General features: G+C 43.3%; 2 protein-coding genes and 2 pseudogenes across 2 annotated transcripts; 1 reads left to right on the top strand and 3 right to left on the bottom strand.

The window, feature by feature from the left end:
- Positions 1 to 11,789: 11,789 nt before the first annotated feature.
- LOC136457531 (1-aminocyclopropane-1-carboxylate synthase 5-like) lies at positions 11,790 to 13,475 on the bottom strand. The gene is made up of 3 exons (XM_066457562.1): positions 13,125 to 13,475; positions 12,852 to 13,012; positions 11,790 to 12,708 (listed from the first exon to the last, which is right to left on the bottom strand). Exons 1-3 carry the CDS (start codon positions 13,473 to 13,475, stop codon positions 11,808 to 11,810), a joined length of 1,413 nt encoding a protein of 470 aa, XP_066313659.1. The 3' UTR covers positions 11,790 to 11,807.
- Positions 13,476 to 26,469: 12,994 nt separating this feature from the next.
- On the bottom strand, positions 26,470 to 46,223 carry LOC136460155 (uncharacterized; annotated as a pseudogene).
- A 5,283-nt stretch (positions 46,224 to 51,506) lies between these two features.
- Positions 51,507 to 52,416, top strand: LOC136457530 (dof zinc finger protein DOF1.7-like; annotated as a pseudogene).
- A 10,029-nt stretch (positions 52,417 to 62,445) lies between these two features.
- On the bottom strand, positions 62,446 to 70,212 carry LOC136457529 (F-box/LRR-repeat protein At4g29420-like). The gene is made up of 2 exons (XM_066457561.1): positions 69,667 to 70,212; positions 62,446 to 62,740 (listed from the first exon to the last, which is right to left on the bottom strand). The coding sequence occupies exons 1-2, from the start codon at positions 70,151 to 70,153 to the stop codon at positions 62,583 to 62,585; spliced, it is 645 nt and encodes a 214-aa protein (XP_066313658.1). The 5' UTR covers positions 70,154 to 70,212; the 3' UTR covers positions 62,446 to 62,582.
- Between the last annotated feature and the right edge of the window lie 1,877 nt (positions 70,213 to 72,089).

The raw sequence follows: 72,089 nt of genomic DNA, 5'->3' as shown, positions 1-72,089 counted from the left end.
TGGCGGCAACGCCGCTCAGCAATCAGCATGCTGCTAGCACTAAACGTACTCGTACGCATGGTTGGTTGGTTGCTGGGGTAGTGGAAGTAGTCCAAGTACGTGTCGCTTGAAGCGGGCATGGCCCATGGCCCATGGGCCGTGCGGGCGGGCCCCCAGCATCAGCGGCGATTCATGATGCATGCAATGCAGAGAGACATGCAGTGCACTGCACACAGACACAGCACACTGCACAGTGCAGGCGCTGCGGATGAATGAATGAAAGCGGCCACCAGCATCAGCAGTAGATTGCCTGCCCATTCTTCGCCACCACCAGTGGTAAATGCCTACGAGTCCTAGCACGTACCATGCCAATAATGCATGCGTGGCTTCCCGGCCGAGCGATCCAGCACCGCGCTTGCGAATTTGCGATGATGACAACAATGCAAGCCAAGCCACGAGACGAGCCGGACACCACTGTACTGTGCGCTCGTGTGTCGTGGCGCTAGCTAGCTCCGGCCAAGCACACGTGTAGTATTTAGTAGTAGCAAAGTAAGATGCATGCGATCGATGACGTATATATAAGAAAATGATCGAATCCATAGAGTTTTAGTACGCACATATCGTACCCAACTGGCTCGTTTGGATTTATGGATAGACCAGCAAACTAACCACACTAGGCCTATCTATTTTAAATTATAAGACATTTTAGCTTTTCTAGATACATTAATTTTACTATGTATCTAAATATAAGTGTATATCTAGATGCATAGCAATATTTATATATCTAGAAAAACCACGTATTATATTTTGGAACAGATGGAGTAGATGACAACCATCTATATACTTAGCGAAAAATCTCCATTGCAGTGATCTCTAACATTTCATATGTCCATTTCACCGTACATCCTTTTTCGCATGGCTTTGACAATAATAATACAGTGACCTGCCGGGGGTTGCAGCCCACAAGTGTGTCCTCTTACCTTCTTGTAGCTACCTACTATATGATTGCATGGCACATGGAAGAGACGATCCTGAGATTTCACGAGGATCCTCGACATGATCACTTTCGACTTAAAATAAAACTAAGGTAGGCCCGTAGTTAGTCTTCAATCTACTGAAAATTTTCTCTATGCACATGGTACGTACACGTTTGTCCAACTTTGTTCCCTCGATCGAGAGTAAAATCTCAAAAAAAAAAAAAATCAAGTACTAGCTATCCTATATACTACCATTATAATCCAAAACTAACTAGGATACAAATAAATTATCTCACTAGTCATTACAAAGGTTAACGTACAGTACTTGAGCAATGCATGGGCCAGCATCCTGGAAAGCAGCCAGCCGGTCGGCACGCCATACCTTCGGTCAGTACTGCTGGTCCTTGCATGCGGCATGATTGTTTTTGATGGAGTCTTCGCCAAAAACAAAAAAGCAAAGCCTGTTCGTTCGTTGGTTTTAGCCAGTTAATAATATTTTTTTTTTATAATAAATTAACAGCAACGAACTTATCAGTCAAAAAAAACCGTACGGCCGGCCGGCCCCTGGATGCATAACCTGCGGTGGAGCTCCGCTCCGGATTCTTTGCTCTGAATCTTTAACGGCCGGCAGCCTCAACTAAAAATTAGTATGTTCTATATTTATTAATTAGAGCGTTAACTAAATAAAATGGTGAGACATGGTATTGGGATTAAAAAAGAGAGAAGAGGAAATGATTTTCTTAGACAAGAAAGGAAAGATACGAGAGAGTGATCTTTTTGCATTTTGGTCTTTTTTTAAAACAATTTTTACAAGTAGAACCCTGGCGAGACATTTTGGCCCCGTTTGGCCAGGCTCCCGTGGGCTTCGGCTCCTGCACTGTAGCCGAGTGTCGGCCGCCCAGCAGCCGACAGGTGCCTACAGCAACTCAACAGCTGCAGGGTAGACTGCAGGAATGGACAGGGACATGGCACCATGCAGGCTATTCAATTCGTCTGGTTGATTCACACTGCTGAAAATTTTCCAGCACTTCAAAATTTGACCTTTTTTTGTAAAAAAGAAAATATATTGCTCCCTAAGGGCTTGTTCCGTTATCTCGGATTCATGTCCTGGAATTATTGGAATGATTAAATAATTTGTATAACAATCATCAGCCGGATTTGTTCCCGCCTTCATTCCAGAATAACCAAACGGTCCCTAAGGGCACGTTCATTTTGCAGGGAATGGAGTGCCGGAACCGATCCGGGCCGGAACGTAGCTGTATTTTATAGCGTCTGTCTACTATACAACCATGCGTTTTGTGTAGTTTTAACACATGATTTTTTTTGCACCATAGAATTAAGATCTAACAATCTTCACCTCTCTTCTACCTCTAGCATCCACAGATCACATATCATAGATCACAATTTTTTTATGAAAGGACAAATCACAGCCGAACGTTCGGTGCTGACAACTGATGGAGATCGTTCGATCGATCAGGACAAATGTTCAGACCAACCATGCCGTATTTCACCGACGAGCTGCTGCTCTAATACTAGTAGACTACTACTGCACGACGCCGGAGCCGCAGCGCAAGCGGATTTGCCCTGCTGGCGTCAACGCCACGCCTACGCGTACGTGCCGCCAACTTTTGCTCAGCTATCCTCAGGCAGCAATCACGTCCCTGGGAGGGAGGGAGAGAGATAAAAAAAAATTTATATATTTTTTATGCTAAAACACATGTGTGTTGTATAGCATTTCTGATTTTATAAGGCCAACCATCGCCGGGAAGCTTTGAACGGGCCCTAAAGAAAAATCACATTTCTGGCTTCATCATGCTGACGGGCAGGATCGGCCGGGTCACCCGTGCATGGTACGGCCCACGGGCATCACTTGGTGGCCCACGGCCCACCAAGCATAGGGCTTCGACGGGTTTATGCGCCGTGCACGCGTAGTCTAGTCTAGGTCTGGAAGAGCGGCCTAGCAGAATAAAAGGAAACGTGTCGGGAATTTTTTTTTTCTTCGTATAACGTGTTGGCCTTGCCGAGCTTGTAAGGAAACGGGCTGTAGGCGCGAGCGCGGTCTGTTCGCTGGTTGGTTTCTAGACTGGTTTGAGCTGATTGGTGCTGGTTTATTATGATAAAAAAATATTATTGACTAGTTAGTTTGGGCTGGCTGAAACTAACAAGCGAACAGACTTCTCTCATGATTCGTTCCGGGCCGTCGTTCATCTCCTTTAGACGCCTGACATGCATGAGGCTTTATCAACTAGCTAATGGGCCCTAACAAGGCTCCCATTTTTAAGAGAAATGGTTGGGCTTTAGCGACACACAAGAGACAAGAGAGACTGGATGGAGTCCACGGAGCCACTAATCAGCGAACCACCGCTGGATAAAAAAAAACACTGAACAATCAAACAATCCGTAACTTTTCTTTTTGAAAAAAAATATTTCTGCAAATTTCATTTTTGAAGTTGTAAAGTAACACACACAACATCTATGCATAATAACTTTTTTACTGGCAAAATTATCACCACGGTTTCTTTGAAAGTTACAAAATTATACTCATAACTTTCTTTTGTGTATAATGTTTTGCAGGACAAAATTTATCATCATAATTTCTTATAAAGTTACAAATTTATACACATAACATTTGTTCATAACATTTTGTAGACAAACTTATCACCATAATTTCTTATTTGAAAATATATAGTTTTAACATAATTTTATGAGACAACTTATCGTGACAACTTTTGTACACTATAACCTAATTTTTCTTAATAACGGTTAGTGGACAATCTTATCGTAATAATTTCTTAATATAATTTTTCTGGCATAATTTTTGTGTAATAGTTTTATGAATAACATAACTCATACGCATATTTTTTTGTTGTCTATAAATTTTTTTATATAACTTGTTTCGCACAAACATCTAAATCTTTAGATGTTTGTAAATAGCATATAGAAGGAAAATTGATAGGTTACTATAAAATAAAAAAGGAAAAAGAAAAAATGAAAATGAAAATTGTAATATGCCAATACGTGGATGACTGGCTTCATCTTGACACAACGTTGAAAGGTTTAAAAAAATGATAAGTGGACCTTGCAGGAACCGCTGCAGCGCAGGCGCGTTCGCCCAGCGCGAACCATCGTGGTTGTAACCGGTGTGCTCATGAGATTGCACATCAATATCTATATGGGGACCCGGGTGAGCATGTTTGGCTTGATCTCCTTCCAGACTTTGTAATAGCCCTTGCACTGCATGATGCTGTTGTACCAGTGGTGATTGATCAATAATAAAAAGGAGGTGACTTTAAAAAAAAGATTTGGGGTTCAGATTACCTGACCTGCAAACCCCAAACACTTGTCTTTGGAGAACAACGCCAAGAAAAGAATATCCTATCCTATCACAATGCGCAAGTGTCTTCAATTATACACACAGCTATAGAAAATAGAGAACGGTCAAGTATAAGCACACTGGGCGATTTAATTTATTTATTATTATACTCCTAGTTTTCTCGACGGCCATAGCATGACCCGAGACCTTTACACGATTATGATTGGCCGGCTACTTGTTTATCACCCATCAATCCATCATGAAGTATGGGGCCACACACTCATCTTCGGTGCCATCTTGAACCGCCCATGCACACAACTAAGCTTCACCGTCCCCGAGGAGGCATGCAAAGGCAACGCAAAAACTGCACAAAGCACTCTTTCGTCTCATTCCCATGGCATCTTGTCTACTAGCTCTGTCCCGAAAAGAACATCGTTTTCATGTTTCCAAAACTCAAAAACTTATATATAAAAATATATTAATATTTATGTAGTATAAGTGTAATCACTAGATAGATCATTGAATATATTTTAATTATAAAATTAGTTGGAAATGCAAATATTGCTAATATTCTCAATAATTTTAACCAAACTTAATCTCATAGCAACACTTATTTTAAGACGGGACGAGTAACCAACAACCCTAGCTAGTAGTATTATTAAAACTGCCATGCATGTTTCATATATCTTGTCTGCATGCAGATAATCAGGAGCCGCCGTCGCGCGCCAACTTTCATCACCCGCCGGCGAAAACAAACCACAAACCAGAAATGGATGGAATGTCAGCGCCGAACCCGAAATACAAGAGATGAGATCAGCGGAGGCAGCAGGTTTTGTTTTCTTCTGCTGGCCTGGGGATGGGCTCGCTCTCCATCATCATATCCTTCGTCAGAGCAAGATTGATGAATGTGACCCGGATGACATAAACTCTCTTACTATTACTATTTCCTTGTGGAGTCAGCGACGCCAAATGTCAACCCTTAAACCTCCGGCCGGAGGATGACAAACACAGTTGCTATTGCTACAGGTGGAATTAAACTCAACGCCCTCTACCTGCGATGTTTATCTTGGGGGTTGACTTGCAAAGATGGCCACATCTGCCCATGTTAACCTCATCTCTCATGTCAAACCACTTGCTAAAAATAAAACATTTTGTAAGCATGCACCCTTTGCTTGGTATGGCTTGCCTGCAGAGAAGTCAAGAGATCCTTCTGGGTGATACTGCATCATGCACCTGTTCGTTGATCTGGTCTAGGCTGACTTGACTAGTTCCACCGCATCCTATATGGCGCTGTTAGCGTTTTCGTATTGTGATTGATGAGTTTAGCAAGTTTTATTTAATTTAACGGCTTTCTGTTCCTGAACTTTCGTGATAATTAAGGTCATTTCTTTGGTTGAATTTTTCAATGCACGGTGCCAAACAAAGGGAATCGGCCGGACTTGAAAGCCAATCAAGAACACACCAAGGCTATGTCCTGAAACTTTCATGACAATACTCTGTAGCCATTTGTGTTCCGTCCGTCGACAAATGTAGTGCTAGCAAGGACTTCTATTCGGATATAAAATATTGAGTCAGTAGGCGCAACTGTTAGATTAGAACAAGTGATGTGATGATGTACATCTGCCTTTGTAAAAAGAGTTACCTCCAAGGTTAAGAAACTGCACGCGCATATATATATATATATATATATATATATATATATATATATATATATATATATATATATATATATATATATATATATAGCTGCTACTCGTAGCTGGCTACCAAATAACTTATTCTGTAGCTAATTTGAGTTACGATAATTACTATGTTAATTACGAGATTATAGTAATTCCATACTAAGTGGTTTACTATAATGTTATGTTAAATATCTCCATGTGTTATAGTAACCCAACTATCATAAATATATATTCACACACACACACACACACACACATATATATATATATATATATATGAGTTACTATAATCTCATAAATTAACATAGTAATTATCGTAACTTAAAATGGCTATAGAATAAGTTATTCTATAGCCAGCTGCAGAGTAGTATATATATATATATATATATATATATATATATATATATATATATATATATGTGTGTGTGTGTGTGTGTGTGTGTGTGTGTGTGTATGAGTTACTATAATCTCATAAATTAACATAGTAATTATCGTAACTTAAAATGGCTATAGAATAAGTTATTCTATAGCCAGCTGCAGAGTAGTATATATATATATATATATAGCCACTTTGAGTTACGATAATTACTATGTTAATTTACGAGATTATAGTAACTCCTTACTAAGTGGTTTACTATAACGTTACAGTAAATATCGCCATGTGTTACAGTAACCTAACTGTCGTAAATATATATTGACATTATCAAGATCTCGCCAGCAAAATGTGATTTCTTTAATGGTGACAAATTCTGTGATATGGCAAGTTGGCTCTGAGAACTGAGATGCGTCGTCTGTTGTCTGTCTGCAAAGTGCCCACGACAACAACGACCAGTGATTACGTCGTCCTCGCATTTGCGCCAATCTCTACGCTAAAACTAGCAGCAACTTGCTTCACACCAACCAAAGAAGATCGGTCACACAGGATCCGCGGCCTCTGCAAATTATGAGCAACTTGCTCTACCAAATGTGCAAAAACCATGAACCGTTATTCCCTTCGTCCTGTAATCTGCCTATCTATGTCTATCTTATAATCCTATAACATTATTAAAAGTAGTGTCCAAGTTCACCGAGATAACATTGAAATTATGAGACAACACCACTCAATGTCAACATCTGTGGCCATATGAACATTTTAAATATTAAATCTCAAAACTGAGTTTTTTTTTTAAAAGTTTGGCTCAATAAATAATTTAAAATAAAAAACTTGTCAACTATAAAGTTGTAGATTTCATTGAGCTCTGTATTTTTGATATAAAGTTTATCTTTACCTGACTTCATACGCAAAAATTATGATTTTTAGACAACTAAGGAGGGCTGAGGTATAAGTTAGAGGCATAATGATCACTTTTAACTTCTCTCTTCTATCTACTCCTAAAAATATTATTTTAATAGCTATATAGTGTCCAGGAACCAATTAGCATAATTGAATAGTTTCTTCTAGCAAAGATAAGATTGAGTAGTTCCCATCAACAAATACCAACATTGAAGGGTGCCCTTCAGCAAATTTACCCATATCTATTATGCTGATTGCGCTGGAAAATAATATGCAAATTAATATACGTAGGGGTGCAAGTGACTTTGTTAGCAAACCTGCAAATAACCTTAAGTTTTGCATGTTATATAGGCCAACCAACAAAATTTAAACCTACTTATGGGTTCACCGAAAAATCCGCTTGCATTCATAAATACAAGTATTTTGTTATATTAGCTATAGGTATTAGATAGTAACACCATGTTTATATCTTCTGATAAGGTTCTAGGTCATACATGAGCATAGTTGAGTAGTTAATAAAATAAAATAGCACGTACTAACAGCGTACTGTCAGAAACAAATGATTTGCGGATTGCGATTGACGCATGGATTAGAAGCCGCGCAATTACATCCTTCGCTTTGCAAGTCGGCCGTCGAGAAAGGGGTCTGCTAAAGCTGAAGCAACTTCACGCCTAGTCCTCGTACAGAACCAGAACCCGAACCAGAACCAGGAATAGGAATTCTTGCGATGCAGCACGCATGCCTGATGCCTGACTGGCAGGCACGTATATATGAATATGAACTCAGAATTCGTTCATGAATCATGATGGATGGTGCGCTGCCGCGGGCATACAAGTGGCAAGACAAGAACAAGGCACTGCGCACCAGCCAACCATGCAGCGCAGGATGAATGGATTCCGATCCTGCACAAAGTGGAGGGCCCACTCCGATGATCCTGCCGGCTGCCGCTCCAGAACGGCCAAGTGTTCGTCCGTCCCCGCGGCGCAGCAGCAGAGCACCGCCCGGGGACCAGGCCTGAGGTCTCCATCCATCCATCATCCATGTTCTGCAGCGCGCGCCCTCCGTGCTCGTGGGTCGTGGCCAAGCCATTGAAAAGACGATTCCATTAGCGCGAGCGTGGCTATGCCTGGGCAAAAATTAACCGACATCGAAAACCTGAACCGAAAGAACCAGAATCAAAAAATTTGATTCCTCATTTGGTTCATAATATTGAGAAACCAAAATAATTGAAATAAATTCGGTTCCTACTCTCGGTTAACCGAAAGAACCGAATTATATCAATTATACTTCACTTACTTGCATTTTGTAAGATTATATTTGGTTTATGTGTGATATTTCATATTTGAACTATTATATATTTGTGTTACTATATTGGTATTGTTCACTTATGAATTATTATTATCTAAAACGTATATAGCGTTGCATAAATTTACTTTAGAACATGCATATTTATCATTGTCTTAGCCTTTCCTGAAAAAAGTTCTGTTAGAACCGGAACCGAACCGAAATAACCGAAAACCAAAATGGTCGGTTCCGAGAATTTTGAACCGATCAGTTCCCATTTTATAAGAACTGAATTTCTTAAAAAACCGAGAAATTGAACCGAAACTGAACCGAGAACCGAATGCCTAGGCCTAGCCGCGGCAATCCGGCAGCAACCTCCGCGTTGCCCTTGCGCTCGCCAACAGAATCTCCTAAGAGCAAGGCTAATAATTTAGCCCGCTGCTGGCTAAATGCAGGTGTCACGTTACATTTAGTAAGCAATATAGTACTTTCATATAATAGCTTGACTAGGATGTCAGCGGTATCATAAACAATTAATATTTTATAGTTGAGACCCAATACATAAGAACAAAACAGCGACTCCCAGCTCGCCGCCGGCGTCCAGCTGCAAGACAGCTTTTTCCTCTTGTATTCTGCATTTCAGCCGGCGAGATGCTAAGCGGCCGCTCAACCATCTCTCTCCTGACGTGGCAACTTTTCTGATGACCTGGTGTTCATCTCGCCGGCTCAAACACGTTATTATACCTCGGGGCGGCCTCGTCGTTCGGGACGCGTTCAGCTCACGCGGCGCCGTTCCCTCGGCCACCTGGCCACCCACACACCCTGCCGCCTTTGCCAATGCGCGAGCGCGCGTCCCCGACTCGCCGACTCGGAGTCCGAGGGCGACGGGAATATCTGATGCCACCAGGCCACCACCGTGTGTCTGGACAGCCCACAGGACAGGACAGCACCAGGGGACATCTCTCGGTTCCCGTGCTGCTCTCGCCTTCTTCCCGTGTCCAGCTCAAAAGGGACGGGGATTGTCCGCCGTCGAGGCGATTCGCCGCATTTTCATGTCTGGCTCCTCGGCTAGCTGACAAAATCGAAGCCCGCCAACGCAGCCACAAGCGATCCAACACACTCGGTGTTTGCCCAACTCATGCGCTGCTCTGTTTTTTCCCAGAGTAATAAACAGATTAGGATGTTTTTTTTTAAAAAAAAAACAGATTAGGAAAAAACAAAGACATGCACTGCTAGCTGCACATAAAACATTCCAATATTTTAAGAAAAAAGATGGGCACAACATTAAAATATACCCGTCTACTGTTACAGACCGGAGAATCTTAACAGAGTATACACGTTAATCCTTACGGTATACGCTAAACTAAAATAAAAAAAGAATAATTTCTATGCATAATTACCCAAAAAAACAGAAAGACATAGCTATTAACAGAAAGACCTAGCTAATACTCCATCCATTCTAAATTATAAGTTGTTTTGACTTTTTAGATACATCCATTTTTGCTGTGCATTTAGATATAACAATATGTCTAGATACATAGCAAAATGGATGAACAAAAAAGTCAAAGCGACTTATAATTTGGAACGGAGGGAGTAACAAATATATTTTTTCTTAAAAAATAATAAACATAAACTAATTATAAAACTAATTACATAAATGAAGACTAATTCAGGAGACGAATCTACTCAGCCTAACTAGTCCATGATTAGCGAACGTGATGCTACAGTAAACATATGCTAATCATGGATTAATTAGGTTGAGTAGATTCGTCTCGTGAATTAGTCACGACTTATACAATTAGTTTTATAATTACCTCATGTTTAGTCCGTCCTCTTAATTGACACCCAAACATTTGATGTGACATAGACTAAACTTTAGCCTCTAGATTCAAACGCTAATATTAATTGGATCTAATACTTACTCAAAGATCATTGATTCTAATATTTTCTTCTTTCCCTTCTACATCTCAGGTGTTTGAATTTCTGTCATTGTGCAGGGAACATGCAATTTTGTCATTGTTTGGATACAGAAAAAATATAAATTATCTCATGTGAGTTGTCCATTTAATTGTACTGGCTGATTGTGTAAGATGGTTGCCTGAAAGATTATAAAAATTTAAGCACCTGAAAATATAACAACTCCCTTTTCTTTCTAGAAAGAAAGTATCGAGTTGGTAGTTTTATTTTAGGAGAACAATCAGATTTCCGCATACCAAGGAAGCGAAGTTCATCGTAGCTATTCTCAAGAGAATTGACTTTGCTTAGGGCCCGTTTGGCATCGTTCTGGCTCTTTACTACATTATACAGAGGAGCCAAAACCGGTGAAACTAAAATATTGGCTTCACCGGCTCATAGTTTATTTTGAGACGAGAGAGACAGAGAGAGAAACAGTCCCTCACTACATATAGTGCACGGGGGAGTTGAAATCGAAGCCGCGCAGAGTTCTAGCAAACAAGACCTTAGGGTAGTGACGTAAGGTTGATGGCTACAATGTCTTTAGTTTGTTTTCCTGGTACAAAAGTTTGATTTTTTTTCGCCCAAACACTTAGTTGCTCTTATTAGATCAACGCATGCCAGATTATATTTCTGCCTTCTTGTCACCTTGTTTGTATAGCGTCCGCCTGAAATTTTTCTTCTAATAACAATGACGGGTAGCTCTCATGCTGCTTCGTTTAAAAAAAATGACATGCCAGAATTACATGTTATGCTGCAACTAATCACCAGCTGGTACAAATATCACCATTGCCGGGTGTTCTAGCCAGGTAGAAGAACTGAAGAATTCAGTGTTGTACTGTTGTGCATCTCCACAAGTTACATCAAAGAGATGAGCTCAGCTACATAAAATTTGTTATCCTGGATTTGTGTTCCCTTATTTAGCTGGTTGACAAAGCTTACCGGCTAGGAAGGGTTGACATTTGGAACCCGATTTCTTTTTCTTTATTAATCAATACGTCCGCTATCAAGACTTTCAATTCTTTTTTTAATATAAAACTACTCCTATATAGCAGTAAAACCTCCGTCCAGTACAACACTGGGAGAACAATCACAAGAAGTCAACCAATAATACCCTCAATAAAACTACTTTTCAAAAATATAGAAAAAAATATAACAATAGAAATTGAAGAAACTGGGAGTACATCATCAGTTGTTACCACAATCGAGGAGGAAAAAACGAAGCAAAACAATACTGAATGAGCATCGAAGATGCATTCGTCTAATAAGATCCCCTTGATTAACTACTCTGATTTAATTTGTCCAGTAATGTAATTTACCCTCAAAATTTTACTTTGTGATTTTGTCTAATGCTGTTGCTGCAGCGTCGACATTGCCGTTTCCTTGCTCCACCTGTCCATGAAGCGGCTCATCCTTGCCAGTGCAACATCCAGCGTGTCCAAGCTCATGTTGGCGAAGCACACCCTGAACCAGCCGGGCTCCGAGCAATGGCACGACGAGCCCGGCGAGATGTTGAGCTTCACCTCCCGCAGCATCTGGTCCCACAGCCTGAGCTCGCCGGCGACGGTCGCGTCGCCGAGCAGCCGCCTCATGTCCATCCACACGAACAGCCCGGCATTGCAGCGCAGGCACGGCACGCCGGCGCGGGCCAGCCCGGCGACGATGTGGTCGTGCCGCGCCCGGAGGCGCTCGCGGTTGGTGCGGATGTAGGCGTCGGCGAAGTCGTCGTCCGAGAGCATGGCGGCGAGCGTCTTCTGCGTCTGCGACGACACGAGCGTGAAGCTGGACATGCGGCGCGCCGTGGTGACGACGGCGTCGTTGTACGAGTACACCACGGCGACGCGGAAACCCGGGAGGCCCACGTCCTTGGACAGGCTGTACACGATGTGGACGCGCTCCGCGACGCCGGCGTCGTCGCCGCGGCGCACGCGGGACTCGACGAGCTCCGCCACGCTGACCAGGTCCGGCGCCGCGAAGACGGAGCCGGAGTAGATCTCGTCGGAGATGAGGTGGATGTTGTGGCGGACCACGAAGTCGAGCACGTCCTCGAGGACCGACCGCTTCACGGTGGTGCCGAGCGGGTTGGACGGGTTGGTGAGCAGGACGGCGCGGACGCGCATCCCCGCGGCCTCGGCCTCCTCGTACGCCGCCTGGAGCGCGGCCACCGTGACCTGGAACCCGTTGGCGCTGTCGCAGTGCACCGGCACGATGTTCACCCCGGTCCTCCACCTCAGGTCTCTGTCGAAACTGCAAACCAAAGCAGAGCCAGCCGCCATGTCAGAACGAGAGCATGCACTGTCTGTCTGTGAAGAGCACTGTGGCAGTGTATGTAACAGTAGTATAGCACTGGTCGGTGCATGCATGCAGCTTGCTTGATGTGTTTAGCTTACCCAGGGTAGTAAGGAGTAGGGATCAGCAGCGCGTCTCCGGGGTTGGCCAGGATGAACGTGAGCAGCTCGTTAGCCGCCGTCGCGCCGGCGGTGAGCACGATGCGGTCGGGGTCAAACCTGGCCTTGCCGCCCCTAATCTTCTCCATGAAGCTCGCCATCGCCTGCAAGCAAATGACGCCGTCAGGCGGGTCAGTACGTTGCACTTGTCCGCGGTCCATACCATCCAGGACACCGATCGAAGACGAGCAGAGCAGCGCTCGGTCACACACGCACCTTCCTGAAGGCCTTGAGGCCGTGGTAGTCCTGGAACAGCGCGTTGTCCCTGAAGCTGGCGACGCCGGAGCCGGCGGCGGCGGCGGCGGCGGCACCGCCCCAGCCCGCCGCCTCGGGATGGTCCCTGAGGTACCCTTCCAGGAGGTCGAAGGACACCTGGTTCTCGGCGAGGCCCATCTGTATGACGCCGCCCGGGTTGGAAGCGGCGTCGTAGGGGTTCTCATCGTAGGCTTTCCACCCCGCGAAGTAGGGGGAGTCCTCGCCGTGGAGGCCGGACGTGGCCACCTTGGACAGCGGAGGCGACGCCGCCGCGTGGCTCTGGCTCGCGCCCAGCAACAGCTTGCCACCCATGGCCTCTGCACCTGGTGGCTGGCTCACGCTCACGCACAAGTGGTGCAAGCGCAAACAAGATGGATTTGCAGTGCAGTGGCAGCTCGAGGAATGAGCAGGCAAGGCAGACAAGGAAGGAAGGCTGCGATGATGATGGATCCGGCCAAGTGTGAGGGGGTGGCATATATAGGCAAGCTGAGTATGAAACCACCAAAAATGTCAAAAGGTGTTAGAAAAAGAGGGCTCAGAGGCCAGAGCAGAGGCGACCAGATTGTCAGCTGCAAATCAAACGATATAATAAAGCAGGGAGCTTTAGCCTAAGCGCGAGTGCTCAACCTACTCAACGCTTTGCTAATTCATTCGTTCCTGGTCAATGATTGAGCCGTGTCCGTGTGAGCTAGAGCGACGGGCAGCAGCAGGAGGGAGGGAGCGAGGCGCTGATCCTGCTACGAACTACGGAATATGCACGGCGGAGTCCAACTGTTTCCCGCGGCAAACAAGAGCAGAGCAGCTCCTGTATGCTGTCGCCTTTCGCTGGCTGATGCAGGCATGGTGCTTCCTGCAATCGTGCGGACAGATGGGCGCCTTATCTTGTAGCCAGACGCGATGTTTGTTTGTTTATTAATCCCGCGACGGGATCGGAGGTCATGGCCCTGCGCGCGCACGCCGACGCCGTCGCCGATGGCGTTGCTGGTGGGTTTGGCGCCAGCGAAATCCCCAGGGGAATATTTGCCGGTTTCGTTTCACAGCATGTAGTGTCAGCCTGCCAAGGGACGAGACGAGCTGAAAAGGCTAGCCGAGAGCTTCACAGCTCGACATGTCCGGGAATTCTCTTACAGGATCAGAATCACCTTTTCCTGCGTCGCTAGTGTATATATATCCATGCGTCTGTCTGAACGAAGACTAAAGATCTCGCGCTGTCTCCATTGCCATGTCGAGTTTTACAACTCCGTTTTGCCTGAATTGTGGGGATACCTGGCGACAAAGCGGATCATGGACTTGCCGGCGCCTGATTACGACAGTTAAGCAGCTAGTCGACGTGTTTGACCTCGAGAGGAGGAGGCCAGCGACTAAACAAGGACGATGAGCCCTCTAACCATGGACGACTTGTCTAGCTCTATCTGCCCCCAAATCTCAACACCCATCCATAAAGAATGGCGCTTCTTTTTCGAGACGCCATCGCGGGGCATTAAGAATGGCCCCCTGTGATGGTCGCTGCTCACCGATCGCGAGACCGGTTGGCCGGCCATTTGATTATCCACCTCATGATCCACGAAGGGACTATGATATCAGGGTCGTCGGATCACTGGAAGCTGCAGCGTAATTCGACGCCACTTTAGGCTTACTTTGGCAGCAGAGGGTAATTAACCCAGGGCACAGACCCCCAGCGGGATTTTCTTGGACAGTTCGATCCCCTTCCACCTCCAGGGAAGAAATCCACATTGGGGGAGTTTCCCTGCTGCTGCTATCATGAACGTTTCATTCCCTGATGCTGTGGATGTGGAACGACCAATATTCAGAAGCTGTATGCACAAGCCTTATCCCATGGAATCCTCCAAGGAGCAGAACAACAACAGCTTCACTGAATTCCCAGGGTACCAATACTCAGAAAAAAAACAATATTCAAGAAGTTTTTGGTGCGTTCTTGTCATTATTTAGTAACACATGATGAAAAAAAATCAGAAACAATGTCTAGAAAAAATAAAAGAAAAACAAAGAAAAAAATATAAAAAATAAAATGATATAGAAAGTCACCACTGATCAATGTTAGAACCACAAAATCATGACAAATCTCTGGAAGTCTCTCTCCATACAAATACAATTTCAAACCTAAAAGCAAATCTACTTAATGCAAATGTATAATCTAAAATCCAGAGCCAAGTAGTAGCATTCATATAGGTGCTTCTGCATCCTTACATCCAATAGATAACATCATCATGACTGATCCATGAACATCTACAATTCTCTCTTGTGTGAGATCTTTGCACATGTATATAAAAGATGAAAACGTGCAAAAACCGCTACGAAAAGTGCATATTTCACTTATCTGAAATCATGCATTACTTCCTCCAAGCCATCTGCAAGTATAACACAAAAAAAAAAGAGCAAAGAAGGTTAATTATGAACACAATGTCCAACTAGGATGATAGAATAATTAAAAATTAATTATTAAACTAACCTAAAAATAGATATTAGATAGGTTTTGCTGTGCAAGATGTAGCATTGCTGCTCTTGTGCGAACAAACCATTGCAAAGTCTGGGGACATATACTGAAAAATGTATTTTTCTTCAGAAGGAAGAACTCTGGAAAAAAACAAAATTCAGGTTAGGTCAAGGACCTAATTATGCAATTTTGATCAGATAAAAAATATCCCTTTTTTTATTTTCCATGCACTGTGAGTGTGAGAAACAAAAATATTATGTATGGGCAACCATTCTGTTCCTATTCAATTTGTTCTCCTGAATTTTAGGTTCCTCTTTTCGGATTTAATTCATGAATTTCGCATAAAAAGGGCTTGGTCAGTTACATGCAAACCTAGAAAATATGTTGGTCATATTAAACATCAACACTAACTCCACAAGGCAATGATCAAAACAGCGTAATACACAAATGCCCCTAAAATAGAAGTGCCAAGGAAACTAAAGAGTCAGCAACAACAACTAAATGGCTAAATTCGACCATGAATGCACAACCTCCAAGTACTGGTCTCTATCCTCTGCTTGAAGCAGCGACCTCAGATTCGAGTCCTATGCTGAACCTTATCAGCTCGTACCATCTCAAAGGATCCACCAAACCACTGAATATTTAAAACCCCAAACACAAACACAGTAGCAGCTGAGCACCAGGCTACTGTCAAGAATTCAGATCAGAACAAAATTAAAAAAGGAAGTTTAGTTGTGCAGACAAGCTACTACTGAAGGGACAATAGTAGGCTGCTTGTTGTGAACTCAAACAAAACTAATGAGGTATTCCCCAGATCGATGAAAGCGTCCTCACAAGAAAAGGAAAAAAGGAACATATATCTTGCAGTTGCAGGTCGGCTCATGATAAAGTGCAAAATTAAGCTGGCTTTGGCAAGCAAAAAGAAAAAGGAACATAAAGATGCTAAAAAAATAAGGAATACATGACTCTTGACACCACTATTATCTTGTCAGAAACTTACCCAAGCAAAAATGTGTCCTCTTTATTATCAATGTACTCTCTTGACACATGCATCTCCTCTATTCTGCTATCTGATCCTACATGGATTCACAAGTGAGGATTACTACAAGAAACTAAGGACTGCAAACTGCTATTAGAAAGCAAAACTTACAACTAAATTTAAGTTTGGCCGGCATCCTTCTGTAGTTCTATTATTGATTGACATGATCCTCATTGTCATATTGAGGATATAATATGTAGAGAAACCTTGAGAACTTCTGAGTTGTAGAGAAACCTTGCAAACTTTCAGCTTTATTATTTTCTGCAAGTTACTTATCTGCTTGCACACTCAGTTCAATCTTATTCAAAATAATGGATTGTTCAGTTGCATCACTAACATCAGCATTACGAAGCTTCCTGTCGGTCTTTTCGGACCACCGATGAGTAAATTTGTATTTGCGCGTCTGGCTCGGATGGTGTGCTCGGAGGACACAAGGGTTTATACTGGTTCAGGCGAAACGTCCCTACGTCCAGTTCACTGCTGCTCGTTTTACCGACACTTGGTTTGCAGTAGGGGTTACAAACAAGCGAGAGAGGGAGAAGATTCTAAGTCTCTGGTGGAAGGAGTGAACGGGTGCTGAGAGCTCGATTGCCCGACACTGTTCTTTATGTGAATCCTCAGGTATGGCCCGTCATGGCCACGGGTTATATCGAGACATGCCAGTCTCTTCCCTGGTGACAGAGTTTTGACCTAGGCCCATACGCTTGGACCTAGAGTGGTTGGCGGCGGTATGGGTCCCCGTCGGACGAGACGGAACCCGCGTCCTTGGGGTCGGGCGAGACGGAGCCCAAACCCGAGAGGTCGGGCGAGACGGAGCACGAACCCAAGGGGTCGGGCGAAACGGAGCACGCACCCGAGGGGTCGGGCGAGACGGAGCCCGCACCCGAGGGGTCGGGCGAGACGGAGCACGAGCCCAAAGGTCGGGCGAGACGGAGCCCGCGTCCTTGGGGTCGGACGAGACGGAGCCTGTAGCCTTGGGTCGGGTGAGACCTTTTAATACGTCTTGCTCCATCCGGGAAAGTCAGCGTAGGCGCTAACTTCCTTACTTTGGGTATCCCTAATATCGATACCCGACACTTCCTAATATCAATCTTTCCACTAGATACATCATGTATTTTTCTTGAAAATAATAAGGCGTCAAGCTAACACAAAGATACATTACATCAGTGGTACCAAGACTGAAATCTGCCCATTGCCTATACAAGTAAGTCCTGGTAGCATTCTCCTCTCCATGCATGCATGTTTGCAGCCTACAGCCTAATGAGTGCATCAAAATTTCTGGCCACTGGCCACACCACCAGTAGACCTAATCCTCTTTGCAATTAATTTTCAGGGTAAATTATATTCATTAATTTTTCATGCTAACATTCAGAATCAGATGCAACTTGCAGTATGAGTTTGCTTAATCTCCAGAGACCCTTTTGCAGGTTTGCTTGTAATATAGTCCATCATATGTCTACGCGTGTATATGCATAAGACCTTACTCCACGAGGGGATGATGCCACAGACAAATCTTGCGTCGCATGAGACCTTACTCACCATGCGACCTTACTCACCTCGCGCCTTTGCGTCGTGGCCGGGGAAGGCACGCACGCCTGGACTCGAGAGGTAGGGATGAGCTCCTGCTGGTCTGCTACTCGTCGGAGGCTCGAAAGATGGCGCCGCCGCTCCTGCTCCTGTCCCCAAGATCTACAGAAACAGTGCGAGGAAATTACTAAACCTAGTAGGGCATGAAGATGCTGGCGGTCGGCGGAGGTAGAGGGATTGGCGCGGCGAGCCGAGGCTACGACGGCAGAGGAGAAATCGCATGGAGGGGAGAGGCGACGGCAGACGAGAAATCGCACGAAGGTGGCGGCGGTCTCGCTCGGGTGACCCGAGGCAAACCCCAAGAGCGAGACAGGGAAAGCTGCCCGACCTCCGTAGGCCGGGCTGGTTTTCCCGTGCTTTCCACGTCAACTCGGGCCAATGTACCCCGCATATCAGGCTTCCAAACGCGCGCACTGGGTGCCCCGTGGAAACTTTCCGCGTGGGTTTCCCGCACGGGGAAAATGCTGGGATCCCGGCGGGGAAGCGGTCTACCAAAGTAGCCCTTAGCCGTTTCTGTGTGCCGTCTGGAACGTCCAGCTCGATCCTCCTCTTTTAATTAAACTGGAATCATATTGGCAAGTACTGGTTTAGATTAATCAGATCTGTAAAACTATATATAATGCGTGTGGTTTTCTCTGTTGCGGCTTGTTAATTGTTATTAGGTTCAATTTTTTAAATAGTAGGTGTTGCTCAATGACGGCTTCAGTCCTTATTTGTGACGAACTGACTGAGTTTTGCAAAGAAGAGGCATGGCATGGCATGGGGTGCCCCCAAAAGTCTGCTTCTTCTACGCTACCCAACATGCTGCGTGCGTAAGCGTCGGAAGCGCAGCAAACTGGTCATATACAGATATAGCAGCTGCCGCTGGAAATCCATGGACGCGCGCGAGAGTGGGAACGAACTCTGCTGTGGTTTTGCCAAGCAGCTTTGCGGAAAGCGAGGAGAAACCACGGAGGCCCTTGGACGGTTTTCGGCATCGGCGCGGGAGCATTTTTAATCGCATCGTTTGCTTGCTTTGCATTCAGCACGCAGCGAGTGATGATAAGGCTTAGCGGCTTAGCGCCAATCCCTACATCAGCAACGCCAACATCACGGCTATGGAAAGCACCAAAAGGGCAGATTTTGACCCGCTCCAAATCCCTACAGTGCTGCTATATCAAGGAATGGCTACCCTTGCACTATACTACTCGTATTTGAAATTACAAGGTTGATTTCGTTTGGTCATGATTGTAGATTTGTAGCACATAAATAATATGCTAATAGAGTAATTGCGATGACAGCTTTTGGCCTTTTCTAACAAAAGGAAATACGTCTTGTAACGAAAAAAAAAGGGAGGGAGTATTATTTGAAACCAACATAATTAAAAAGGAAGCTATGCTATTTACCGACATGTAGAAATTGAACCATCTATGTATTATGTATATTAAAAGTAGGGCGCAGCTAAATTATGGTCGTGCATGTGTTATGCCGCCGCAAGCACGACCGTCTTCAACCTCGCGTGCGCTACCGCCCCCGCCCCACCGTGGCGCGCTAGGCAGTGGCGGAGCCAGGAATTGTATATAGCAGGGGCCGGACAATCAAATACATATATAACATATATTGAAAACACTAAAATCTCTATTAAATAATTAATTATGCATGTTGTGATAATTTTGCGATGAAAAATATAACGATAAGCACAAATGGTTAAAGAAACTAACATGTTTTATTTAAATTTTGTTGAACGCATCTGAATCACATCGAAGTCATCAATAAGTTCATCTTGCCGATCTATTGAAACATCAGCAGTGTCTCCCTCTCCCTTGTAAAAAGGTTCATTGTCGTCCTTTTAAGTTTCATGATGATTATCCTTTCATATAAAAAATAATAGTTTAAGGCATTAGCTCTAAACAGATGGACATAAAAAAATAAACAAAAAATAGAATAGAACAACATACCTGGCTACCTGCTGCCGTGCTGCGTGCTGCCTGCTGCCTGCTGCCTGCAAGCCTGGACGGCTGGACCTGGACTGGACGTCGGACGGAGGTGCGGACTGCAGTCTGCAGAGGTGCGTGCCTTTACGGCCGAGCGGCGGGGCGGGTGTGGCGGCGCCGGCGGCACTGCGGTAAATCGCAATCGGCGTGGTCGCGTGGATTGCCCTTGCGGCTGGCTCGGCCCTCGCCACTAGGATCGGACAACGGTTGGGCTCTCTAGTAGTCTGTATACGTACACATGTACATGGGCTTGTCCGCTTGGGCCATACTGCACAGAAGTATTTTGTTTTTTCACCAAACATTGGGTGGGGCCATGGTCACTGCAGCGGAGCTTCGGCCAAGCCCTAGCACATCCGCGGCGGCTGCCTTCCCCCACCCCTCGCCAGAGCTCCCCCGCCCCAACCTAGCCCAACCGCCTCCACAGCCACTAGGCCCTCTAACCGCTCTTCAGCCATCCTCTGCGCCAGGTCGTCCTTTCTCCCTCCAAACCTTTCCTTCTAAGCCCGTTGGAGTTGGAAAAGATGAGAGAGAGAGCTCACCAGAATCCTAACACAGAGATCTAGGAGGAGGAGGCCTACCTCGCCGTATCCACCATGACCAGCATGGTGGGGGGGAGGAGCTCGGCATGGGTGGGGGCGCGGGCATGGGAAGGAGCTGGCCGGTCGCCGGAGAGAGAGACTAGAGAGAGAGGAAGACGGGCGACCTATTAACACTGTAAGTTTCGTGGGCAGGGGCATAGGAAGTGGCTGTGCGGGGCGATAAAATGACAGCCGGCCGAAATAAAGTCTTTACCTCAGAAGTACGTAGAAGTGATTTTTCAGTACGTAGTCCCTTCTATCCAATGATAGGTAGCCTCAGCGGTTCAGCCTGCGTCTCTTCTATTGTCCTTTTTATTTTTTTTTACGAATGTCTCTCCTATTGTCAGCCAGGACTCCACACCAACATCCGTTAGATTTATATGATCATCTATATATTGATCTGGATTAATTTAAAAAATTTGTTTCAAATACAATATAATCCAACTATATATGGTGTTCGTATCTCGCTGAATTAATTTAAAAAATTTGTGACAAATAAAAAATTAAGTTAAGTCATTGTGTTGCATATGAATGGACTAAGCAAAGAGTTTAGGGGGAGAAACTATATCTAAGTTATAAGCTTAATTGTATATAAGTTTTAGGACACTGTTTTAATATATGCAAATGAATATTACTTCCTCCATTCTAAATCGTAAGACATTCTAGTTTTGGTTTAAATCAAACCTGTCAGACTCTGACCAAGTTTATAAAAAATATATTAACATATATAATATAAAATAAATGCAATATCAAAATATATTTTTATAGTGTATCTAATAAATCTTGTTTGGTGTTATAGATACTTGTGTATTTTCTATAAACTTATAGTCAAAACTGTAGAAATTTAAATTAGGACAAAAGTAAAGTGATTTGCAACTTGAAATAGTATGACTATTTCCTAATAAAGTAACAATGATGTGTAATTTCATAAAAAATTAAGTTTTAAGTTGGGTTTATTGGCTTAGGTACACTAGGTGTTTTTCTCCTGTTGCAATATTCGGACATATTTGCTAGTTATTATTAAAAAAGAGAGGGAACCGACATGCATACTACCACACCGTTATATATAGGTTCAGAAAATAAAATACCGGTTGGATAATCCACTTGTTATTATTTTTGTTTATAATTCATGTTGTGTAGGTTCAGAAAATAAAATAGTGGTTGGACAGTCCACTTGTTATTGTTTTTTTGTTTAATTCAATGTTGTTGTTATTGTTTAAAACTGCGTGCTCTAGTCTTTGATTAGAGCAGACTGAAAATGTCAATTGCATAATTACCAGCTGAATGAGTAGACCAAAAAAAACAAGGTACGTATGTATTAGGTCAATTGCATAATCATCTAAATGCTTTAATTGCGTACGTTGAGGTAATCTTAAACGTGGTCATAGGAGATCCGATCGTTTTTTATTCGAGGGAGGAGATCGAGGGCAGCTTTTCGGCGGATATTTGTGCGTGCGTTTTAGGATCATGAGGACGTGGATTTGCCAGGGATCAGACATCAATTCTTTGGCTAAGTTATCCCTGAAGATATAGATATCTACTAACACACATCTCCCAGCCTCAGAATGGGAATCAAATCAAACATGGCGTCTGGTAGGTGAGGCTAGTTCCAAATGATGGAGCCAAGCCTGCATCCCAACTGTGCACGGCATCAAATCCCGATTGATCGAGCTCCTTTTGCATTGGGGTCATATGCAGTCTCGTCGCCTTTGTATTTTATGAGATACGAAAGATCGGTTAGGTGTGCTCGATCGCTCCATGGTAGAGGCACTGGACTATACGTGCTGATAAATTTAAGCAGGCACCTAGCTAACTGTAGACCAATGCAATGTGTCACACTCCGATGTCAGCAGGAGATTGGCACGGCTATACATGCTAACAGCGGCGTTGACATGTTACATGCTAGTGATATATAAATTAAATATTAATTTAATTAACATGCAATTAGTTTTACGATTAAAAGCAATATAGGTTTACATTCCGGTGATTATACATAACATGTTAATTTGATTAATTGTTAACTTAAATATGTTTTTAATTGTGTACTTAATGTAAACACACGCTGCACGTCATTAGATGCTCTCACATGTTACTTTGTTTTTGCAAGTGAAAGTATAATCGACATATAAAGATATTGAAATATTTGTAAGTAAGATATGACTAGATTTAACTTGCCTTTAAAATTAACTTATGATTTGTCTAATCCGAATTAATAACTTCTCCGTGATTTTGTTTAATAACTAAAATAAATCAAGCTTGTAGTTATTTCTTTTATAATATAAATCTTCCGAGAGTCGTTTCTTTTCAACCATAGCTTCGTTCTCGGTGTTTCTTGTGATCTTGTGGCCGTAGCAAATAGTTCTCTTTTATTGTTTTGTTTTAACTGCTTTTGCTTTGAGTGGTGTATTGTTCTTAGTTTTTCTGTTTGTTGCTTTGTATGTTTGCTGGTGTGCCGGTTGCTACGATCTACGAGTAGCAAGAGAGTTGCTGTGAGCGCCGGAGATCAACAGCTACAGCAGATGACTGAAAGCCAAAGTCTGAGAAAGTTTGAGCAACCATTTAAAGGCAAGTATAATATGAGGCTCCCTTGACACCTAACAATCATAATGTCACTATATTCATGTTGCATGTGTCAAATATGAATAGCCCTTAAGGATATTCCTAGTATTTGTTATCTTGGTCCTTGATACCTATGGTTCATGCATATGGGTAGTTTTGCTAGTTGCTCTACTTAATGATGAAAACTCCTTAATAATGTTCAATTTAATGGCATATGAAATGTTGTTTAAAATTTGCTTTTTAGCAACATGGAATCCCTAAGGACTTATCTGTGAGCAAAATCCGAGACTTATAGTACAACCATGAGTGTTATATGGCTCTGGCTTTAGTCAAGTATGAGGACCTTTTTTAGCTTGTTAGTGGTTACCTGAAAGGGCGCAAAAGGGGCTTGCCGAGACGGGTATAGGACAGCCTCTGTTCTTATGTGTATAGCCGCGAAGGAATTGTGTCATCTGAAACGGGGTTCCCACATCTGCTTGCCGATTGGAAACCTAGCAGCCCTAACTTGTTAGACGAACTTATGAAAGACTTCATAGTGAACTCTACCGATCTTCCTTGGTAGTGGGTCAAGAGATTAGCTACCTCGGGTGAAAGGGTAAATCATGGCTCATGGTAAAAGTGTACAACCTCTGCAGAGTGTAAAACTGTTATAACAATCATGCTCACGGTCACGAGCGGCTTGGAAAACTGACGGAATTATTGGTCCTTACTGTTATTCTATGGTGTTCGTGCTCATGTTTAATCATTATTGTATTATTGCCATTACTTATGATCATATGGGAATTGGAGCTTAAGCACAACTTAGCAACTCAGGCTTTAATGTTAAAACTTGGTCTACTAAAAATGTATATTGTAGTTCAACAGTATCTAGCCTTTTGAGCCTTCATTCACCCATGTTATATTTGCTAAGTACTACATGTGCTCACCCTTGCTATTCCTCCCACACCCTAGCCTCTAACAAAAGTTGCTTAGAAGATTGATGAAGACATGGAGGTTCCCAGAAGATTGACATGAGTTCTAGGCATATATTACCCCCAGTCAGCTGTCCCTGTGAAGAATGGAGTTCGAAGATTAGTTACCGTTCCGTGATACTCTGATGTAAGTGTTAATATAGCTATGTATACGTTATTTAATAATATTGTTTATGATACTATTCCCTCTGTTGTTATATGTGCGGACTTTCTGGGTACATATATGGCGAGCCCGATTTTGTTCTTAAAACCGGGTGTTACACATGGTGGCATGATTTATGGTGCGGAAAAAGTCTACTTAACCTTACATAGCCTACTTGAATGATAAGCTAACATGGTGATGGTTCTGACCAAAATGCTCTATGTTTTGCCTATTACAGCTATATATGGAGTTATTTATATAATTGTAGCTTATAAGTTTGTTAATTTAAAAGTCAGTTATTGCTTTAGGGAACAAAACAAAAGGTTTTGTAGCAACACCCTTTTATTATTGAGTCTGTTCGCTGGTTGGTTTCTGGACTGATAAGCCCGGCTGGTGCTGGTTTGTTGTGAGAGGAAAACACTGTTGGCTGACTGATAAGCCCTGGCTGAAACCAACAAGCGAACATGCTATTATGTAGAAGTAGAACATAACTAGTTCTATTTTTATGGTTCTATGGTCTTTAACTTCAAAAGCATTCTTTTTTAATTCCATTGCCCTTTTGTGACCAATTTCAGATATGAAAAGCCTAGAAGAAACGAACTGGCCAGCCAGCCAGCCAGACGTTGCTCTAGCGGAGCAACCAGATAAAATGATCCACTCTAGTTATCTTGGAGGTTTTCACAGCGGGAGGCAACTAGAAAATAAAAGCGGTGTTTGTTCAGTTCCTGACAACCTTAGTACTCGCGAGATTCTGAAGCCGAGACTAGGAAGAGAGTAGCATTTGTCGCAGCTGGAAATTCGTAAGTCACAGGTGCAGCCTTAAAAACAAAATCATCAGAGGTGAACAAGAAGCAAAGGCTAGACACGATTTCTCCTTCCAACATACAATCTGGACTGTACAACAAATTGTTGGATTGTGGGACTGCATAGAACTCCAAACTTTAATAGTTTTGAAAGTTAATACTTCAATTTTTTTTATCAAGGGGAAAAGCAATAGGTAGGAAAGTGTGATTGTGCGAATGCATAGGTCACTGTTCTGAAGCTGAGGCCCTTTATCATTTCTGTACCAAATTTCAAGGATGAATTGCAAGATTATTTTGTAGCATTTGTATTTGGGAGATGTCCATCTTCACATCAACGTTCAGAAGTTGTGTGCACTATTAGAGATTTAAATTATGAGCTGCAAGATTGTTTTATAGGGTTTGTATTTGGTCATTGTCATGCCAATGGTCAGCAGCACACCTTTATACAACTGACTTTTGTTTGCATCAGCAGATTTCTGCCTTACAGATTTAATTATTCGTCCATTCATTGTGTGATTTTGTGCTTGCTTATGTAGTTTCATTTTAAAAATGTCAATTTGGAACTTGGGTTACAAAAAATATGGCTCTGCAATTGTGCAAGTGCTAATCAGTAATCGAGTATAAAAGCAAACTCTTGTGTAACTGATCTCTGCAAAGAATTCTGGCGGTTCTTGTGACAATCTCAACAAAAGAGATTTTGCGCATGCATACATATACTCCGGAACGATAATCATATTTGCCTCTGTTCCAGAATGATAATTTATTTCGAACAGTATAAAGTTAACTTATATAAACTTTAACCTACAATTATTCAAACTATAAAATTTAGGACATGAAACTTGAATCAGTGGATCTGTATTCAAATTGCTTCTGAAGTTATATTGGTTCTTTAGCAAATGACAATATATAGTAAGAGAAAGTAGCAGTCAAAATCTTCTCTTTTTTGGTTTGACCTTTTCACCATGATCAAAATATGCTTATTGTTCCGGGACGGATGGAGTACCATATAGAATATATAAATTAGTGGATCAAGATTCAAGAAGAACCATTCAGCTCAAGATCTAACATTTCATGTATTATGAGGCTTCAGACTAATTGACCATGCTTCGTACAAGAAGATTAATTGTTGCAACTGAGCTCATAAAATGATGAATGAAGATCTGGTTGTTGCAATCGTTACATATTCTATTGCTACCCCATCAGGGCAAGCTTGGAAGTGTAACTTCATCAAAGCAGAGAAAGCTGACCCGTCCATTATCAACATGACAATATTTCAGAGGACTGCCCCTAAAATTGTTTTCCACTCCTTCTAATTCAACCCCTGAGGGTGGTTTACCCCTGCACTAGATTGGAAAAATAATGCATCAATGTCTTTCTCATGGGATCATATGTCGAAGTTATTATAGAAACATGTATCAACAGAGCATATGAGATCATCCCTAATTCCTATGATGCTGGTTTTATCCGTAAGTTGTGGCCCTCGACTTACATGACAAGATTTTTTGCAGTTTATCTCTTAGCACTAAATCTTAGACCTCGGCTCTGTTTCATCTATTTCTTTCTTTGGGAAAAAAGTTGGTGAAAAATAGAAAGAAAATGTGATAAGTTGCAATTGACAAACACAGAGAATATGTAGGCAAGAAATGATGATTGATTATATAATTTGTCAGCAACTTGGCAAGACAGAGAAGGGCGGGCCTGGTGCAAGCGGTAGAGTCTTACCGCCTGTGACCGGAAGATCCTGGGTTCGAGTCGCGGTCTCCTCACATTGCACAGGCGAGGGTAAGGCTTGCCATGATCACCCTTCCCCAGACCCTGCATAGAGCGGGAGCTCTCTGCACTGGGTACTCCCTTTTAACTTGGCAAGACAGAGTCCAATTAACTGAGTTATCAATTAGTTCATATAGCTGACAAATGGGTGATCATTGCAAATAGATACATAAGCACAAGAAACCCATTTATAGAGCTGCATGCTAGAGCCACCCTTGGCCTCCATGAAACTTGGGCCATGTGTACCAATGTGTACTAGGGAGAGCCACCCTTGGCCTCCATGAAACTTGGGCCATGTGTACCAGGAGGCACTCACAAGTTTGGATGTTCCACCACCACAACAACAACAACAACATAGTCTTTCAGTCCCAAGCAAGGTGGGGTAGGCTAGAGTTGAAACCCACCAAGAGCCCCAAGTCACGGTTCAAGCACTTTAATAGCTGCTTTCTAAGTACTCCTATTCAAACATAGATCTTTAGGTATATCTCAAGCTTTCAAATATCTTTTTATTGCCCCCCCATATCAATTTCGGTCTTCCTCTACCTCTCCTCATATTATTAGCTTGGCTTAGGACTCCACAATGCACTGGTATCTCTGGAGGTCTCCTTTAGACATGGCCAAACCACCTCAACCGATGTTGGGCAAGCTTTTCTTCAATTGGTGCTACCTCTAGGCAATCACGTATATCATCGTTCCGAACTCGGTCCATTCTTATGTGACCGTAAATCCATCGCAACATACACATTTATGCAACACTCAATTGTTGAACATGTCGAATCTTTGTAGGCTAATATTCTGCTCCATACGACATAGCCAGTCTAATCATCATTCTATAGAACGTGCCTTTTAGCTTTTGTGGTACCCTCTTGTCACAGAGAATGCCAGAAGCTTGTCGCCACTTGATCCACCATGCTTTGATTCTATGGCTAACGTCCACATCAATATCTCTATCCATCTATAGCATCAATCCTAGATACCGAAAGGTATCCTTCTTAGGCACTACTTAACCTTCCAAACTCACATCTCCCTCCTCCTGTACAACTCCGCCAAAGTCGCATCTCATATATTCAGTTTTAGTTCTGCTCAATCTAAAACCTTTAGACTCAAGGGTCTGCCGACATAACTCTACTTTCCTATTTACTCCCGCCTGGCTTTCGTCCACTAACACTACATCATCAGTGAACAACATATACAAAGGGATATCCCCTTGTATATGTTCCTGGTAACCTCATTCATTACCAAGGCAAAGAGATACGGGCTTAAGGCTGGTCCTTGATGAAGTCCTATTTTAATCGGAAAGTAATCTGTGTTACCATAGTTTATTGGAACACTAGTCACAATATTGTTGTACATGTCCTTGATGAGGATCACGTACTTTGATGGGACTTTATGTTTGTCCAAAGACCACTACATAACATTTCTTGGTATCTTGTCATAAGCCTTCTCTAAATCAATGAAAACCAAGTGGATGTCCTTCTTCTGCTCTCTAAACCGCTCCATAATCTATCTTATTAAGAAGATTGCTTCTATGATTGACCTTCCGGGCATAAAACCAAATTAGTTTGTTGATATCTGCGTCATTCCTCCCAGGCGCTGCTCAATGACTCTCTCTCATAACTTCATAGTGTGGCTCATCAACTTAATTCCCCAATAATTAGTACAACTTTGGATATCTCCCTTGTTCTTGTAGATTGGTACCAATATGCTTCTTCACCACTCCTCAGGCATCTTGTTCGATCAAAAGATATTGTTGAACATCTTGGTTAGCCATACTATAGCTATATCCCTGAGACATCTCCACACCTTGATTGGGATACTATTAGGGCCCATCGTTTTGCCCCTTTCGTCCTTTTCAAGGCTTCTCTAACCTTTGACTCTTGAATCCTCCACACAAAGCGTCTGTTAGTGTCATCAAACGAGTCATCTAGCTGAATGGTGGTGTTCTCATTCTCTCCATTGAACAATTTATCAAAATACTCTTGCCATCTATGTATGATCTCATCCTCCTTCACCAAGAGCTGCTCCCTCTCATCGTTTATGCACTTGACTTGGTTGAAGTCCCTTGTCTTCCTATCATGAGCCCTAGCCATCCTATAAATGTCCTTCTCTCCTTCCTTCATACTCAAACATCGATAAAGGTCCTCCTAGTCCCGCCCCTTTGCCTCACTCACCGTTCATTTTGCGGTCTTCTTTGCCACCTTGTACTTCTCAATGTAGTTTGCTCACCTATCATGATACAAGCGCTTATAGCACTCCTTCTTTTCCTTAATAGCCTTTTGCATATCTTCGTTCCACCACCAAGTGCCTTTCGAGTCGCATCCGCTCCCTTTGGTCACTCCAAGCACCTCTGAAGCAATCTTCTGAATGCATGTTGCCATCTTCCCCCACATGTTGTTTGCATCGCCTTCATCATTCGGATGTTCCAATGAAGAAGATATTATCCACCGCCCCCCGACCCATGATGAAGTCTAATTTTAATTGGGAAGTAATCTGTGTTACCATCGTTTGTTCGAATACTAGTCACAACATTGTTGTACATGTCCTTGATAAGGGTCACATACTTTGATGGGACTTTATGTTTGTCCAAAAACCACCACGCCTTCATCATTCCAAGGGCCATCTTCTCCCACATGTTGTTTGCATCGCCTTCATCATTTGGATGTTCCAATGAAGAAGATATTATCCACCACCCCCCGACCCTTGATGAAGTCCAATTTTAATCGGGAAGTAATCTGTGTTACCATCGTTTGTTCGAATACTAGTCACAACATTGTTGTACATGTCCTTAATAAGGGTCACATACTTTGATGGGACTTTATGTTTGTCCAAAAACCACCACATAATATTTCTTGGTATCTTGTCATAAGCCTTCTCCAAGTCAATGAAAACCAAGTGGATGTCCTTTTTCTGCTCTCTAAACCGCTCCATAACCTGTCTTATTAAGAAGATTGCTTCTATGGTTGACCTTCCGGGCATAAAACCAAATTAGTTTGTTGATATCTGCATTGTTCCTCGCAGGCGCTACTCGATGACTCTCTCCCATAACTTCATAGTGTGGCTCATCAACTTAATTTTTTGATAATTAGTATAACTTTGGATATCTCTCTTGTTCTTGTAGATTGGTACCAATATGCTTCTTCTCCACTCCTCAGACATCTTGTTCGATCGAAAGATATTGTTGACCATCTTGGTTAGCCATACTATAGCTATATCCCCGAGACATCTCCACACCTTAATTGGGATACCATCAGGGCTCATTGCTTTGCCCTCTTTCATCCTTTTCAAGGCTTCTCTGACCTTCAATTCTTGAATCCTCCGCACAAAGTGCCTGTTAGTGTCATCAAACGAGTCGTCCAACTGAACGGTGATGTTCTCGTTCTCACCATTGAACAATTTATCAAAATACTCTTGCCATCTATGTCTAAACTCATCCTCCTTCACCAAGAGCTGCTCCCTCTCACCCTTTATGCACTTGACTTGGTTGAAGTCCCTTATCTTCCTATCACAAGCCCTAGCCATCCTATAAATGTCCTTCTCTCCTTCCTTCGTACTCAAACGTTGGTAAAGGTCCTCATAGGCCCACCCCTTTGCCTCACTCACCGCTCGTTTTGCAGTCTTCTTTGCCACCTTGTACTTCTCAATGTTGTTTGCACACCTATCATGATACAAGCACTTATATGTGGTAGAACCTCCTAAATTATAGGGCCCACATGCACTTGTCACTGTCCAATGACCTCTGACAACTATGCATATGTTCCTGGTAACTTAAGAAGACTGTCAGGTGTCCTCGGAGAACCCTGAATCATCCATGATTTCCGAGCAGGATCCCATTACAGAGTCATTGTAGTATTACAACATTTATTTAAATATATACATCAGAGTAAAATAGCGAAAGTCTTATAATAACTTAGTTTACAAACCAGTTGTTTCAAACCTTACAAACTAAGTTTGATAAATATTACAAACCATAGTAGTGACATAATACAAAACACACAATATAAGTACCCTGCCCAAGGGTCACACATTCACTTATCAGCATCGATTTGAACAACAGTCATGCAGCACGGTCCAAAATAGACTTGCTCATGAGGCTCACCTGCAACAAGGGTTAACAAACCCTGAGTACAAAAGTACTCAACAAGACTTAACCGAATTAAAAACTGATAAGACTTAGGAATGCAGGCTTAGGGATTCAAGGTAAGGCTTTAGCAATAAACAAGGTTCTTTTGCATAAAAGCTCTCTAACAAGATTCTTTCTTTCAACATTTAAACCTTTCTCAAAATCGTATATGAATCTGCCACGATCCGTAATGAGATCATGAACTTCATATCAAACTCTTTCTCGATTCTAGCTCAAGTTTCATTTGTTAACTACGATGATGAACAATGAGTTGAGTCTCCATAACTGAGGAGCAACGATGATTCAAACCGATTATAACCTAGCTAGGGATTCCCAACCACACGACATATGCAGGTCTCGAACCTACATATACCAACCTACCCTCAGATCCTCTAAAATAAGAACGGGCCCACGCCACCTGAGAATACAGTACTCCACTAATCCAGCCTATTGCCACATGGGTATATGCTATTCTCGCCATCTCTCCACTCCCAGTGCGCGAGTAGCCATTCTCGTACTAGAATAGCTAAGTTAAGGCTTACCGGAGTATGTGATCAGTACTACAAAGTCTCACCACATGCAATTCAACAACAGACGTGTCTTAATCAACATAGGTGGAAAGAACCCGCTCACAAGACCTCCATGTCTTGTGGCTCTCATACACCGAGTCCACCCGGTCTAGGTTTATTACTCCACATACTCATATCTCATGATAACATAAGTAACAAATCATATCAAAATCCCATGTAATTCTCACAGGTGACAGGTAATCACCCGATGTTTATTTGTCTAAGCATGACTAAGCATAACTAAGCAATTCTCGAATTAAAACAGGTAACCAGGTTGATACGGAAAAACAAGGTTGGTAATGCACCAATTAGGTTTTCACTCAACTCCTAATCACTTAATGCAGTATATAAAAGCAAAAGCGATATAAATTTATAAAACACAAGGTAGGTTTAAATGCATCTGGGGCTTGCCTTGATTGACGGAAAAGTCAGGTTCCGGAGACGTTCCACAATTATCAAACCCGACCTCAACAGACGGATTAACTTCCTCCTCAACTTGATTGACTACCATGTTCTCGCTTTCGTTCACTACACGTAGTAACAATGCCATGTTTAATATGATGCGAGATATAAAACATGATGCTTGACGATGGATGCAAAATTAACAACTTGAATACAACTTTCCTTCGCGATACAGTTATAAGCCAACAACTACTTAAACCTTTTTTGTAAATTCAAACACTTACTTTAAGTACCAAGGATCACTTTATACTAATGACCCAAGATCATCACTCAATCAAAAATTCAAACAAAAACCTAAATCATTAAGGTTTACTATTTGCTTTTATGAATTAATTATTTAATTCAAAATTATGAAACAAATTAACTTTCTCCAAATGAGCTCAAAATTTTTGTGAAGGCTTATCACATGATAACTAAGTGGCAAAACAATTTTCATAATTTTTGGATAATTATATAATCCTAGAAAAATCATGGAAACTCATTTATTAATTAAATAGAGCAATTTTTATCACATTCAAAATGTACCGAAAATCAACATTTAATATTTTTCCTAAATAGCTTACATAACAGAGAGATCACACAAAACTTTTCATAATTTTTGGAGCTCTATTTAATTCTACACAAAATAACAAAAACTTACACTATTCATCCATTTCTGTAAAATAGAAAATCCATTTTCAAATCAAACCGACACTGACAGCGGGGTCCCACCAGTCAGTACCGTCTCCCGCGCTCAACAGCAACGACCACGGTTTGACCGCTGGTAACTCGACTCCGGTGAGGTCTCCGGCCACGGCGAAGGTACCAGCACATTCCCCACATCACAACGCATCGATTTAATGTACTAGCTAAACTAATTACAGCGGGGTTCGAGCTTGACGCCGGCCATGGCGACCACGACGGCGTGGCTATGCTACGCCGGTGAAACAAGGCCAGTAGCAGTTAAACAAAGTGCTTGGGAAGATTCAGGAGCTCACCCCAAACACGCCCGAGCAGAATCAGGACCGGAGGAGCAGCGGGGAAGCGAGTCGACGATCACCGCAGACACAGCGGCGCAAGCAACGTCGACGGCGGTGTTTCGGTGACTGCAGTGGACAAAATGGTCACCCAACAAAGCACAAAGCATCATGGCAACATGGCGAAGCTAAAGGTATGCTAAGCAAGGGCAGGGACAGACCGTAGAGTGCTAGCCACTGTGATGCGCACTCGACGGCGGTGCTGCCGGCCGCGAGGAAGAAAGGCGCGCACAGCGGTTTCCCGATGGAGTCAAGCTTCAATGGTAGGTCGGCTGGGTGCACAAGGAGCAAACGAAGCTATGATGGGCTTTGTAGTGACTGGTAGGCACTACGGCGACGGTGCGAGCTCAACGGAGTTGAGCGGCGACGTCAAGAAAAGCAGAGGAAGGCAAACAGAGAAAAACGGCGACGATGAAGACCTTATAACGCGGCCAGGAAGCAAGAAGAAGCCACGCTGTGGCCTTCTCCATGCCAGCACAAAGCCGAACATGGCCACGAGTGCACCTGGAAGCCAGAGGAAGCTCGCCGTCAGTGAGGTGTGGCCCGAAGACACTGTTCACAGAAATTACCGAATTGCCACTCGTCTATTTTCCCAAATTACTCCCAAATTTGTATGGTAACTCAAAAATCTCCAAAAATAAAAGTTGTTCCAAATTCAAAGTTCTACAACTTTGCTTTAATAACCATACTCTAATTCAGTCTACATTTTGAAATGCTAGTTTAAAATCAAAAGGGGACACTTTAAGTACATTTTGCCTTTTCAAATTACTTCAATTTTTATATAACAACTTTGAAAACTCCAAAAATCAACTTTGTACACCTTGACAAGCTCTTCATTTTTGCTTTTAAGCTCAACCCCAAAATGTGCTTAGATTTTGAATTAGGTTTTTAGGGTAGAATTTAAATACTAAAAATTAGGGTTTTCGGAAATTCAATTCAATACAAAGATTTTGAACTTGATTCAAACCATACAAGTCAACACATATATCATAAAGGTAAACTTGTTTTAGTGTATGCATAATAGAATTTTCACTAACCCAAAATGCTGTGCAATGCATATGATGACATGGCAAGTTTTAGTATTTAAACACCTGAGGTGTTACAATCTTTCCCCCTAAAAGAAATCTCATCTCGAGATTTAAGTCCAAGGGTAAGTAATGGAAAAGGAAATGTGTCAAGCAACAACATTCCAAACTCAACCATAAAACAGCTCAGGTCCATTTACAAAACATGGTTCGTAATAACAGAGCACAACTAACATTATTCTATATCGATGCAAGAAACTCTAGAAATTGTTCTAGCAAGTAATCTTTGGATTCCCAAGTAGCTTCTTCTTTGGAATATTGATTCCATTGTATCTTGTAGAACTTGATTGTCCTCCTTCGAGTGACACGGTCTTTCTGATCCAGAACTTCGGATAGGATATTCGGAATAGGTCAAATCAGGTTCAAGTTCCACTCCTTCAACCTCAACGTTCTGCTCAGGCACTCGAAGACACTTCTTTAATTGAGAAACATGGAACACATCATGTACAGCTGAGAGATGTTATGGTAACTTTAAGCGATATGCTACCTTTCCATACCTCTCTAAAATTTGAAATGGTCCAATATAACGAGGTGCCAACTTGCCTTTAACACCAAAATGGGTAACTCCCTTCATTGGTGATACCTTCAGATATACAAAATCTTCCTTGTTAAATACCAATGGTCTATGTCGTTTATCTGCATAACTCTTTTGTCAGGATTGAGCTATCTTCAAATTACTTTGTATCTACCTAACCTTCTCTTCTAGTTTCTTTCACAAAGGTCAACTCCAAAGAACCACCTTTCCCTAGGTTCAGACCAATTTAGTGAGGTTCTACGTCTACGACCATAGAGTGCTTCAAATGGAGCCATTCTAATGCTCTCTTGATAATTATTGTTGTATGAGAACTCAGCCAAAGGCAAACATTCATCCCACTTATTGGAATAGTTAAGGACACAACACCTTAACATATCTTCAAGTACTTGATTCACTCTGTCAGTCTGTCCATCAGTCTGTGGATGATAAGCGGTACTATACATAAGTTTGGTACCCAACGAAGCATGTAATTGTTTCCAAAAGTTTGAGACAAACTATGTACCCCTATCTGACACTATGGTCTTTGGTACTCCATGTAAGCTCACGATTCATGCTAAATACATCTTGGCATATTAGATAGTAGGATATATACTCTTGACTGGAAGAAAATGTGCTGACTTAGTTAGTCAATCTACAATAACCCATATTGAGTCAAAACCTTTTGATGTCTTGGGTAGACCTATGATAAAGTCCATACTGATATCCTCCCACTTCCAAGCTGGAATAGGCAACGACTATAATTCTCCAGCGGACCTCAAATGTATAGCTTTTATCTTTTGACAAGTATCACACTTGGCTATATATCGAGCAATCTCTATCTTCATTTTGGTCCACCAAAATCTCTATTTCAAGTCATGGTACATTTTATTACTTCTCGGATAATAGATAACTTGGTTGTATGTGCCTCTTCAAGAATTGACTGTTGCAACTCAGAAACCTTTGGTACCATAAGGCGATCCTTGAACCATAACACATCTACATCATCTATCCTAAATCATGTCCGCTTTTCCATTCCTGACTCTTTCTTTGATATAGGCTATACCCTTGTTTTCTTTTTGAGCGGCGATAATTTGGTCTCGAATAGTTGATTCAACAATTATATTGGTCAAACTACGTTGTTGAATTACCTCTATATTCAATTTTTCCATCTCTTGACATAAAGTTAGATCCATTGTTTTTATTGCTAGACAATTGCAATGACTCTTACGACTGAGTGCATCTGCAACCACATTTGCCTTAACAGGATGGTAATGCACCTCCAAGTCATAATCTTTAATCAATTCTAACCATCTTCTTTGCTGCATATTCAATTCTGATTGAGTAAAGATATATTTTAAACTTTTGTGATCTGTATAAATATGGCATGTATTACCAAGCAGGTAATGTCGCTAAATCTTCAAAGCATGGACAACTGCTGCTAACTCCATATCATGAGTTAGATAATGTTCTTCATGTCGCTTAAGTTGTCTAGAAGCATAGGCAATGACTCAGCCTTCTTGCATCAATACACATTCAATACCAATACAAGAAGCATCACAATAAACGTCAAACGACTTCTCGATATCTGGTTGTGCTAATACTGGTGCAGTGGTTAATAATCTTTTCAAAGTCTAGAAAGCTTCTTCACAACCAGATGACCAGACAAACTTGGCTTGGTTCTTCAACAACCCCATGATGGACTTGGATATTCTAGAGAAATCTAGAATAAAACAACGGTAATAACCTGCCATTCCCAGAAAACTCCGAACCTGATGAACAGTGGTTGGTGGTTTTCAATCTAGTACATCCTTAACTTTGCTTGGATCCATAGCAACTCCTTTAGCTGATAAGACATGTCCTAAAAATTGTACTTCCTTTAGCCAAAAGTCACACTTACTGAACTTGGCATATAACTGATGTTCTCGTAAGCGTGTTAGAACAATTCTGAGATGTTCCACATGTTCTTTCTTGTTCTTGGAATATACTAAGATGTCATCAATAAAAACCACTACAAACTTGTCTAGCTCAGGCATGAATACAAAATTCATCAGATACATGAAATGAGCTAGGGCATTCGTCAAACCAAAAGACATTACCAGGTATTCATATAATCCATATCTTGTGGTAAATGCTGTTTTGGGAATATCTTCAAGCTTAATTTTGATTTGGTGGTAACCTGACCTCAAATCAATCTTGGAAAAAACTTTAGCTCCAGCCAGTTGATCAAAAAGTAAATCTATCCGAGGTAAGGGATGCTTATTCTTAATGGTCACTTCATTCAATGGACGATAGTTGACACACAATCTCAGGGTCTCATCTTTTTTCTTCACAAAAATTACAGGACATCCCTAAGGTGATGAACTAGGTTGGATAAACCCTTTATCAATCAACTCTTGCAACTGAGTCTTCAATTCAGCTAATTCCTTAGGGAGGCATCCTATAAGCTCTTCGAGAGATTGGAGCTATTCTAGGTTTTAGATCTATGTTAAACTGAACATCCCTATTAGGTGGCAGACCGGGTAAATCTTCAGGAAAAACATTAGGGAATTCACAAACTACTGAGATATCTCTAATCTCCTTGATGAAAATTGCACAAACTTTTTCCACTAATCTCCTTAAGGTTGGAAGTTGGATAAGAAGCTGAGAATTACTATCTGGCAAACTCAACCTTATTGTCCTATTCAAAGCATCTATAACAGCCTTATGCTGATACATCCAATTCATTCTCAAGATCACATCTATATCCTCATCCTTGAGAATAATCATGGTAGTGGGAAAAATATGCCCACCCAAGTTTATGGGTACCTGGTACACCATTTTCTTAGTACACAGACGTCCCCTGGGTGACTGTATAAAGAAATTTTCCTTAGTTGCCCCAATTGGAATTTCATGCTTTATGACAAAGGTTCTATTGATGAATGTATGAGATGCACCAGAATAAAAAAGCATAACTGTAGGATGATCAACGATAGGAAACATACCTAGCATCGCGGGCTCCCCTTCTGGAATCTCCCTGGCTTGAATATAGAAAACACGCCCCGTCTTCTTTTCATCTTTGCCCTTCTGAGCATTTTGGTTGTTGTTCTTGTTTTGAGCTTGACCCTGTTGTTGATTTCTAGGGGCCTTCTGAAAATTTGGATTATATTGCTTAGGATACGGACATTCCCTAGAGAAATGACCTGACTTCCCACAATTGAAATAGGGATAATTGTGGCCTTGGGGTGTTGGAGCACGAACACCAGGAACATTTGACTGTTGAGAGTTCTGGTTAGTTGTAGCAGGACTGACATTTTGTCGTTGACCGGCTTGAAACTACGGCGGACGATAAGGAGGACGATAGTGATTCACTGATGATAGATTATCTTCTACCTCTTTTGATTCCCACCAAAAGATCTAGATGGCACACTCTTTTTCTTTTTAATCTCCTTATGCTGCTGATATTTCTCTTCTGATGCAATAGCAATATTAACCGCCTCATGATATGTGACATTGGTGTAGGTAGTCATCATTGTCTGAAGTTTAGTATTTAGACCCTGCATGAACCACTTCTTCTTCTTGACATCTGTGTTAACATGTTTAGGTGCGTATTGTGAAAGGTGATTGAACTTGTCCATATACTACATGACTATTTGATCACCTTGCTTCAAAGCAAGAAACTCATCAAGCTTCATGGCCATAACTCCCTCCAGAATATAATGGGCACGAAAAGCAGTACGGAACTCGGCCCGAGTTAACTGAATACCTGCAGGTTGCATAGCCACAAGGTTCACCCACCAAGCACCTGCTGCACCTCTAAGCTATTGAGCAGCAAAAACAGGCTTCTAAAACTCAGTGCATGGAATGAGGTCAAACTTCTGCTCCATGGTACGAAGCCAATCATCAGCTTCAAGTGATTCATCAGTCTTGGTAAATACTGGTGGTCGTGTATCAGGTGAAATCAACATACGTAGCTTCTTGCCTGTGATGATTATGACCACGGTTCCCTTGCATCATATTCTGATTACTTTGAGCTAACTCCTGAAGCAATTGAGCATTATCGACGGTCACATTGATTAGCGCTGCAATAGCGTTAGCCAAATTTGGCGGAACTAGGTGGCAGATCAAAAATACCATCCTCATCTTGTGAAGTACCAAGAATAGTCAAACCCCAAGTATGACGCATCTATTCATGACAAACCAAACTTTATTCACAAGCCTTTATTGAACTATTAAAAGAGCTGACTACAAACACATTACACTAGTTTCACTTATTTAAACACAAGTTCGAACTTAAGCTAGACTACCCAACTAAACTAGAACTCAATATATTACAACTCTACTCTTCTCCTTGATCACCTCAAACCTCATGATCGGTATCCATTCTGGAAACATCTCCGCCTTCATTATCACTTTCTTCGATCATCACTAATTCTTCTGGATCTTCTTCCTCTTCAAGTTCATCATCATCTGCAATGATGACACCTAGGTCCATTGCATTTGCTTGAGGTTCATGATTTGGATCCAAAAGATTGTTCAGCCTATGGACTTCTTCATGCAGATTGGTAGAATATTCTTCTAAGTCTTCTACATAGAACTCTAACTCATGAGCTTGGGGTTTAGCTACATCTTCTCTATGCCAAGCCTCATTTCTTCCTTCCACCATATGAACTAACATATGCTCACAGTTCTTATGAGCGGTGGTAAGACACCTCAATTGATCCTGTAATTTGCCCACCTGGATGGCATCCAAGGCTCTATCTCTAGTAGCCTGTGCTAACTCTGCTGAAAGTCTCTGTATCTCAACCTAGGGATCAGGCCTAAAGCTGCTACTGCTAGCACCATCACTCCTAGGGGCAAGCTAGTGACGAGGAACTCCTTTGGGTCCAATGGGATTACGGGGTGTTACCTTGGTACGAGCCATACTGTAGGAAACAAGATTTCAAAATAGTAAGACAACCTGATAACAGTCTCAAGAGCAGCCAGGATGGATTACACAACTCAACCCAGACTCACTACCCAACCTAGACTCAGAGGGAAAGTAAGTAACAATTGGATTAATCATGATGCATGAATCGTTCTTATGAACAAAAACATCGAAGCTCATAAACAATAGTTGTTATTATATAGGGCATAATAAGATTTCTACTCCACCACACAAAGCATTTTTAATCAAATAAGAATTGGCGAGAATGAAATAAGATAAGTCAGAAGCAATTTGGACCAAATTAACAGGTTAACCTTATTTGTCCCAAATCATTTTGAAGTTTTTGTAAAACAATACAACAAAGACTTTGTAATGATCGCTCTAATACCATTCTGTGGTAGAACCTCCTAAATTATAGGGCCCACATACACCTGTCACTGTCCAATGACCTCTGATGACTATGCATATATTCTCGGTAACTTAAGAAGACTGTCAGGTGTCCTCGGAGAATCCCGAATCATCCACAATTTCTGAGCAGGATCCCATTATAGAGTCATTGCAGTATTACAACATTTATTCAAATATATACATCAGAGTAAAATAGCGAAAGTCTTACAATAACTTAGTTTACAAACCAGTTGTTTCAAACCTTACAAACTAAGTTTGATAAATATTACAAACCATAGTAGTGGAGTGGCATTAGTAACATAATACAAAACACACAATATAAGTACCCTGCCCAAGGGTCACACATTCACTTATCAGCATCGATTTGAACAACAGTCATGCAGCACAGTCTAAAATAGACCTGCTCATGAGGCTCACCTATAACAAGGGTTAACGAACCTTGAGTACAAAAGTACTCAACAAGACTTAACCGAATTAAAAACTGATAAGACTCAGGAATGCAGGCTCAGGGATTCAAGGTAAGGCTTTAGCAATAAACAAGGTTCTTTTACATAAAAGCTCTCTAACAAGATTCTTTCTTTCAACATTTAAACCTTTCTCAAAATCGTATATGAATCTACCATGATCCGTAATGAGATCATAAACTTCATATCAAACTCTTTCTCGATTCCAGCTCAAGTTTTATTTGTTAACTACGATGATGAACAGTGAGTTGAGTCTCCATAACCGAGGAGCAACGACGATTCAAACCAATTATAACCCTAGCTGGGGATTCCCAACCACACGACATATGCAGGTCCCTGACCTACATATACCAACCTGCTCTTAGATCCTCTAAAACAAGAACGGGCCCGTGCCACTCGAGAATATAGTACTCCACCAATCCAGCCCATTGCCATGTGGGTACACGCTATTCTCGCCATCTCTCCACTCCCAGTGCGCGAGTAGCCATTTTTATACTAGAATAGCCAAGTTAAGGCTTACCGGAGTATGTGATTAGTACTACAAAGTCTCACCTCATATAATTCAGCAATGGACGTGTCTTAATCAACACAGGTGGAAAGAACCCGCTCACAAGACCTCTATGTCTTGTGGCTCCCATACATCGAGTCCGCCCGGTCTAGGTTTATTACTCCACATACTCATATCTCATGATAACATAAGTAACCAATCATATCAAAATCCCATGTAATTCTCACAGGTGACAGGTAATCACCCAGTGTTTATTTGTCTAAGCATGACTAAGCATAACTAAGCAATTCTCGAATTAAAACGGGTAACAAGGTTGATACAGAAAAATAAGGTTGGTAATGCACCAATTAGGTTTTCACTCAACTCCTAATCACTTAATACAATATATAAAAGCAAAAGCGATATAAATTTGTAAAAACACAAGGTAGGTTTAAATGCATCCGGGGCTTGCCTTGATTGACGGAAAAGTCAGGTTCCGGAGACGTTCCACAATTATCAAACCCGACCTCAACAGACGGATTAACTTCCTCCTCAACTTGATTGACTACCATGTTCTCGCTTTCGTTCACTACACATAGTAACAATGCCATGTTTAATACGATGTGAGATATAAAACATGATGCTTGACGATGGATACAAAATTAACAACTTGAATACAACTTTCCTTCGCGGTACAGTTATAAGCCAACAACTACTTAAACCTTTTTGTAAATTCAAACACTTACTTTAAGTACCAAGGATCACTTTATACTAATGACCCAAGATCATCACTCAATCAAAAATTCAAACAAAAACCTAAATCATTAAGGTTTACTATTTGCTTTTATGAATTAATTATTTAATTCAAAATTATGAAACAAATCAACTTTCTCCAAATAAGCTCAAAATTTTTGTGAAGGCTTATCACATGATAACTAAGTGGCAAAACAATTTTCATAATTTTTGGATAATTATATAAGCCTAGAAAAATCATGGAAACTCATTTATTAATTAAATAGAGCAATTTTTATCACATTCAAAATGTACCGAAAATCAACATTTAATATTTTTACTAAATAGTTTACATCACAGAGAGGTCACACAAAAATTTTCATAATTTTTGGAGCTCTATTTAATTCTACACAAAAATAACAAAAACTTACACTATTCATCCATTTCTGTAAAATAGAAAATCCATTTTCAAATCAAACCGACACTGACAGCGGGGTCCCACCTGTCAGCACCGTCTCCCGCGCTCAACAGCGATGACCACGGTTTGATCGCCGATAACTCGACGCCAGTGATGTCTCCGGCCACGACGAAGGTACCAACACATTCCCCACATCACAACGCATCGATTTAATGTACTAGCTAAACTAATTACAGCGGGGTTCGAGCTTGACGCCGGCCATGATGACCATGACAGCGTGGCTATGCTACGCCAGTGAAACAAGGCCAGTAGTAGTTAAACAAAGTGCTTGGGAAGATTTAGGAGCTCACCCCAAACACGCCCGAGCAGAAATCAGGACCGAAGGAGCAGCGAGGAAGCGAGTCGACGATCACCATAGACACGGCGGCGCAAGCAACGTCGACGACGGTGTTCCAGTGACTGCAGTGGACAAAATGGTCACCCAACAAAGCACAAAGCATCACGGCAACATGGCAAAGCTGAAGGTATGCTAGGCAAGGGCAGGGACAGACCGTAGAGCACTGGCCACGGTGATGCGCACTCGACGGCGGTGCTGCCGGCCGCGAGGAAGAAAGGCGCGCACAGCGGTTTCCCTGACGGAGTCAAGCTTCAATGGTAGGTCGGCTAGGTGCACAAGGAGCAAGCGGAGCTATGATGGGCTTTGCAGCGACTAGTAGGCACTACGGCGACGGTGCGAGCTCGACGGAGTTGAGCGGCGACGTCGGGAAAAGCAGAGGAAGGCAAACGGAGAAAAACGGCGACGGTGAAGACCTTATAACACGGCCAGGAAGCAAGAAGAAGCCATGCCGCGGCCTTCTCCATGCTAGTGTGAAGCCGAACGTGGCCACGAGCGTGCCTGGAAGCCAGAGGAAGCTCGCCGTCGGTGAGGTGTCGCCCAAAGACACTGTTCACAGAAATTACCGAATTGCCACTCGTCTATTTTCCCAAATTACTCCCAAATTTGTATGGTAACTCAAAAATCTCCAAAAATAAAAGTTGTTCCAAATTCAAAGTTCTACAACTTTACTTTAATAACCATACTCTAATTCGGTCTACATTTTGAAATGCAAGTTTAAAATCAAAAGGGGACACTTTAAGTACATTTCGCCTTTTCAAATTACTTCAATTTTTATATAACAACTTTGAAAACTCCAAAAATCTACTTTGTACACCTTGACAAGCTCTTCATTTTTGCTTTTAAGCTCAACCCCAAAATGTGCTTAGATTTTGAATTAGGTTTTTAGGGTAGAATTTAAATACTGAAAATTAGGGTTTTCGGAAATTCAATTCAATACAAAGATTTTGAACTTGATTCAAACCATACAAGTCAACACATATAACATAAAAGTAAACTTGTTTTAGTGTATGCATAATAGAATTTTCACTAACCCAAAATGCTGTGCAATGTATATGATGACATGGCAAGTTTTAGTATTTAAATACCCGAGGTGTTACATTATAGCACTCCTTTTTTTCCTTAATAGCCGGTTGCACATCTTCATTCCACCACCAAATGTCTTTCGAGTCACATCCGCTCCTTTTGGTCACTCCAAGCACCTCTGAAGCAACCTTTCGAACACATGTTGCCATCTTCTCCCACATGCTGTTTGCATCGCCTTCATCATTCCAAGGGCCATCTTCTCCCACATGCTGTTTGCATTGCCTTCATCATTCGGATCTTCCAATGAAGAAGATATTATCCATACACACCCCTGACCAAAAACTTATGTATTCATATTTACAAATAGATAATTCCATCAATTAAAGAAAAAATTGAAATGTGAATGTGCCCTGTTACCTAAATACTGAAAGATCCACATAAGATGAATTATAGAAAAATTAAACTACATTGAATCTATGACCATAAAATTAATTGAGTCAATAAAGGAGTACTATTACCTTAATAGACATAAGAGGAAAGTAGGGGACCCTAGGGGATGACTTTTTGAACTTGCTATTGGGCAGATAAACTTCAAAAGATGGATATATCCCATCAATCTGCATTTCCTTCAGCAATTTGGTTATGTCATTGAAGGCTCCGTCAACTCTATTTAAGGTCTGGTCAGTGTCACAAGTACCACTATGCTTCGTTGTCCAAGGAACGCCAAATCTTCCAACAATATATCCAAGCGATTTCAAATGCTTATAAGCCTAGAAGGCATCCTAGGAGTACCCATAATTTCCTCCAACAAGCTTTTCATAGATGCCTTCAATCCCTATGGTTTCATCCTTGTCACTGAGAAGAATCAATGCACCTCTTTCAGCCAAGAACCCGCAATGGTTTCATCAGACAATAAGCCTTCACTAGCAAACTTGAGTACTCCGAAAACTAAAGTCAATGGCAAGCAATTCATGCATAATATGTTAGTAGTAAATGGCTTTAGAGATTCATGTAGTGCAACATTTATGCTGGTCTGCTGGATGCACAGCACACCGTGGCTACAAGTCTAGTACAATCAAACGCTGCACAGATACGGCATTTCATCGAACAGTTGGCGTACCCGATCTCCTCAACGTTGTAGTATAGCTTGCCAGCCCGAGTGACACCGGTGGTCAGCCACAGCTTGCCCCTGCTCTCCACCACCTCTGCAGCATCGATTTCCTCCACCCACCTCTCGCGCGATGCCACATTCCTGTGCCCAGATCCGTAGAACCCAGTGAAGTCACAATCCTAGGACGAGGATGAGCCAACAGAGACAGAAAAGGCAGAGCATCTGCAAGTAAAACGAAGCACGTACCTGAACTAGAGCCTTGAGAAGGCGGACGGCGCAGCGTCGAGGAAGGGGTTGAGGTGCTGCTCCTCGCCATCGTCGTTTCCAACGGCGGGGGCTGAAGCTCGGCTCCTCGCAATCATTTTGAAAGTTTTCCCTACTTTGTTGAACTCTAGAGTAACGACGCGGCTCGGGTCGGCCCGGGCTGGTAATAATAAACGAGCACTTTGGGCCCGCGGCCCGTCACTGGGTAAACGAGCAGTAAAGTTGGCTCTTCAGAGAATTAGAGACTCGAGCCAAATCATTTAGGCCCAGAACGCCGGTTTAATTGCAGCAAAAGATGCTCAGCAAAACCTATTACTATTCTAAAAAAAGAGCAAAACCTATTACTCTTTAACAGAACTAAAGGTGCTCTGAAAACTGTACACTAGTGCAAGAACTAAGACGATGGCAAGGTGAGAGTTTTGGCACCTCTGCTATTTTAGATCCTATTATTTGGATGCCTTTTACGGATTCGATTACAAGAGGACATTTCTTTTTCAAGAGTGGTGGTTTAGCGAGCACACGGTATATATTGGTACAAGGAGCTCTCAGTCGTCATGAGGGTGATGCTTATTGCATCGTTTGAGCCCATTCGTTCTAAAACTCGTTCCAAAGAGAAGTAAAGTTGGTGGTCTAAGGAAGGTATCAGAAGTCCGTTCATCCGTGTTGCATTAGATACCCATGTTTTTGTTGTTACTACTACATTTTTTTGTACTCCGTATCTGTTATCATTTGTGGCCAATCTTGATAATGGCCTCGGTTGGGGAAATGTTGCTCATTTTGAAGAATTGTGCTGATGCAAAGATGGATGTTGAACCACATTTGAGACTGGAATGAACACCCGTACGAATCAAATTGCAAATTGAACAAAGGAGACAAGATAAATCATAGACTGCCACAAACAATACCCTTCTAATGCAACAACCTGGAAGGGGCGGCTGCTTCAAAGATGGACCCAGCTGGCCTGGGCTGGGAGGTGGAGGTGGCAGCTTGTTCGTCGGACCTAGGCCATGTTCATTTGGACTTGTTTGACTTATAAGCTGTATTTTTTCAGTTAATGAACAATATTTTTCTCTCACACTAAATCAGCCAACTATACTTTCAACCATAGTTTCTCAGCCAAACAGCCCAAACGAACATTGCGCTAGCCGCGCGCGGCACGCTCGCTCGGTCGCCTGCCGCTGCCGCCTGTAAGCCTGGCCGCATTGCCCATGCCGTTTCGTCGACCCCTGCTGCACAGCCTTTGCCGCTGTGCACGCTGCACCCCAGTTGCTCCAGCACGAAGAGAAGGCTACTGTTGTTCTGTTAGCACTCAGAAACGGTCGGCCACCGGCTCTTTCTCTGCCACATGTCGCCAATCGCGTGTGCTTGCCCCTGGAATGTGCCGTAGTATACCCCCTCAGTCAATAAAAAACAAGTTAAACTTTTCTGTTTTTAACCGAGTTTATAGAAGAAAAAAACTCAACCTATTCTGCTTAAGACACAAGGAAATCTTCTCGTTTTAGTCGAGAAATTTTTCCAAACCTATGTTCAATGGCACCATTGCCCATATAAGAACATGGCCAATTTTTAGATCTATACTTTGGAGTGGGACAGACGGACAGATTGTTTTTAACCATAGGACTTGAGGATTGCTACTAGCGCCATGTAACCAGCCCGTCTGGAGACCTGCTCCGCCGTTTACAAATATCAACATTTATATCTCTAATTAGGTTTACTATACCATATTTGGTATAAAAATATTGGTATTTTTATATAAATTTAGATAAATTTAAAATTGTTTGACTCTTCAGAACATGATAATTGTATTCTTTTTAGAACGGGAGGGGTAGAATAGTATAAATAAGAAAAGAAGAACAGTAAAATGGGAACATGCAATCCTGATCAATGAATTGATGAGTATATATATAAATATTACCTTGAATATCCTTGAAGGAATTTTAGTGATTCAACCTTGATTTTAGGAGTCGATGGTCTTAAAATCAACTTCCTAGTAGCACATATAGCGCATAAGAAATTCAAAGATTATGAGAACTTTGCGCTATGCAAGTCATGACCAAAAGATTTGCTTTCTCTCATCATCCACATGATAGGGTGTCCAAGTCGATCATGCCAAGTTTGGAATGTATCATTATTATGGAGAATTGTATCAGATTAATGTATGTATAGTACAATTTAAAATTTTAAATTCAAGGGATGAAATTTTCTCACAAACATGTTTGCCATATCCAGTAAGTTTAATAAAGAGAGGAAAATCCTCTTTATTATCTACATGTGTCTCCATATGAAGGCCATTCTTACGGATATCTCTATAACTTAATAGAATACAGATCAAATCAGGGTACAATAATGAATCCTCTATCATTATTTGTGTATCCATAGTGAGAACGACAGTGGCTCTGCCAGAATCAACTATCAAAGCATTGTGCCAAGTGGTGGTCAGAATATTTTCTTCTCTTCTCTTAAGAGTCTGGAAATATTCCATCTCCATAAGTATGAGAATTTATGGTGTAATATCGACTAGGTACAATTTCTCCTCCATTGGATTGACATGAAACAATAGCTTGTCAATCCTGATCTCCTACCTCCCTCCTTTGCGATTTTGTTCGTTGTCTTCTCCACAAACCGCTCCTTGGGCTCTTCCCCACGGTAGAACGTTGATGACGTGTAGTACTCCCTCCATCCTTATTTAAGTGTCACTATAGGATTCGTGCCGATCAAAACTTTTTAAAGTTTGACTAAGTTTATAGAAAATATTAGCAATATTTATATCTTCAATTAAATTTATTATAAAAAACAAAATTCAATGATCTATCTAATAATACTAATTATGTACTATAAATATTAATAGTTTTTTATATATATTTAGTTAAAATTAAATATGTTTGACTTCTCGGAGAAGTGAGAACAACATATAATATGGGACAGAGGGAGTAGTATATACTCCCTCCGTCCCAAATTATTTGTCGTTTTGGATTTTCGTGCCATAAGTTTAACTAGATTTATAAAAAAATACGTGCAATATTTGTATCTCTAAATAAATTTATTTTAAAAATAGATTCAATGATCTATCTAATGATATTAATTATCTATAAAAAATATTAATATTTTTAATATAAAATTAATTAAAGTTTTTTTTAAAAAAACGAGAACAACAATTATTTTGGGACGGAGGGAGCAAGCACTAGAGGGAGTAGGCAGTAGAAATGTCCGTCCCAGTTGATTTTTTCTACCCACGTTCTTACCGGGAAATTCCTGGGACAGGTAGAAGAAAACACTACCCTCTACGCTGGCGCATGAACAGCATAGTCGCCCTACCCCTACTCGCCCACAGGTCAGGATGAGGATGGGTTGCCAAGGCAAAGACAAACCGGCAAACCCCAAAACGACTTCTGGTCTCGCAGCACAAACAACCTGATAGAAGACCCTTGACGAGTGATGGATCGGTGACCCGATCTGACGGACGTGATGCGGACGGGGCGGCAACCCTTTCCTACAGGCTCTGAGGTGATTGGCCATCCGCTCGCGTATCTGCTACGACCACTCGACCAGCAACGACAACAAACAAGCAAACTGTTCAGTTTGATCATATCAGCCATATTTATCGGTTATGAGATTCGGTGTTTTTCTCTCGTAATAAAGGCAGCGTGTGTCGTTCGTCCATGCCGCTGCAAACTGACGACGCAGATGGCCTGACCCTGACCCTTACCCGGTGCAGCGCAACGGCAACGGCACTTGGCGGCGACTACTTGCTGCGTTTCATTGGACAACGGCGGCTAGCTCGGCAGACTAGTCGACGACTGGACGGACCTGCGTGGTAGGAGCAGGAGAGGATAGGGAGGGAGCTATCGTAGGGCGTTAGGCAGGGTAGACTACACAGACACAGGGGCCTTGTTTAGATGCCACTAAAATTCCAAGTTTTTTCACTCTCTCTTCATCATATCAATTTTTAGCCGTTTGCATGGAGTATTAAATGTAGGTAAAAAAAATAACTAATTACACAGTTTAGTTGGAAATCACGAGATGAATCTTTTGAGCCTAGTTGGTCCACGATTGGACAATATTTGTCAAATAAGACGAAAATGGTACTATTCATCGGATTGAAATTTTTTCAGCATCTAAACGAGGCCAGGGTGTGGTGGTGGTGTGCTCAATTTCTCAATGCATGCACTTGCGAGATGGACTACTCCTACCACTGAACTGATGATCAGGTAAGGTTCGCCGCCGTCACTCCGTTCAAGAAAACAGGCAGTTGGCGTTGCATCGCACGCAACTCCCGGCCCATGACCATCCGTTCTAGGATGTCCAGTGGATTAGCAGAACAACAACTCCGTTCAGACCAAAACAGAAGATGTGTACTACTCCTACTATACGCCGTGCAGAACACATCGGTTGCGAACTTGCAGCGAAAGAACCCTACTGTAATCTTTTTTTTCCCCCATTTATATGTGAGCTAGGAGTACGCAAGCAATTGATAAATATAGAAAGCATTGCTTGTGGATAGGGTCTGACATTAACTCTAAAAAAAACCTCCCAAAGCAGCCTGGAAGCTTGTTTGTAACACAAAAGAAAATGGTGGTTTAGGAGTTCATGATCTTTATACTCAGAATGAGAGTTTGCTTGTTTAAACATCTGCATAAATTTTTCAATAAGTGTGATATCCCATGGGTTCATCTAGTTTGGATTTCTTATTATACTGGTGCAAACTTTACAATTCAAAATAGAAGAAGGGGATCCTTCTGGTGGAAAGATGTCCTTAAACTGCTCAACTCCTTCAAAGACATGGCTTCTGTAACAGTTGGTGATTGATCCACTTGTCTTTTTCTGGTCAGATACCTGGCATGGTGATTCTTTTAGTGCTCAATGGCCTCACCTTTTCTCTTATACTAAAGAAGAACACATCCTAGTAAAGGATTTCATGGCTACAGAAGATAAGTCTGACTTCTTTCACATCCCCCCTCTCAGTGGAAAGCTCATGCTGAATTTCAGCTTTTACTTTCTGAACCAGAAGACTTCCATTTGAACTAGCTCAGAGATAAATGGTCTTATATATGTGGTTCCCCTAATTTTGCATCAAGTAAAGCTTATAAACAGTTGCTGGGCTCTATTCCAGTCCCACCCATATATAATTGGCTGTGGAACTCAAGCTATCTACCAAAGAGAAAGGTGTTTTTTGGCTAGCCATCAAAGATCATTTGAGTACCTGTGGACTTCTGAAAAAGGAGAAATATGGAACTTGAAAGTTACAATTGTGTGCTTTGCCATCTAGATACAGAGGAATCCTTAAATCATCTATTTCTGGAGTGTCCTTTTGCTCTGTCTCGCTGGAATATGCTGGGTTTGGCCCATTTGATTCAAGATAATGTAATTGATTCAGTCTTCTTATTTAGAACCCAAATTCACAAACCATTCTTCATGGAAATTATTATTAGCAATGTTTTGTGCTATCTGGACTGCTCGGAATGATGCAATCTTCAGAAACCAGCAACATTCTTTGCAATCATGCAAGCAAGTCTTCAGACAGGAATTAGCTCAAGTTAAACTTCGAGCTAAAGAAGATTTAAGTTTACAGATTTAATTACTGGAGAGACAATTTTATGTAATCCTACTTATTTTCTTTGTTACTTTCTTTGTTTCTTGAGCTTTTGTACCAGACATTCTCTGTACTTAAATTTTAATAAGATCCCAGTAGGGCGACCCCTCCTGTTACACTCAAAAAAAAAAGATGCCTGTTGGCTGTTTCTGAGAGACAGAGAGAGCGAGCCGTGGGGAGGGAGGGGGATATCAAACACAAACAGCAGTCCGGTCGTCCTCTCTGAAGTCTGAAGCTTGAACAGCTAGCGGCCAGGCCGTGCGTCGCCGTCCTGCTCCTGCAGGCTGCAGCTGCAGGCCGGAGGAGCCCCCACCCGCAGCAACCGAATCGTTCTGCACAAGTGCAGATGCCACCGCACTGCTCCTCTCTCTCTCTTTGACCGGAGAGTATTCTCAAGTCACAAAACAACAAGCCCAGACGGCCAGCGGAAATGCGGAACACCGCACTGCTCCACAGGGCACAGACGCACAGTGGCAGTGGTGTGGTGGCCACCGGCAGCAACGGCGAGGAGCAACCCCCATGAGGAGACAAAGCTGCGGCCTTTGCCACTGCCGCCGGCTTGTCCGTTTCCCCGGAATAGAAGTCTCAATCAAACCCCTGTTCAAACCCTCCCTCCTCCGGTCCTCTGCCACCTGCCATGCCAACACGGTCAGGGTGGCCCCCCCCCCCCCCCCCCCTCTGCCTCTCTTCCTGCAAGCGAGACGGAGAGCTTCGCGGCCCCGCGAGACCGCCACCTACTGGGGGTACTCTCTCCAACACAGTACTGTACAGTACTCCTCAATCATATCACACACACCCGTCTCCGCTTTGTCTTCTTCCCCACCCTTCCTCCCGCCTCCGTCCTCCCCTACAAATTGCCTCGCCTATCATCCATCCTTGTCGCCAGCCCACTCCCTGCACAGTTGCACTTGCCACAGTATCGACCAACAACTGGTTGTACGACCTTGGCTCGCAACAGCGAGAGGAGACAGGAGAGGAGAGGGATGGTACGTTCCGCTGCTGCCATGGAGGCGGGTCAGGTGCCGGACGGGAGGGCGCTTATGGCTGTCGTCACCACCGGCGGCAGCGGCGCGGGAGGTCGGGCGGGAGCCGGAGGGCCTGCCGTGCCCGCGCTGCGAGTCCGTCAACACCAAGTTCTGCTACTACAACAACTACAACCTGTCCCAGCCGCGCTACTTCTGCAAGACGTGCCGCCGCTACTGGACGCGCGGGGGCGCGCTCCGCAACGTCCCCGTCGGCGGCGGCACGCGCAAGGCCACGGCCGCCGGCCGCCGCAAGCGCGCCGCCCCAGCTCCCACGTCCGTGCCGGTGCCCGCGACCGCGTCGCCGCCTCCGCCTCCGCCGCTCCACGGCGGCTCGCTGCTGCGCCCGTACGGCGGCGGCGGCCTGTCGTTCGCCGCGCCGGCCCTGGCGTCGCCGCTCGCCGCCGTGGACCCGGACCGCCGGCTGCTCGACCTCGGCGGCAGCTTCACCTCGCTGATCGCGCCCGGGGTGGCGGACGTCGGCGTCCACTTCTCCGCCGGGTTCCTGCTGGGCGGGCTCGCGCCGGCGGCCCTGCCTCGCGCGCCATGCCTCTGTCGCTGCTCTGCCGCCGACCCAGCAGCAGCAGCAGCCAACGGTGTCCCAGGCGTTGCCGGAGGGCGTGTTCTGGAGCATGGGGTGGCCGGACCTGTCCATCTAAAGAGCTCCATCGCCCTCCGCCGGCGCGCGCGCAGTGGATCGTCCGCCATCGGTGGCCGGCGAATGACTGCTGCTGCATCATCGCTAATCTAGCCTTTTTATCTTCTAGCTGCTCCATTAACAGTAGAGTGTAGTGTTGCAATCCAGGTGATCTTTTTGGGAGTCAAGTCGTTTAGGGATCAGGAAAGAAAGTTGTAGTTCAGTCAGGAAGGAACTGTGAGAGAGTGATCTGCTCGCTCAGGATGTTATGAATCTCTGCATGCATGATGCTCGGTTGCCTGCATGAGCATGACCAATCGGTGGAACTGGCATCTTACCATGAGCATGCAGATTGTTTTTTTGGATCGAAAATGATGAGCGAGCTTATTGGTGCAGTGCTGTGTTTCCTGTGATTTTCCTTTCGTGTGCTCTTCTCCGGTATCGTTTGTCAGTTTATTTTTGCAGTTCTTCAGGTGAAAACAAATGTCCTATGTATGGCTCATGTCTTTTCTTGGTATATCGATGCTGGATTCGTTTAGTTTTCACCGAACACGATCAAAATGTAGCTAATGAGCCAATGGTAATGCTAGGAGCTAGCCATTCGTTCCATCGACAGTCACCCGGTGGGTCTGCCTCCTACACAAAAATATGGATTCACCTGGTCTGCCTTTGCCTTTGTAATCTCATCCTTATTCCAAACGGTATGCACATGCTTTAATTCTGTCTTCCCCACTCAGTCCGACATGTATCCCTCTCTCTTGCTTCCCCTGTCTCGCTTGAGCTCCCATGCCACGGTAGCTCTTCAATCAAGTCCACATGACTGGCTTGAGCTCGGGGTGGTGCAGCACAACTCCACCTTGCAGCATGGCTCCTCCAATAAGATCCTCCCTCTTCTCCTGGTCGTGAGTCGTGACAACCTTGAGCTCGACGGTGATGGGCCTCGCCCTTGAACCCATTCTCCGGCTATTGTACGTCCAAGCCTCTCCGGCTATTTTGAGATGCGGTTTATTTATTTTTATGTTCCATGGTTGATTTTGTTCACTACATGATTTGGGATTTTGAACGATGTTGCCGCATAATCGACAACATAGTGGCAATATTTTAGTGAGGGCTATCATTTTCTTCCTTTTTCCCTGTATTATTTGGGACTGAACGACATTACATGCAAGATAGATAGCTCTCTATCCATTCTAAATTATGGGCGTGTTGACTTTTCTAAATACATAGGTTTTATTATACACTTAGATATACACTATGTCTAGACACATAGTATAGAGTAATGTATCTAAAAAAAATAAATCGTCTTATGATACAGAACGGAGGAAGTAAATGACAATAATGTTTTCGGTCGGAATTGAATTATCCGGACAAGAGTTAACTGTCTAGACGTCCGAGCGCTGGTTCTTCTCCGAAGATAAAAGGGTTCTATGAAAAACACAGGCATTAAACCAAGAGAGTTATGGGCTTCGATAGAGCTCAAAGCTAACCTAGACTACTATGTATAAAGTGAAAAGTCCAATGTATGTCCCTCAGCTATTGTGTTTGTTCGATTTTCTTCTCTAAACTATAAAAAAATTGTTTTTTGACCTCTCAACTTTTTAAGCTGTTTGGTTTTGTAGATGTGACGTGTCAGAGAGGGGTAAATCTTACAAAGTTGAAAGTTTGGGGAGTTAAATCATATTAGAAATATTTTTTAAAAAAATATCAAAAAATTCATAAACCATAAATTACAAAAATTATAAAATGACCTAACGATGTAGTCCTAAGGTTGTCTCCAACAGAAGACCCATTGCGGAACTCAAACTCAAAATGGGTCTCCAACATAATACATATATCATCCAACAGAGTACCTATATGGAAGACCCATTTTGGATGTCAGGAGAGGCATAACCTGAATCCGAATATCCTCTCTCCTGGAGACCCATTTGCAAAAAAGGTTGTCTTTTGGGTCTTTTTGTTGGGGAAGACCAAAAATAGATATTGAATCTTCTGCCGGTAGCGCTACCCAAAGAATGAATGAGTCTTGTATTTTAGATCGTGGCTATTGGAGACGGTCTATAGACGCTCCACTAGTGCTTTACTAGTCCGGTTTATTCCTTTGACGGGACGCCAGTAAAATCATCATCAAACGAAGGGTTCTGAGCTTCGAGAGTGGTCAAAGCCAACATGGACCACTATATGTAACTCTGCAAAGCCCAAAAAGCCCAGATGGTCGGATGGAGTCACGTGGATGGCACCGTTGTCCGTTGGCGCGCGCGCGCCAAGCACCCAAGGCGGCGCCGGCGCAGGCAGTCGGCTGCTCGCAGTTCGCAGCCGCACCCGTGCCATCAACCTGACGCAGGCGGCGGAAGCGGTCCTCTGCGTCTCCGGCAGCTTCGTGCGTGCACCAAGGAAGCAGGGCAGAGCAGACGGCCTGGATTTGGTCCGGGCCAGGATGAGGATGGTTTCCGTTTCGTGGCTTCGCCGGCCTCGTCGCGCCGTAATGATTCGCAGCGACACGACACGAGTCAACCAAAAATAGCTAGCGTGGCCTCGCACGCACGGGTCGCTCCAACCGCCAAAACGGCGGTGCCGTCCTTAGCTGCAGCGGCTGCGCGCAGCCCCGGTCCCTCGTCCCTCGTCGCAGGCAGCCCCGTCCCCGTCCCCCGCGCTCCCCTCGTGTTGGGGCTCTTCCTGTTCTTCAGGCGAGCAAACGATTCGATCACCGCTCGATCGCGCGCTCATGATCCATTGATTTGTTTTCTTTTCTTTAACCCGATCCGATGATGACTACAATGGCTGTTAAAGAACAGGAGATTGATTAATGCATACGGGTGATACATTATCTGAAACGTGCATGCCATGGCCGCTGCAGGACGTGGTCATGGAGCCCCAGCCCGGGTCGCCGACGTCGCCGCCCTTCTCTCCGGGCACGACGTTATGGGACAATGCCAGGGCGGTAACACCGTCGGAAGAAACGGCAGCGCCGGACGAGCCAAAGGAGGAGGCGCCGGACGAGACAAAGGAGGAGGCCACGGAACTGGAGCCAGCCAGGAAGTCGACCGCGTCGTCCTCCTCCTCTTCCTCCTCGTCCGCGTCGTCGGCTGATATCTCGTGCGACATCGACATTGTCGAGCTCGTCAACCCGTTGGCGGCGGCACTGCCGGTGCCAGACGACGAACACGGCGCGGAGGCCAAAGCGGTCGAGTCGGCGACGCCGGAGGACGAACGAGCCGCTCCCACCGAACACGGCGCCGAGGCCAAGCCGGCGGACTGCGCGATGCCGGAGGGCGGACAGGCCGCTCCCGCGGTACACAGCGCGGAGGCCAAGCCGGATGACTGGGTGACGTGGCCGGAGCCGCCGCCTCCGGCCGTCGACGACTCGTTCGCGTCGTCGGACGGCGGCGGCGGATCCGGTGCGGCGCCGACGGAGGCGCTGTCGCAGGTCCAGACGGTCTCGCCGGCCAACCTCGGAGCGGCGGGAGCGGGGGCGGGGGCGGCCGGGGCCAGCGGGTTCGACCCGGGGAGGATCCCGGCGTCCGTGTTCCAGCACAGGACGTCGGTGTCGCAGGCCGAGTGGAGCATGGCGTCCAACGAGTCGCTCTTCAGCATCCAGGGCGCCAGCGACCTGTACCCCGGCAGCAGGTCGCACTTCGACTTCTACTACGACGAGGCCATGGCGGAGGCGGCTGACTCCAAGCTGCCGTCCCTCGCGGAGGGCGCGGAGCCTGGGGACGCACCCGAGTCCAGGAAGTTCGCGGCGCTGGGCAGCGCCGAGTCGGCGGCCAGCGCCGGGCGCGGCAACGCCAAGAGAGCCGCCGTGTTCCGGCAGCACGAGAGCGGCTCCGGAAGCAGCTCCAGCAACTTCTCCTTCGCCTTCCCAATGTACTGCACTGCACCGTGATGCCCGTTCTTGATCTTGTCTTGTCGGCAACGACCGTGCAAATTAAGCAATCACCTGCATGCAGACTGGCGGAGACGTCGCCGAGGAAGAAGGACGTCGTCAACAGCGCGCTGTACCAGCCGCTGGAGAAGGAGCGCGAGCAGCAGCCGCCGCCGCAGCTCGAGCCCCCCGTGTCGGCCTTCATGGAGATGACGACGGAGGAGGAGCGGCGGAAGAGCGACACCGGGTGCTGTTGCTGCGGCTGCTGCTGGTTCGATTGCTCCTGGTGCTGTCGGTGCCCGTGGTGGCGATGCGGCTGCTGCTGCAGCTGCTCCTGCCCCAGCTTCTGCCGATGCAGCTGGTGCCTCTGCTCATGAGAGAAATTGGCATTTGGATCCGACAAACTTGGTGCCAAATGGGAATTTTAGATGGGTAGGCATCGTTCCTTGAGAGGTTAGATCCCATTCGGCGCCTCCTGCTTGTGTTTTCGGATGATTATTTGACAGATAGGGTTTGGCATGTGCACGTCAGCTGACACAGTGTATACAGTACACAGTGTACAATGTTGAGAAGGAATCGAAGTTCAAATGAATGATTTTGCTAGGCTGGTTGGTATATTAATGATCGATTAATCTCCTTGCTGTTCCATGTACACGAGCAAAGAACGTCACGTCACATTTAGCAGGTAATAGCAAGATGCAGGTACAATTTTCAACAAGTAAAATATCTAAACAAATGATGGAGAAACACAAAATATAGTAATATAGTATAGATGAAACAGAGAGACAACCATATACTTGCCGCGTACAATGTTAGTGCACAGTATATGTCAGCAAACAAACCAGCTCCCAATTGTGTAGAAGGGGCTGCTATGTTAACAAAACCACAAATATCAGTCACGCAGATAATTTAGTTATGTAACTCAAACTTGCCTATAAGTATGCATATATAGACAGGATTACTACTGCCAGGTACCCCACGGCCATCTGATATCTGGAAAGTTCTGCATACAAATTGAGATTGCACCTTGACGGACAGCATCAGCTGATTCAGCGTGGAAAAGGACAGTCACCTCACACAAAGGTGCACAAATCTCAAACAAGGGCAAGAGATGAGAACGACTCCCTGTTAGATTGATCTCTAATCCTAAACTGAGCCCCCTGTTAGATTGATCTCTAATCCTAAACTGAGCTCAACGGCTCAGTTGGGTCTGTGATCCGCACCCTGATCGGGGGCGCCCAGTCCACTATGGCTGGAGGGTCCCTGTCACACTGCGCAATAAATAGAGGTGGGGGCCGGCGACTCAAGTCACGAGGTTCGCCTGAGTCGAGCTCCCCACCGACACCTAAACCCTAACCTGATCTAGAGAGGGGCGCATCCAGTGACGGGAAGCCACCAGCCGCGCCGCCCGCTCCATCGACGTTGACATCTTCACCGCTCTCTTCACCGGTCGTCGCTGCCCGTGTGCAGACTACCCTCCTCCTTTGCAGTGTCAGGTTCAACACCTTCTCCCTTCTCTCTCTGTCTCTCTAGTTCTACATGTATTAGGAGGTACTGCGTCTTTTATCCCGAATAGAATCACTCCACCGGCTAGATCTATGATCCCAGTGATCCTATAGAACTAACAATGGTATCAGAGCCATTGATTTCTAGGGTTTTTAGATCTAGAATAGGTAAACCGATTAGAAAAGAAAGTAGAAGGTTAGATCCAGTGTGGGTCTAAGAAGAACAGAGGGTTCGGTTGAACCCTAACCCTAACTGGGTTAAGGAAAGGAGAAGAAAAGGAGGGTTTCGGCCTTAAGAAGGTAAGAGCCGAACCCTAAACCCGTGAAGGCTTTATGGGGAAGATAAACAGTGTATCCCTAATAAGAAAAGAAACCCTAACCCTAGATCCCCAATTGGTTGAATCCGAGAAGAACAAAAAAAAGAAGCAAATCAGAGGGGGATGTTGGGGAAAGGGGGGTCTACCTCGCCGCTGCGTAGCGCTGCGGCCTCGCCGGTGCGCGGGGAGAAGAAGGCCGAGCCGGGGGCGCTGCTCGCCTGGCTCCAGCAAAAGGGGCGCCGTGGCCAGGCCGCTCGACGGCGGGCCGCTCACCCGTTGGGGAGCGCGCACGCGCGGCGAGGGGGCCGGCGACTGGCGCCATCGCTCCACAGTTTCGCCCGCTCGACTCGCTCGGACTGCGGCTGCGCTGCACTGAGAAGAACGGCGAAGAAAGAGAAAGGGAAGCAAGAAATGGCGTTAGGGTTCTAGGGGAGTCGCTGCCGTCGCGGTTTTGATCGAGCGACTCGCGCCAACAACCGTTGGATCTGAATGAGCGGCCGAGATCAACCAGACAGAAGGTCGGCCCAAGCGGGCGCGAGCGGCCGTGCGGCTTTGCCGGCCCAGGCCCTAGGTTGCGGCCTAGGTGCGGGCAGCCCGCGTACAAGGGAGTTGGGCCGGGCCGTTTTGCCGGCTGGACCGAATGAACTATTGCTGAAATGAATCAGTTTTTTGTTTTTTCTTTTTCTAGTAAATATTTCTTTCCTGGAAAATGAATAAATGGCTTCAAGAAAATAGAAAAGAGAATTTTCCTATGGGTAAAATTCACTAAATTGAGATTATTTTTCCGCTGCATATTTAAAGATGTTATTTTCTTTATTAAATTCGAATCAACGGGAGAATTTAATTTTGAAAATGGATATGTTTTAATTGATTATAATATTGTAATTATTTTGACCAACGTTGATTAATGGCAATATTATAATATTTTGTCATGCATTAATTCTATTTCTGCCCAACGGTGATGTATAATTAGTGTAGAGGACAATTGTATGGTTTAATTTTGACCAACGTTGGAACTAAGGCATGCAATTGTTATTGTTATTATTTATGTTCTCACTCTATATGAATTGTGTTTTCAGGCGAATACAACTTGATGGGTTGTATCAAAGAAATTCTCACCCTCAAAGATGATAACTACACGGAGTGAAAGAAAAAGATTGACCTGATCTTCATCTTGGCTGAGGTAGATTGGGTAGTCACCTCACCGTGTCCCACTGAGCCTATGACACCGGTGAGGGACACAAACGAGGCTGATGCCGTTTGGGCAATCAAAGAGAGGGATTTTACATCCCAAAGAATGTCCTATGACCTTGAGCATAGGAAAGTGGGTCACTGCCAATAAGAAATATTTGTCTGTGATAAAGAACACGATTAAGCCTGTAATTGTGGGCTCAATCCCAGAGTGTGACACCATCACCGAGTACCTCGAAAGAATAAAGAGTCAGTTCACTGGGTCTTCAAAGACATATGCTACCCAGCTAATAAAGTAGCTGGTGATAGAGAGGTACTCAGGTAATGGTGGCATAAGAGAGCACATACTAAGGATGAGCAATTTGACATCCAAGCTAAAATCAATGGATCTGGTTCTCAAGGAAGAGTTCTTTATCCATCTGATTTTTGCTTTCTTGCCAAAAGAGTTTGACACTTTTATTGTCAACTACAACATACAGCCCGAAAAATGGGACATGAAGAGGCTCGTGGCTATGTGTGTGCAAGAGGAGGAGAGAATAAAAGCTGCCAATGGTGGCACTATCAATTATCTAAAAGACAATAAGAAAAAATAATAATAATACTAACTTCTCCTCAAAGTCAAAGGGAAAGGGTCCCATGCTGCATCAGCCTCAGCAAAACAAGTTCACAGTAGAGAAAGATTAATGTCTCTATTGCAAGAAGACGGGACATTATAAGAAAAATTGTCCCGATTACTTAAAGATGATCATGGCAAAGAAAGGTGAGAACATTATTACGTTCATAAATGAATCCATGTATGTACAATATTCGAAATCTATTTGGTGGATTGACTCAGGTGCAATTGTTCATATTGCTAATTCTTTATAGGGATTTCGTTCGACGAGGACTACGCAAAGAAGCGAAAGACACGTTAAAGTTACAAATAGTGTCCGAGCAGATATTGAAGCCGTTGGCAATCTTTCTCTAGAACTTGCTGATGGCTTCACACTTATACTTAGAGATGTTCTTTATGTTCCCTCGTTATAGAGAAACTTGATTAGTGTTTTATACTTGGACAATGATGGATATGATTGTCATTTTGGAAATAGCAAATGTAAGATAACATTTAATAATGCATGTGTTGGTATTGCTATTTTACAGAATGAGCTTTATTTGTTATCACTACGTGATGATGTAAATGTTGTATGCGATGATGGGAATGTTGCGTGCGACAATGAGAATGCATCCTCGTCTGCGGATATAAACAGAAAACAAAAGAGAGCTCACGATGCGTTGTTGAAATTATGGCACTGTCGTTTAGGCCATATTTCGAGGAGGAAATAGAAAGACTAGTTAAGAATTGTATTCTTCCTCCATTAGAGTTATCATATTTAGAACAATACAGAGAATGTATAAAAAGAAAGTATATAAAGAAAATTAAGAAAGATGTCAAATGAAGCGTAGGAATTTTATAGATTATTCACACAGACATCTGTGGTCCGTTTTCTGTAAAGTGTGTGGATGGTTATGATTCGTTCATAACATTCACAGATGATTACTTCCATTATGGCTACATTTATCCAATCATAGAAAGAACAGAAGCATTGGATAAATTTAAGATATTTAAGTCAGAAGTTAAAAACCAACACAATTTAAAGATTAAGATAGTCAGGTCCAGCCGTGGGGAGAGTACTACAGTCGGCATACCCTATATGGCCAAGTTCTAGGACCTTTTGTAAGGTTCTTACAGAAGAATGGCATAGTAGCCTAGTATTCTACACCTGGCGAACCTCAGTTGAATGGATTAGCTAAAAGACGTAATCGTACACTAATGGATATGGTGTGCAGTATGATAAGTTACTCCACCTTACCGTTGAGCCTGTGGATGGAGGCGTTAAAACCCGCCATTCATATTCTCAATAGAGTACCAAGTAAGTCGGTGCCCAAAACACCATATGAGTTGTGGACAGGAAGAGTACCCTCACTAAACCACTTATGTGTGTGGGGGAGTCCCGCTGAGGCTAAAGTATTTAACCCAAACATTAGGAAGCTAGATCCCAAAATAGTATGTTGCTATTTCATTGTCTACCCAAAAAAGTCAAAAGGTTTTTATTTCTACTATCCAGATAGACATACAAAGTTTATGAAAACGAGACACACTATCTTCCTAGAGGATGAAACAATGAGGGGGAGCATGGTAGCTCGAGAAATTGACCTTGAAGAGAAGCGGGTGTATGCGCCCACTCCGATGATTTATGAGCCATTTTTCTCACTACCTGTTGTTGCTGCACCGACAGTGCAAGATAATATGGTGCCAGCACCTGTTGTTATTCCGCTTGTGGCAATAATAAATGACGATGAGGAACCTGTTCTTTAGGATCCTATAGAACCTATTGCCACATATGAGGGGGAACAACAATAGCCTCAAACGGAAGATGTGTCAAATGTGGAGGCCCCTAGAAGGCCTCTAAGAGTTAGAAAATCAGCTATTCCTGCTGGCTATGAAGTGTACAACACTGAGAAATTTCAAATGGAGGATGATCACACCTCATTTGAAGAAGCCATGAGAAGTGATCATTCATCAAAGTGGCTTGAGACTATGAAAGATGAAATGAAATCTATGAATGCCAATAAAGTTTGGGACTTGAAAATAATTCCTAAAGGAGCCAAAATAGTAGGCTGTAAATGGGTCTACAAAACAAAACTTGACTCTCAAGGGAATATAGAGAGATATAAAGCGTGACTTGTGGCAAAAGGCTTTACGCAAAGAGAAGGGATTGATTACAATGAGACATTTTCTCTAGTCTCATGTAAAGATTCCTTTAGAATCATAATGGCATTAGTGGCACATTACAATTTAGAATTACATCAGATGGATGTAAAGACGACATTTCTCAATTGGGACTTGGAGGGAAATGTTTACATGGCACAACTAAAAGGTTTTGTCATGGAAGGAAAAGAACGAATGGGATGTCGCCTAAAGAAATCCATTTATTGATTAAAGCAAGCTTCAAGACAGTAGTACTTGAAATTTGATCAGACAATAAGGAATTTTGGGTTTAAAGAGAATGTTGATGACTAATGCTGGCAAGCATTCTCAAAAGATAATCTGGGTTCACTGCTTCAAGAAGTTCATATTGACTTGCAGACTTAGGTAGCTCAAGCTCCAATGTCCTGATACCTCGATTGTCTATGAATACTGGAAAAAGGGAACTAAAATCCAGTGATTCTATGCGAAGATTCATCAAACACAGTTGCACCAAGTTTATCAATGGTCAGCTTCAGAGTAGACAAGGACGGAGTATCCAAAATGAGTGTATCTGGTCGGATACATTTCAACTCCAAAAAAAACAAGTCTGGTGCATGGACAACCAAAGACCGTGGGACATTTGATACCTCCCAACGGCAAGCCTTTAGATAAAGAAGGTGAATCTTAGGGTCCTTGAGCCCTTCGACTCGTATAAGATTAAGAGTGAAGGCAAGGGAAGCACCCATTCAATTGGTTGAGATCTTCATCATCCAACCTAATGAACTCAAGCATCAGATGAGTCAGATTTGACATTTTCTTGAGCCCCTCAACAGAAAGCCATGCATTTTTAAGTCCCAACTTGATGAGATTTTGACCTGTGTAGAACCAGATCATCGCATGCAACATTAATCAGCAAGACATCTAGAGTTAAACAGAGTATAATGATTGGCTTCTTCATCATGAACATGATATATATGCGCATATCTAACAAAATGCCAGAAAAGATTTACTTCCTTAGCAAGAAATCACATCAACTCTTGAGTTCAATGTCCATATGGCTATGACCAAACATATTATCTAATCTTTGAGAAAAATTAGGATTTGCCACTCCATTGTCTGTATTCAGAATTTGCCATACATTACCTAACCACCCTGGACCAACATGACAATGAAGCATAGAGCAACAAATCCTAAATCTCCCCCATTTCTCCAAAGTGCACATTACACACTAAACAAGCTAGAGAGAGGGATAATAGGTACAGACATCAGTATAAACAACTAGAAACTACATGAAAAAGATAACAAAAAAATTAGACTATCTGATAGCATAGCAAAGAACAACCAACCAACCAATCTACAGAGCAAGGTGCCATGTTCCAAGGCAAGAGCATGATTAGGTCAATTTATCCTCATGTTATTAGCAATTTTCAACAACCTAGAGAGCAAGTTTGCACTTGCAGCTCCTTCAAACAGTACGCTACAAAACCTTCTATTCATCCAAAAGAGGGTAGATTATAAAGGGGAAAAAAAGCTGAATGGGGCTTATAAGATGTGCAGGCAGATTTAGTGCGACCACCACAACCTTGTTATGTGCACCCAAGATTTGACCATTGGGTGTGTGTGGGGGGGGGGGGGGTTGCGAGACCTATCTAATCACTTACACTGATTATTCTCTCTAGTTTGCAAATACTTTACGCTTTGGATAATGCCATGGCCTCCAAAACATACCTTTGACCACTATTTTCTATTAGAATAAAAATCGACATCCTAATAAATTTATGCTTCTATGAAAGTACTTTCCAAGACAACTCAATTAATATGGTCTTCAAGTTTATAAATACTTTAAAACTTATTTATGATCAAAGTTTTAAACGTTTGAGTCTAACCCTGCCCAAAATGTTAAGTACCTGCAATCTGGAGGGTGTAGGTGTTCAGCATGGAAATATTAATTTCTTCCAGCTAGCATGGATAACAAGAGAGGGAATCACATAAAGTGACTAGAATATTTCTCCAAAACTATAGCAGGCATACTTTTTCATGGCACATGTGATATATGTTTTGGGCAAATAATACCTACAAACTCCTAAAATATGAAAAAACTTGATTGGATTATTTGATCGTCACCGCAAGTTAGCTCAATTTGATGCGATGCCTCATAAAAAAACCTAAAAACCTGGTTCTATCGAGCTTACAAAATCATTAGGGGGCCTTGTGTTATACAACACATAAACTATGGTGATTAGGGGAGGCTCCCTAGGAAACAACACACACACACACCCGTCCCTCCTCCTCCTCCTCCCACCACTGCTTGATATGATTATGAAGTAAACATCAAACGTCTACACAGAAATGTAGTTACTATTCATTCGTGTTGTACCACTACTGTGTCATAGATTAGTAAAGGAATAATGGTGTGCCGGCGTTTTAGCTCAATCAAACATGGCATAGCCGAAGGCAGACACATCAAACGCAATCAAATGGCAATCAGAGTTAAACCTAGCATATAGTAGTATCAGTAGAACTCGTATGGTTTTCAATATAAGCATAGGTTGTTAGGATGATCTCCACCGGTTGGCCCAACAGTTAATTGGGCCCTTGATCCGTGCCCTGATCGGGGGCGCTCAGTCGGTTATCCTGGCTGATGGGCCCCATCGCGCAACGCCATAAAAGGATGATGGGGGCTGGGGCACAAGACATGAGGTCACCGGTAGTCGCCAGCCCCACCCCAAAGTTCCTAATCCTAGACCGATCTAGAAGGGCGTGCTGTGAGCGACGGAAAGCGCCATCACCTTCGCCGCCGTCACTGGACCGCGCCTCCACGTCGCTGCTACCTCGACGGCGGTGCCATGGCCATGACTTCACTGGGCGAGGTACATCATCAAGTTCCCTATCTAAGTTAAGTCATTACCCACTAGATCTGCACCTAGAGGTCCTACAAATCCCTTCGATGGTACCAGAGCCAGGTTGGTGTGCGGATCTATTTTTGGGTAGTCTAAGTTTTAGCATTTAGAAGGAGACGAATCGGAACAAACGAATCCAGTCGAGTTAAACCCTGACCCTAACCCTAGTAGAAGAGCAAGGAAAGGAAGGGGGTTTTCCTACCTAGGAACCGCCCACACCGTCACCACCGCCGGACGTCGTCTCGACGCCGCGCGGGAAGTCATCCCAAGCCATCGCGGGCGTGAGGACTTGCCGTCGTGTGGTCTCCGCCTCGAACTCGGGCCAAGGGCACCGCCCGAGGGCCGCTCGACGATGGCGCGCTCAACCTCCGACGAGCACACGCGCCAGCGAGGGGCCCCGCGGTAGCGCCGCTTTCCCACCGCTATAGCGCAGGAAGATCACTGAAGCCTCCACCGAGCCACGCACACGTGCTCAGGGCGCCGTCGCTAGACCGCTCGACGGCGGTGAGCTCACCCTACGGTGGGTGCGCGCACCGGCGGCGGACACCGTCAACTGCGACTGTCATGGTTTTTAGAGAGAAGGGAGAGAAAGCCGGCCGTCACGTGGTGAAGAAAGAGGAGGGGAATGGGAAGAAGTGATCTAGGGTTCAGGGGGAGGAGACCAGTGAGACCGGGTTTTGTACCTATGATATCGTCGGGTGGCCATTGGATCAAGACGGACAGCAAGGATTCGTCGGCCTAGTTTTGGCCCAGGCGGAGCAGCGGATTCCCGCCCTAGGCCCAGGTTGTGGCCTGGGCGTGGGGAGGCGCCGCGCTGCGGGTGCGTGTAGGGCCGCTGCTGCTGCTGCTGCGGACTAGTTTCCCCAGGTCAGGGCCGAATGAATAATAAACTATTTTATTATTTTCAGAAGCAAATTTTGATTAGTTTTTTTATCTCTATTCAATTTTGAACCAACGGGATAAATTGTTCAGAGAGTAGATGAGTACAGTGAAATGCTTCTGAAAAGTAGATAAATTATTTTTTTTATATTTCGCTGCAAAGTTTAATGTTTATTATCTTCTAATTAAATTCGAACCAACAGGAGAATTTAATTTGAAGAGCAAGTTATATTTATTTAGTAAATTATGATTATGTGTATCCTCTAATTAAATTAGGAATCAACGAGAAAATTTAAATTATAGGAGTAGTCCGATTTGTTTAAGTTAAATTATGGTATTGTTATTTTTTGACCAACGTTGATGATAACAATATTATAATGAAGTTTAAGTTTAAAGTTTAAATCTCTGATAAATCTTACACCAAGGTGGTTAATTTTTTAGATAGTACATAAGGATCAAGAAATGCTTCTGAACTAATAGAATGCATTATATTATCATGTTTCCGCTGCAATGATGTTGATAATCTTCTAATTAAATTCGAACCAACGAAAGAATTTAATTTTGAAAGAGTAGTTATATGTCTTTAAAGTTAATTTATGAGTTTTATGCATTAATTCTATTTTCTGTCCAATGGTGATGTAGAATTGATACAGAAGCATCTTGTAAGTTTTATTTTTTAACCGACGAGATCACTCGGTTGCATGGCAACAGGCTGCAATGCTGGGGTATGTGAATGAAAAGGCTTGAGTTAAGCCCGTTCAGGACATTTGTTTGTTAGTTTACTAATTTTCTGATTAAATTAGAACCAACGGGAAGATTTAATTGAAAAATAAAGTATAAGTGAATGTTTTAGTCATCATGACTAAATTTTTCGTTACGGTAATTTGTATATAGATTTATCTTGTATGGGGAGAAGTTTGGCATAGTACTTATGCTAGTCAATCCTACATGGCGAGAGAAGTTTTGTGATGACTCATATGTTTTTGTATCCCGCGTAGCGAGAGAAGTTTGAGTGGCTCTTATGCGATCATAGTATTAACCATGGCACAATAGAAATGCACCATCATGGTCAATACTAATCAAAGGACAAAAAAAAGATGCAAGCGTGACTTGCAAATGTATAGTTAATAATAGACTTCGTCGAGTTTTTGAGGTGGAATGAGGAAAATGTACTCCTATACGGATTAAGAAATAACTTTATTTGCATGGCATAATCATGTGAATGAAGTAAGTCATAAGTGTCTCCTCGTTCATAATTTTCTGAATAGTTCTCGAAATTATGGTAGTATAGTTCATGCCATATTTTGAGGGGGAAGAATTGTGAGATGAATTAAGAGTAAGAATTAAGATCAATTAAGAAACTACTCTTCATTAAGAGTAAGATAAACAATGATACCCCTAAGCATAGAAACAGTTAAATTCCTGGATTTTTTAAAGTTCTGAGAGGAAGATAGCGTAGTCACCATCAAAGATATTAAAACGGTGCTTAAAGTGTCATATAAGGTTTTAACATATTGAACCCAAATAAAAAATTGGAAGATACACTATCTTTGTAAAAGATGGGACGATCAGGGAGAGCACGGTACGTAGAGACCTATGACTTGAAGAGAAGCAGGACTACGTGCCTACTTTAGTGATTCAAAACAACGAATTTTTCGATACCTGTTGATGTTGTATGACTTATACAACACCTGTTGTTGGCTCTTCGTAGAAAATGAATAATATAAACAAAAATCTTGTGATACAGGAGCCTGTAGAATCAATTACCTCTGGGTAATGAAGAGCAACAATAGCCCCACATGAAAGTGCCAATAGCTAAGGCCCTAGTAGGTCTCAAAGAATTAGTAAACCAGTTTTCTAATAACTATAAAGTCTATGTTAGTAAAGAAATTCAAATAGAGTGTGATCCCACCTTATTTGAAGAAGCCATGAGAAACGTTTACTCATTTCAATGGCAAGAAGCTATGAAAGTTGAAATGAATTCGATGAATACCAACGTTGTTTGGGACTTAGAAGAAATTTCTAATAGAGCCAAAATAGTAGGCTATAAATGAGTCTACAAGACAAAATGTGACTCCAAAGAGAATGTAGAAAGATATAAAGCATGACTTGTAGTAAAAAGCTTTACGCAAAGAGGATGAATAGATTACGATGAGAGTTTTCTCTCCAGTCTTATACAAGGATTCTTTAGAATTATAATGGTGTTGGCACGTTATAATTTAGAGTTACATCAGATGGATGTAAAGACGGTATTCCTCAACGGGGATTTATATGAAAAACGTTTACATGACACAACCTAAAGGTTTTATCGTGGAAGAAAAAGAACGTATGAGATGCCACCCGTAGAAATTCATTTATGGGTTAAAATAAGTCTCTAGACTAATATTTGAAGTTGATGAAACAATGAGAAAGTTTTAGGTTTAAAGAAAATGAGAAGGATAATAGCGTTTATGCAAAGTTTAAGAATGAAAAATTAATTTTCCATATCCTGTGTATAAATGGACATTCTACTCACTAAGTAGTGATGTTAATCTGTCATTGGAGAAGAAGAAGTTCGTGTCCTTAGGTTTTCAATATGAATGATCTTGGTGAAGTAGAAATTCACCGAGATAGAAGAAAATGAGTATTAGGACTATCGTAAAGGCATACTTAGAAAAAATTCTAAAGAAATAAAGTATGCATGCGAGTAAACCTACGCCTGCTCCTATAGTCAGGGGTAATAGATTTGGGAACTTTAAGTGTTTCTAGAACTGATATGAGATTGATCAAATGAACATGGTTCCATATACTTCAGCTGTTGGAAGCTTAATGAATGTACAAGTAAGAACTTACCCTGACGTAGTTTACGTATCCGGGATATTTTGGACAGAAGTCCAGTCCAGATATAGATCACTGGAATAGAGTTGAGAATGTCTTGCAATTTTATAAAGTATCATAGGCCTCATGCGGAGTAAGAAAGAACAAGTACTCTCAAATAGTTGAGGATACAAATGTTAAGTCTTGACGAGATATGTAGTGAAATTCCACAGTAGTTGTTAACACTTGAAGTTGGAGTATTATTGTGGAAAAGCTTCAAAGAAACAGTTGTGGTGTCATCAGTGATGCATACCATAGTATAGCTTGACATGAGGCTTAAGGAACAGACAAAAAGAGGTTAAGGGAATTAGTACCCAGATTTAACAAGGTAGTCAACAATAATAACAATTTAAAGTAGTTAACTCCTAAGACAACAGGTCAAGTGTGCTGCTAAATACATTGACATTGAATTATATGTTGTAAATAAGAAAATACAGAATCATTTTGAAAGCATTGAGCATATGAGTACTAAGCAAATACGTGTGGATCCGCTTACCAAAGGTTAACCACCCAATGTGTTCAGAGAACACACAGTCGACATGGGTTTATGAAAAAGTCTATGATTTCTGAATACTAGGGGCCTAGTTAAGAATCTGTTTTAAAACAAAGATGTGCATTGTAGCTGTTTGATTTAGTGGCAACTGACCATGACGATGAGACACGCTCTATGCACTGATCTATGATGAAATAGAAAAAAGATAAAGTAAGTTGAGTTTAAGTCATAAGGTGAGATTAAGGGGGGAGAATGCTAGGTTGATCTCCATCAGTTGGCCCAATGATCAATTGGCCCTTGTCCGTGTCCTGATCCGGGATGCTTAGCCGGTTTTCAAGGCTGATGGCCCCCTGTCACGCAGCGTCATAAAAGGACGGTAGAGACTAAGGCACAAGACATGAGGTCATCGGTAGCCGCCAGTCCCACCCCAAAGTTCCTAACCCTAGACCGATCTAGAAGGATGTGCTTGTGAGCGACGAGAAGCGCAATCGCCATTGCCGTCGCCACTGAACCACGCTTTCACGTCGCTGCTACCTCGGCGACGGCACCATGGCCTAGACAAGGTACATCATTAATTCCATATCTAAATTAAGTCATTACACGATAGATTTGCAGCCGGAGGTCCTATGAATCCCTTTAGAGGTAAATCTCCTTGAAAAAAGAGATCGCATACAGTAGTGTGAGATGAGTGGGAGCGCCTCCGCCTTCCGCCAGCACGCCTGCGGCCAGTAGTCAGCGATCTCAAGCACGCGGAGAACCGTTCCAGCGGAGGTGGCCGCCCACGCCGCCACAGCCTGGCCGCTGGTGAGGTGCAGGTCGTCGGCCTCGTCGAACTCCCCCTCCTCCACCCACATCGCGTCATCGGGGGAACCCTGCCCATCGGCCGTGTCGAGCGACAGGGGCCGGAGGTGAGGACCGAGAAGCGAGGCGAGGTTCGCAGTGGTCGCACGTAAAGCGGGGGAACCACCCGCGCCCTCGCGCCGGCGGCGGGCGCAGTCGGCGGTGCAGAGGCGGACGCGGGGGCAGAGGTAGGACGCGGCGAGGAGCGCCCGCGAGGCGAGGCGGCAAGCCGCGATGTCGCCGGCGTCGGCGACGCGGCCCAGGACGTCGGCGAGGACCGCCGCCGGGAGGGCGTCCAGGGGGTCGCCGGAGCCTGACATGTGGAGATGGATTCTGTGGATGTGGCGTGCGAGCGAGTGTCCGCAGTCCGCACAGCGGAAGCGGCTGGAAATGACTGAAGCGACAGGAAGCCCAAGCTCAGCCCAAGTTTATGGGGCCGAACGTCTCACTGGACTCGATCCACACACACCAAAATAATGACGATAGTTTACGTTGAAAAGGAACTGAAGATTAGTTAGTTCTAACGATATTATAAAATTTTATGATCTAGTTGGTACTCATCGAGTTAGTTTCAAATTAGTAGATATGCAACTAAAAATATCTTTCTTTTTATATTACCAAACATATTCTACATCATTTTTGTTATGTGTGCTATAAATAAATCATCATATATGTATATATCAAGTATGTATGATTATATATATCTTTATTTTACTAACCTATAAATTTTGTTGACTCTCGGTAGGTTGGTCCCCGATGAGTCGGACCCCCTGGTATCTGAATCCTAGATCCGCACTTGGCAGCAACATGTGTTCGGGCCGGTTCTCCCTATATTTGAATCCTAGTCCGCCCCTAATGGCAGCTTATTTGTTCCCTTAGGCCTCGTTTGGTTGGTTGAGAACAATTTCTGGCCAGAGGCTTCCTTTGATAAATTATATATCGTCGGAACCAATCCCCATCAGGAACGACCCTGAACAGGCTAACCGAACGGTGCCTTAGAAGGATTTTTTTTTAATAAGGGGCGTTTTGTATTATATCAAGCACATCTTACTTGAAGGGCCTCAGCAAGCTCCCAATTACGGTCTGCAGAGAAGATAAAAAAGGGCAGAAGTTGCTGTGATCAAGGTTGGACCAACTGAAAAGAAACTACTGGAAACGATTCTTGAAGATCTGGGTGGCTAGCGAATGAGCAGTGATGTTATGCCTCCTATGAATCTTGAAGATCTGATGTTGCACGTTCGTGTTGTTGTGCTTGAACTCTATTCAGAAGAGGTCTGAGAGCGGCATCAGCCGCGTCACAAGTGACAACATGTGGACAAGGGTCTCATTGTCACATATACAGTTCGGGTAGTCGACGCACCTGCTCACCGGAAGCAGAATAATGGCCGCTTGTCCGTTTCGCAGATCTCACTCTCGCCGGAAAGCAGCCACCGATTCCCAGCCGCGCGCCGCCGTCCTGCCCTGACGATAAATCCCCAAGTCGCCACCGCAGAGAGGAAGACAACAAATAGAATGCTGTTCTCGCCTACCAACGCCGCGCGATTCAGAGGTCACATATGAAATTGGCACGCCAAGATTGAGCACACTGATAATTTTAACACCCAAAGCAATAGATGCAGATATTGCTTGATAATTTTAACACCCAAAGCAATATTGCTTGATCTAATGTTGTGAGCAATGAATATTCAGAGGAACCCTGCCCACAACAGATCTGCAGCAACATGTGTTCGGCGCCGGTCCTCCCTATAATTTGAATCCTAGCTCCGCCCCTATTGGCAGCAATATGTGTTCCCTAAGTAGGATTTTTTTTTTAATAAGGAACGTTTTGTATTAGATCAAGCACATCTTACTTGAAGAGGCTCAGCAAGCTTCAAATTTACGGTCTGCAGAGAAGATAAAACAGGGCAGAAGTTGCTGTGATCAAGGTTGGAGCAACCGAAAAGAAACTACTGGAAACGATTCTATCCTGGGTGGCTAGCGAATGAGTAGTGATGTTATGCGTCCTATGAATCTTGAAGATCTGATGCTGCATGTTCGTGTTGCTGTTCTTGAACTCTGTTCGGAAGAGGTCTGAGAGCGGCGTCACAAGTGACAATATGTGGACAAGGGTCTCATTGTCACATATGAAACTGGCACCGCCAAGATTGAGCACACAGAAAATTTTAACAGCCAAAGCAATAGCCGCAGCTTCCGCCATGAGGACCGATGATACAGCAGGGAACAACAAAAAACATGTTGGTTGCAGCTCAGTTTTTT

Source organism: Miscanthus floridulus, chromosome 6, assembly GCF_019320115.1.
Source record: "Miscanthus floridulus cultivar M001 chromosome 6, ASM1932011v1, whole genome shotgun sequence".
NCBI classification, from domain to species: Eukaryota; Viridiplantae; Streptophyta; class Magnoliopsida; order Poales; family Poaceae; genus Miscanthus; species Miscanthus floridulus.
The sequence above is the reverse complement of the archived record's forward strand: the minus strand, read 5'-3'. Positions and strand labels throughout refer to the sequence as shown.

Coding starts and splice junctions, on each gene's coding strand:
- LOC136457531 (XM_066457562.1), bottom strand. CDS start 13,475: ATGGGTGGCAAGCTGTTGCTGGGCGCGAGCCAGAGCCACGCGGCGGCG. Junction 13,013..13,124: donor GCCTCAAGGCCTTCAGGAAG/GTGCGTGTGTGA, acceptor ATTTGCTTGCAG/GCGATGGCGAGCTTCATGGA. Junction 12,709..12,851: donor CCTACTCCTTACTACCCTGG/GTAAGCTAAACA, acceptor TTTGGTTTGCAG/TTTCGACAGAGACCTGAGGT.
- LOC136457529 (XM_066457561.1), bottom strand. CDS start 70,153: ATGTCAGGCTCCGGCGACCCCCTGGACGCCCTCCCGGCGGCGGTCCTC. Junction 62,741..69,666: donor CCCACTCATCTCACACTACT/GTATGCGATCTC, acceptor GGTTCTACACAG/GTCAAAATCTCATCAAGTTG.